The sequence below is a fragment of the Numenius arquata genome, chromosome W (assembly GCF_964106895.1).
Source record: "Numenius arquata chromosome W, bNumArq3.hap1.1, whole genome shotgun sequence".
Lineage (NCBI taxonomy): Eukaryota > Metazoa > Chordata > Aves > Charadriiformes > Scolopacidae > Numenius > Numenius arquata.
The window spans coordinates 20295984-20368072 of NC_133615.1; the positions used below are offsets into that span (position 1 = coordinate 20295984).

At 43.0% G+C, this 72089-nt stretch overlaps 1 protein-coding gene across 1 annotated transcript; it reads left to right on the top strand.

The window, feature by feature from the left end:
- Positions 1-16968: 16968 nt before the first annotated feature.
- On the top strand, positions 16969-36073 carry LOC141476683 (zinc finger protein 366-like). Its single transcript, XM_074165491.1, has 4 exons — positions 16969-18267; positions 20320-20511; positions 30530-30704; positions 33669-36073. Exons 1-4 carry the CDS (start codon positions 16969-16971, stop codon positions 34175-34177), a joined length of 2175 nt encoding a protein of 724 aa, XP_074021592.1. The 3' UTR covers positions 34178-36073.
- The last annotated feature ends 36016 nt before the right edge of the window (positions 36074-72089 follow it).

The following is a 72089-nucleotide window of genomic DNA, read 5'->3' on the forward strand; positions in this document are numbered from 1 at the left end:
GCTGCTGCTAGTGTTGCGCTGGTGTCATCACAGAGGTGCTACCACCATTTCTGATTGGCTCGGCTTTGGCCAGTGGCAGGTCCATCTTGGAGCCATCTGGCTCTATTGGACATAGGAGAAGCTTCTAGCAGCTTCTCACAGAAGCCACCCCTGCAGCCCCCAAAACCTTGCCACACTGTGATGGTGTGCTCCCCCCTGCTCCCAGCTTGACCTTTATCTCCTGTAACCTTGCTCAAGCGATAACCACTGTGGCAGTTGTGATTCGTGTGTATGGTTGTGATGGCTACATCTGGCTCAAAGTGGATTTGGGGGAGACAGATAACAACACAATAGCCAGAGGGTAACTTAATCAATATGCCCACCTAAGCACAGTACTGATACTGTGGTCAATATGCAAATATGACTATAAGTCAATCATCTCACCCCTATAAATAGTGAACAGCCCAAGAGCCCTTTGAGCTCTCCTGCACAGCAGTGGGCTGCATGCCAGGATCTCCCCTTGGGTAGGAATGCCTCTCAAGGTTACTCCTCGAGGTTGAGAGATTCCTTGCTGCAACAGATCCTCCGTAAGTGGTTTATAGCATGCTAAACTTTAAAGCTTCACTAAGATTATATCTTAGAGTGATTGTGCACATAAAATCCTTTAGACATAAACTGTTGACCAAGTCTGGGATAGGATTGGATCCAACCACACCTAGAGTCCTCTCTGAACCTTGTGAGTCAACAGGAGGGTCTCCCTGACAGTTTTGACTAACCTGGCCCTCTATGCAGTAAATAACCAAGTGTACCTTGCCATTGAATCTTGTTAAACCAGTCACATTTACTATCAAACTGTTAAATTGCTGCTTCTCTTATGAGTGAAGTGCATCACTCCATCCACAACACATGCAAACCCAATACAATAGCACAGAGATTTTGTTTGAATAAATCAGGATGTCTTCTATATTGCAAGTCTTTGAGACAAATTACTTGTTACTGCAACTCCAATATCAAGCTACAATCCTTACCATATTTGTGATACCCTCTATCCCTCTTTTCATTTGACAGCATTCTGTAAATATCCAATCTGCTGTTTTCTTGTGATCACAGTAAAGAAGGGGTTTAGGAATTTTTTTAATCTATATCACTGTGGAAACAAGCTATGTGTATACATGTACGATCACTCCTTGTCTAGAGTAAAAGCCTACATTATCTGTTCAAGCTTATGGCTAACTGTTCTGAGTAAGATATGGGTGTCTTATTCCTAGTCACTACATGGGAAATTCAATTCCATTAATGTAGTTGCACATAACAAGCTGTACAGTTGGTTTTATGAAGCCAATAATGCATATATAATACTTGAGGAATTCCTTTTGGTTTGGTTATATTTATTTTTCCAAACATTTTGTTTAAGAGAAAATGAGATTGCTATCTGCTGTTTCCTTATTTTTTGCAGGAAAGCAAGGAGTTGTTGAGTTCCTCTCCCCTCCCTTCCTTCCTTCTTTCTGAAGGTACTGTACTCATCTGAAAAAAAGAGAACAAAATTCTTGTTCCTGTTCTCTTTCTTAAGTCATTTGAAACACCGTCCCTGCTAGTTTTCTAAGTTTACTGCAATCTCTGCAGAGGGGGGAGGGGAGATTGTCGATTACCAACATGAGAGCAGGTAGAGATTTTAAGGCAAGACTTGTTCCAACTTCAGTAACCGGTAAGTTAAGTAAAAATGCTTTTATGCTTAACTCTTTAGAAGTGCAATATATATATGTTTTTTAATTAAGAAAAGGCATTTATTAGATACACATATAACTGATAAAAAGATAATAACCATATGCACTGACAAGCGGTACGTTTATGCTATAGATATATATAGCCTGGTTTTTAGATACTGGTGCTAATAGAATGTATTGTATGTAACCAATGCAGACAAGAAAATGTTTTCCAGTGAGGCTGATAATATTCATAACATAATCTGCTGTGAATTTTGCATATAGGACTTCTCCTAACAGAATCTTATTATAGGCTTCACTGGGCCATTGCTCAAATAAAGAGAGGAGCTGTCGTATGCAAATTGATATATTTCATATATCATCTGCCACTGCTGAAGTCTGCACCAACCTATGCTACAGTGGGAGAAAAATTATCAGTGGATTTTTTTCCTTCAAATGGTATTGTGCTTATGATTACATGTGTTTATCTCTACTCGTCTGTGTATACAATTAATCTAGGAAAAGTTACATTTAAGACATGCTGAGACAGTTCCAGGTTCTCACTTGAAAAAAAAAAAAAGAAAAGGAAGTAAACATTGCATAGTATGTAACAACACCAAGGTTGATCACTAGCATCAGTAATAGGATGCACTCAAATGTTGTCTGTTTATTTGTCACTTACATCATTGTAGATACCAATAATATTTTTCATGTTGGGCATAAATGTATCAGAACGATCAGAAGTGGTGCATAAAATGAATGATTGAATGTAAGAGTATGTTTCAAATGCTAGAAGAGAAAATTCCCTCCCTCCCCATGCTTTTATAAAAGCAGAATGTAGAGGCGGAGGGAAGAACTAGGACAGATGATCATTTCTCTGCAGGAGAGCTTGGTCATCTTTTGACCCAGTATTTCTTCAAGCCATGGCTCTCTGAAGTGCAAGGTCATCTACAGGATGCCTGGAGCCCGGACAGAGCAGCTCCATTGCAGAGAGCCGGCAGGCAGCTTGAGCTGCCCCTCTCCCACTCCCACTTCCACCAGGGTACCTGGGCTACGCTTCCGCTCTGGGACAGCCCTCTGCTCCCACCCCTTGCTGAACCAACTAGTAGAACAGAATTTCTTCCCCCTCTATTTGGTGCCTTTCTGCAAGTTTTTTCCATAGGAAGGAGCGATCTACCCCAAATTCAGCCTGATTTCTGGGTAAGTTGGAAATTCCCTTTGCTTTAAGAGCAACACATGGGTTCTGCCAAAGGAGGTGGAAATAACTTGTTTCTCAAACTCTGTAGCTTAATGTTGCAGCTCGGTAGTTTGGTACCAATTATTAGGCTCACTTGGTGATACTTAACCCACAAAGAATACTCTGCAAATAGCAAGAAAATTCCAGATGTTGCTGTGAAAACCACTTGCCACATCTTTCTCTCGGGATACCTGGGTTTATGTTTTACATGACGAAATACAAATTAAGTAGATGATTTGGACAGCTATTTTGAGTTATGTGTCAAACATCTGGAAAAACAATTTTTACTTCAAGTGAGAAGTAGAGGAGTCTCCTAAACATTCAAAAATATTTAAGCTCTGTATTTGTTTTGGTATTTTGCTGAAATTGCTGACTGTTAGTCTGGATTGCAGTCACCTGGAAGTTTTGATATGGTTAGTTCAGAAGTTCAGTTTACCATGTAGGTAAGAGCCAGTTGCAGCATTTAGGTACAGATTTTGGTTTTGAAGATACTAAACATTAATGTATTATTGATTTAGACCACGTATATGATAAATTCTTTCTCTGAGAGACTGTCTGAAATACATAAATAAGAATATATGTGTTCATATTCATAGAAGGTGGTCAAAAGCAGTAAATGCTATTTTTAAACCCATTCCCCAGTAATGATCACACAGAAAGAGCATTTTTTAAAGGAATGCTTAATAATTTGACGGTAAAAAAAAGACTCAGTTTTGAACTTCATTCTTAGATTTCACCTTTCAGGTTTATTTTTCCTTCAAATAATACATTTTTGCAATCATTTTCAGTTTATTTGTTTTCACATTGTATATTTTATTGCTAGGATAACTGTAACATGATTTAATATAATGGTAATTTGTAACACAACTAATATCTTTCTCCAACAGTCAGGAAGAGGAGATTTTTTGTCTGGTGTGTTATCCTTATCCCACATTGCTGAGATATTTATAAGCAGATAATGGTATAGTCTGAGGCCAGATTAAGGACAGATCCAGTACCAGCTTATGGCACAATTGATATGTTTATGAAATGAGTTTTCAGTTATTCACCTCTATTATTAAAAAAAATAAATCATTGAAGCAATAAACCAAGAATAAAAAAAAAATGAAAAGAGAGATACTCTGGTTTTTTTGCTTAAAGTCTTATTGCTACTATTGCTAAGAGCCATATTTATGTATATAGCATACATAAGTAAAAGGTCAGTCAGTTCCCACAGAATTATTCAAAGACATTATTTCCATTTGATTTTTTCTCAACTATAATGAAAATATAGACAGATTTTGCTTTTGTTCTTAAAAATAAAAACAAAACTACACCAGTGATGGCAAAGACGATATGGAAACAAGTTGTATGGAAATCCCAAGTTAACAGATTTGATTCAAAAAGCACAGAAACTGATAGAAGTCTTTCTGTAAATGTCAGGTTTCTTTTTATACTGAGGACCAGGTTCTTTAATGGTAAAAACTGTTGAAAATCTGAGTTTTGGATGCAGAATACTAGCACTGAGTTACATTCCCAGTAACATTTTTGAGTCTATAATATAGATTTTTGATGAGGAGAGAATTTGAATCTTTGAATTTTAAGGAGGTTTTATTGTTTTCTCATTCTTTCAAACAAGCACATCAGTAAGAGCCTTGCCTTAGGACTGTCTGGATGTAGAGAAGATACTGGTGGACTGAGAGGCACCATGTGCATCTCACAGATGCACATATTGGCACGTCTTTTAGATGCTGTTTCTAGTAGTGCCAGATAGATATGCAGTATTCAGAATGGAAGAAGCACAGATGGATGAATCATGGTAGAATATGGTTTACCCCAGATAGCACTTATATTGTTTCCAATCTTTGATATTGCAAAGCCTCAGTGATGCAGAAAGACATCTATCTGAATGGACCACGCCACTCACCCAGATATGTCAGCAGAATATTACCCTGAGAAACAAAAGCAGTAAATGCTGCGTAAGATAATAGGGCTTTTCTGCGCTGATCATTTAAAGATACAAGTGAGTCAAAGGTGTGTAAGGATAGGTAGCCTCTTATTAGTTGATGAGAAATAATCCATTGCTTCGGAACACTAATGAATGTTCCCTGGTAGTAACTGATCTAATGAAACAAACTGCTCCTTCAAACAGACATTGCAAGTGCTGTGTAGACTGCTACAGATAGTTGTAAAATTATTCATTTGATTTGATTGACTCATTTTATACCCGAACCAATTTTTTTTAAATAGACCAACTGTTAAAACCAAATGAACATTTCCTTCTTAAATGCAGTAGTTTTCCCCATTCTAGTTTACCATCCCAGAAGACCAATGAAAAGGAAGTAATGTCAGCTTGGAGAAGAAAGAATTATGGAGAGACAAATAATGTGAAACCTTTAAAAAGAAACAAGTTTGAAAATAGATGACTTAGAGCTATCCTCTTTCTTGCTGAAAAGCTAATATTCTGAAACTGAGACTGCAGCTCTCCACTGCTATAAAAAAATCAATGGAATTTTATGGATGATATACAGATTTTTTTCCAGTAAAGAGGTCTAAGTTAATACTTATTGGTTATTTAAAACATGCACTGAATTGCATGTTGGATGTCTGATTTTTCTTTTTATCTATCTGGCGCAGACCAGTCCTTCTTGCCTGGTTTCTAAAGTACTAATGATCCAATGAAAAATATTATTTAATCTTTGTTTTAGTTCCTTCCAAACTTAATACTTTTGTGACTTGTTTTTTGTAAAACAAATTGTTTTATACTAGTGTTACCCTGATCTTGATAAGCAAAACACAGCATTTTCCTTCTAAACCAACAATGCTTAATGTATTGTAAAGACTTCCACTGACACTAGAAGCAATTAAGCTGAGTAATCTAATGTTAAAAGAAAATATTTTCATGATCTGGAGGTTACAGGAAGAAATTATGCAAATATTTGCATTTCTTTTTACTTTCACTCCTTATTTCCTGCGTCATGTTAGAAAGAGATATTATTAATTATTTGAATGAAGAATGAAAAAATTATTATTCTTACTTTCTCTCCCCTCCCTCTTCTATTGTGAAAGCTAAAACACTGACACATTTTCCTTCTACTTTGTGGATGTGCATGAATTCATGTGTATGAATTTTGGTTTGATTTAAAAGAAAAATCATAGAATCATAGAATGGTTAGAGTTAGAAGGGACCTTAAAGATCATCAAGTTCCAACCCCCCTGCCATGGGCAGGGACACCTCCCACTAGAGCAGGTTGCTCAAAGCCCCATCCAGCCTGGCCTTAAACACCTCCAGGGATGGGGCATCCACAACTTCCCTGGGCAACCTGTTCCAGTGTCTCACCACCCTCACAGTAAAGAATTTCTTTCTGGTATCCAATCTAAATCTCCCTTCTTCCAATTTAAAACCATTACCCCTTGTCCTGTCACTACGCTTCCTGACAAAGAGTCCCTCGCCAGCTCTCCTGTAGGCTCCCTTCAGATATTGGAAGGCTGCTGTAAGGTCTCCCCGGAGTCTTCTCTTCTCCAGGCTGAACAACCCCGGCTCTCTCAGCCTGTCTTCATAGGGGAGGTGCTCCAGCCCTCTGATCATCTTTGTGGCCCTCCGCTGGACCCGTTCCAACACGTCCATGTCCTTCCTGTGCTGAGGACTCCAGAGATGGACACAGTACTCCAGGTGGGGTCTCACAAGCGCAGAGTAGAGGGGTAGAATCACCTCCCTTGACCTGCTGGCCACACTTCTCTTGATGCAGCCCAGGATGCGGTTGGCTTTCTGGGCTGCCAGCGCACACTACCGGCTCATGTTGAGCTTCTCATCCACCAACACCCCCAAGTCCTTCTCCTCAGGGTCGCTCTCCAGCCATTCTCTGCCCAACCTGTATTTGTGCCTGGGATTGCCACATCCCAGGTGCAGGACCCTGCACTTGGCCTGGTTGAACTTCATGCAATTTGCACGAGCCCATCTCTCAAGCCTGTCCAGGTCCCTCTGGATGGCATCCCTTCCCTCCAGCGTGTCGACCGCACCACACAGCTTGGTGTCGTCGGCAAACTTGCTGAGGGTGCACTCAATCCCACTGTCCATGTCTCCAACAAAGATGTTAAATAGCACTGGTCCCAGTACCGACCCCTGAGGAACACCACTTGTCACTGGCCGCCACTTGGCCATCGAGCCATTGACCACAACCCTTTGAACCCTTTGAAAATCTTAGGATAAAACATGTGTTTCCTGAAAACCTATTTTCCCTTGCCAATATTCATAAAAAATAAAACTGAAAACATCCGACTTACCAGCTGCTTATTAGAAACACCAGAATTCCGGGAACACTGAAAGCCACAAATGTTCATTAAATTTGAAGGTTCATTTAATTACAAAAAGCTACAAGATAAACCAAGTCTCTTACATTGATAACATCACTTTTCTCTAACAAATTAGAGAAAGGTGCAACTGATTTGAAATTGAAATCAAGGCTATGAGAAGGGTCATACATTTTTAGTTGTTATTCTTAGATGATGCTATACTACAAGGAATACTAATGCATGGCAAGCAGGCATTAACCACACAGTCCTCTGTTTGGAGGCCTGATGAAGAACAGAAACCACCTAATTTCTCTTCATAGAAAGAATTTCACAGGGTGTCATTCCCAAGGTGGAGGAGCAGGTGTGACGGCTCTGGGATGGGAGCACACAGCTTTACCCCTTTTCAGGGAGCAGCTTATTCTGATACCAGGTGCTCTGATAAGCCACAAGTGTGTTGGCTGAGAGTGAAAAGATGACTTCCAGTCTTTCTCTTCCTCAACTGTGCAAAAGCCACTTGTGCTTTAGCCTTCTCTGATCAGGGTTGAAGTGTAACTGTTAGACTCTTTTTGCAGTGATGAAAGACCTTTTGTTTTGTGGAGGGCTCTATGCTGGATCTGCTACTACTCCTCTGGAAATGATTAAAATCCAAAGGTTTCCTAAAGTCTTTGTAAATTGGAATGAGTCTGTCTCTTACTAACATCCAATGCACTAGATTTAAACCAAATTTAAATGTATCCATTCTAAAGATCACAGAATCACAGAATATTTTTGGTTGGATGGGACCTTTGAGATCATCGAGTCCAACCAACAAAAAAAAAAACCAAAACAACCCCCCCCAAAAAAAAGCCAACCCACACCCAAAAAATCCCAGAACACCAAAACCAAACCAAACGCCCACAACCACAACCACACCCCACCCCACCCACAAACAGACACAAACCAACAATCTCGGGCACTAGAGCATGCCCTGAAGTGCCATGTCTACACGTTTCTTAAATACCTAAAGATATTAAAGATATCAGGGAAGAACACATTGTGGAATATAGTCACTATTTCAGGTTTAGTCCTCTCTCTGAAGTGCTTTCTAAAGCAAGTAGTTCCTTGGTGTTTCAGCTCCAGATAAAATTATTTGAAAGCATTATTTGAAAAGAGGGTGTCTTTCATATAATACTTCCAGATAGCAGGATATTTTTCTACCTGTCTAATATTTCTTAAAAGTATTTAGAATATATGTGTAATGAAAACAATATCAGGAGCATCAGCCAGCTTCTAAGGAACAGCAGAACTTGTTTGAACCATCTGGTAGGCACCAGTCCACACTGGGTTGGTTCTCTAGTGCAGGTTTCTGAAGTCATGAAGAACATCCTGTATTAGTCCAAAACTATTGTACTGTGATAGGAATTACAGAAAACTGTAGAGAACTTTCTGCAAGAGCAAGTTGACAATAGGGTGCTGATAGATTTACCAGAAACTAAAACCATCCTTTTATAAAGGTGCAGGAAAATAATTTTTTTTTCTGTGGCACCACAGCAAGGATGTGTTCATTATAACATTCAAGCACCAGCATGAATGTTACATCAAACAGATTTTCTGCATAATGCTCCACTCACAATATGAAGGCACCAAGGTTTCTGGAACCATTTTATATGTCTGTAGGTAGCATTTTGTCAAGATACTATGGAAGCAGTCACATGCATCAGAGAAATGGTGCTGATCGACTCCTCCTCCATATCTCCTGCCAGAGAAATCAAAATACTAATTAAAGTCTTTTAACCCCAAATACATTCATTTCTTTTTTCCTATCCTGCAAAAAGGGACCTCCCCTCCCTAAGCTTAAGCCACAGGTAAAGAAATGTGATTGAACAGATGTCACTGGATTCTGTAGGCAAATGGTCAGGACTTGGGATTCCCTCTAATGACTGCAGCGAAGATTTTCGCTAGCTTATTCACTACTAGACACAGAAAAAAATCCATGAAGAAGCGCCCAGTGGAAGGCACCGAACATGGTTAGGCCAGTAAATCAGAATAGAATTCACAAGACAGTTTATCCTTGGGTAATGTCTCTCTGCTCATAGCACAGCATTGCCTGCTATTCCCCCCAAAACACAGCAATAATTTCTATCAAATCTTCTAGGTTTTTGTATGTGGCACTTGGCATTTTTCCAGGGAAAAAACTCTGAATAGAATGATTTATTTAGTTAGTTATTCACTGAGGGGCAGAGGGGATTGAGAAAAAAGAGTTATATTAATATATAAGGTGTTTTTTATGAAACTTCGTTTTATATTGCTGGTTGGCCATTCTTAGACTTGGGGTAGAGTCACAGTGGTTTGATGTTTTTTTGATTTCCTTTTTCTTGCAATGAAAATCTGAATTGAGTTAGTGTCTAGAACAAGCCTTTAGCGTCACAAACAGTGAAGGAGTAGTACTAGAGTGGTTTGATAAACATTCAGATTTTCAGATTTCAAACTATGTTCAGTTTATTCTCTCTTTTATTGGGGCGTGTGTGTGTGTAATTTCTTATTTGTTTGTAGCTCTAGTCTCTGTTCCAGTATCTGCTTATGACATTTAGCTAAGTCTGATCTGCCATTCCCACTCTGTATGCTAGTTTACTGAATTCCATAAAAGTGGCATTTTAAAATCTGTTTCAGTTTAAAATAATTAATCTCAGGAATTTCTCCCTGTTAGTTGATTTACATAGAGGTGTGTTTTCCAAGTGATCAAAATCACAAAACCAATATAAAATTTGTTTTAAATTTCAGATTTCCTTTAGTTGTTGCAACAAACTAATGCTTATTTTTAAAACCTTTTAGTAGTTAATAGAATAATTAAGTGCTATATACAGGATGCATTTTGGGGATCAGGGAGGGAAAGCATTTGTTTCTTGCTGTTCAGTCAATGAGAAGATTCAAGTTTGGCATCACAGGTGAAGGGCAAAGCCGAAGAGGAAGTTACCTTAAATTATGTCCTTGCAGGAACTTCATACAATCAGTCAAAAAATACCATTCTATGCTGGAACTGAAGAACTAAGCACATTGCTCTTTAAACAAAATAAAATAAATTTATTTTAAAAAATGAACCCTCATTTGAATGCAACTGTGAGATGTATGGGAAGGTGATCTTTTTTCTGAACAATAAACATATTTTAGTTCAGCATGGTTTAAATGCTTTAAGATATAGTTTATGCTGTGGCGGTCCAGAAAAAAGAGCTCCCTAATCATGGTGCAGACATATCAAACATAGTTTCCTCCCAATGCCCTAGTAATTTGCCATAATAACCATTTTTAACTCTGTCTTGTTGCCCATGATTCTTAGTTTTTTCTACTCTTGTTTGGGTATCAACGGGATAAACACAGTGGTGTTCTAGGAATGGCACTGACATCTCTAATTCTTTTACTGTGTTTCCTATTGAACTTCTGTTCAGAGGGAAATAACTGTCACTACTGAGACAGCTTAATTACAAATGAGTAATAGAGGTTAATAGGGATTAATTAGTCTTTTCAGCCAAGCAGCTTTTTCAGTAAGAAGTCGGCTCAAACATCAGCTGAAAACAAATTTATTCATCTTTCCAAAATGACTAGGAAAGCATCATCTGGTAATTCATTTTAAGGAACTGGACACCAAGAGAAGTGGTCAGTAGCAGATACATTTTTCCTAATTCTATCAATTTCTGGATGAAACCCTCTTCTTTCAGTTCTTGTAGGATATAGCATGTCTTACTGAAACACGATACCTACCACTTCAGCAACCTTCAGTTTCACTATGAGTTTTGAACTGTGTGAAACAAAGAATTTAAAGCAAAATAAACACAGAAAGCAAAATCTTGGTCCTGCTGAAGACTAACAATACTCCCCATGTTTAAGTAAAACTAGACTTTCATTAAAAAATTAATCTGTTTTGGAGACTTTATATGAAAATTCTCCCATACAATCCTCTTCGACACTGCCCTTCTCCAAGCATATGCACACATTTTACCTGGTATTTACCTGTTGCTTTACACATACAACACTCAGGAGGTGCAATTGCTTTCCCATACATTAACTGCTAATGGTGTGGGAGCGTGTCAGTGGGCTGGCTTGAAGAACCAAGGCTGAAGGTGGCCCTCAGCTACCCTTTAAGATATAACAAAGAGGTGGGAGGAGACCAGACCATCTCTCTGGCTTCCATAGAGGTGACACTGGAACTACAGTAGGAAGGAAAGCTAATCTATTTCCTTTTTAAAGGTCATGAATGCCAGTGAAAGCACTGGCATTTCAAAACAACGCCCTAAGCAGGACAGCATGAGGGTCATGGAAGGGCATGCTTTTTTTGATCATTCTAATTCTGGGTGTTCTGCATAGTTCCATTATTTGTTTTAAAATAATACCACTGCACAGCTCAAAAACCCTCTCTCTCCACTTTATAGTGTTTAATGATTGTGCTTTGTAGGTACAAAGATTCTGTCCAATGTATTCTTTCAAGAACTTCAATATTACTATTTTACCACCAGATCCCTTGTTATATTTATATTATTTATTTGTTCTTCAGTTCACCCTGTCTCTTATAATATCTGAATGGTGAGAAAAAAATAATCCTAAAACTGCATTAGTGTAATTTTTTAATATTCCGGAGGAAAAATTATTTAATACATTGGATTGCAAAAATACACTATTTTAATTTGCAGTGGCAGATATGGAAGTAGACAGGAAACAGGGATGGAGTGATAGGACTTCTATCAACAGTGATTAAAGTGACTCCACATACTTTATAAAGGCAGGGACAGATCCATGGTTCCAGCCTCTGACATGAGAGCTTTTTATCCACTTAAGAAAAGGAAGAAGTGTGTCTTATTGGCATCACCTCATAACAGCCAAATCCTAAATCTTGTTCTCAGCTACACCCCAGATTTTCCACAATGATTTCAGTACAATGTGGATGATGCCAAAGAGAGAATTAGGACAGTTACTTAGGATGAATTACTGCCATTGTTTAATTGAGTAATTAACTGAGCCATCCAACCCATCATTGATTCTAATAAGTAGTGAGGGCAGGATCAAATTGCATTTCCACCCGGTCTGCTGGCACGAGTTAAGCTTTGCATATTTGAAGTTCTGCTACTGTATGTGTTCTTGATGTCACCATCCTGGCCAATCTGATCTTATCAGCCCTAAAGTCTGGGCAAGGTCTGGAAATCCAGTATACCTATGCCTAAATGGGGACCCAGTCCTGTAAGAATATTTATATGAAACAGAATATACACTAACAGCATCAAGTTCACTGTAAAATATTACAGTCATGAATTGGGAGACTGATTAATTTCCCTCCTCCCCCCTGAGGGATTTGGACCCCCGTATCTGGCCTCTTAAGGGAGTGCCCTAACTAGAGCCCTGGTCTGTGAGGGTAACCCTGCTGTCCTTTGGCTAGAGCTGGGCCATTATGTAGCCAAAAATGCAAGTGCCAAGGGACAGGGAGCAGAGAGAAGTCAGAAGGGGTAGTTAGGGGCTGCAGACTCCATCCTCTTTAGAGATAGGTCTGAGTTTCCCTCCAGATGTCACTTCTGCAGGTTTATTGAACAGTCATGGGTTAAAGGTACTTCACCCTCCTGTGTGATTGCACTTATGGCTTGGCTACAAAGTCACGTTCCTTTTAGTTCATTCTTACTGATAACCCTTTCTCTGCAGAGCCAAAGCTCAAGAAGAAGGGACTCAGGGTCCAGTATGAGTGAGTGCAATTTGTTAAGGTACTTTTCTAGGCCTGGAACTCAGATTATACTCACTTCCCAGACAAAAGCTGTCAGCACTCAGCCTTGCTTTTTTGTTTTCTTTTCAAAACAGATGAAACTAGTCTGGGGTATCTAAAACAATGTCTTCTTGACATGAATACAGGAGCGCCTTCAACAACAGCTGAGTGCCACACACTAGTTAGCCTGCTTGTACATTAAAAAAAAAAGTAACCAATTAAGACTATGCAGTTCAAGGATTATCAGCAAAAAATGATTCAGCTTTTCAGTGGCAAAAGATCCGTTTCAAAAGCTGGGAGAAATTGAAGCAGGACGGCATCAGATGTTTGGGGAGTGGTGGGGAGATGGAAAGTGGCGCATAAGTGAAATGACTTACAGTACATACGGGTTTCAGGGTACTTTAAGAAGAAACACTCAACTGTCTTTTTAGGCAACAAAAAAAAGTAATGAGAATGATAGCAAAGGTTTTGCTAAACTAGGGACAGAGAAAACATAAAAACAATGAGAGGGATAGCAAACCATTATGCTAAACTGAGAAAAGAGTGTTCATACTGGAGAGAAGAACATCTGCAGCTACCTCACTACAGCACCAGGCAGTTTTTTTTTAAAAAAAAATCTAATAAATGCCACCATTGAAAAGCAAATTATGCCATAACCCACTCTATAAGCACATCTGATGCCACCAACAGTGCCTTAAAACTTAATAGCTAAAATATTGCTGATAAAAGCTAGAATTTTTAATGTCTATCCAGGTTTATACTAAATGTTTAGAATCACACACCACTGTACTAGATAGCATTCCATCTTAAATAACTAGGTGCAGGAGAAAGAAAGAGATTTTGAAGTGAAAAGGAAAGGCAAAAGGTCCCTAGGGGATATTTAGTACAAAAATCCTTCACTTCATCCCCCCTTATTTAGTGTTGAGACTAAAACGAGATCAGCTACTCCAGAGTCAGTTAATGGGGAACTGTGCTATTAAAAGCTTTAAAGTTGTCTACTGAAGTTATTTAAAGAAGGGACTGCTCCTTAACTATTTCTTGCATGGTGGTCAAATCTGCAGTCTCTTCTATGGTTTCTTCAGGACTCACATTTTTATGGAATTAAGTTCTGAGTAACGTGAAGATCATGCCTCTATTCAAATTAGCAAGGGTTTGCTACCAACATGAAAGGAGATGAGAAGAGAGGCTAGATTTAATCTTTCTTCGATGAATTTCTACATCATGGGGCTTGGCAGTTTGAAGGGGAAAAAAAGCAGCAAGGTTAGACTGTAAATCTATACTTTCCCTCTCCTTTTAGGTGCTCTTTTGTTGGATTATACAGCACCTTTCTGACTGAGCTGGTCACTGACTGTTTAAACACTTTCCCTTGTAGGTCCTGTGATGTGTGTAACTGCAGACAGTGGAATAAAACCATACGCTAAGTGAAAGCAACCAAAGGTTAGTAGTGCAAGGAAATTATTTATTTCTAGTAATTTCAAGCAGTTCTACAGCCTCTGCCATAACTCTGTGTTCCAGATAGACTGAAATTTTGCATAAAACAGGCAGTGGAAGAAGGGAGGAACTGGCAGCCAAGATACAAGAGAGCAATTAGACACAACTCACTGTCACTTATATGTATTTTTGGCAGCATTTCAATAATCTAACAAACCAGTAAATAACATAGCTGCGTTCTCAATTGCTATGGGCTTTCTGAAGCCTTTCATACTCATTTTGCTGGGAAAGAATCAGATACACAAGATAAAAGACATTTGAAGGACAGGTCCATACTTTGAAAGGGAGATTTTGGTCTACAGGCATATTTTATGTTCAAATCGTGCGAGTTAAACATTGCTCAAGATGCATTTTGAAAATCTTTTTCTCCCTTTTGGAACGAAGTGGAGTCTTTTTTGGTATTCAGAGGATTCCCTTCCCTTTCTCCTTTTTTAATAAGTCAAACCTTTGTACCCAAAGAGTCTTCAAGATCTAACTGTTCCTCATTTTGCCCAGGGAGTTCAGGGTGACAAGGAAACATAACAAAATGCATTCTCCCTAACAATCCTCTCTGATGGAATGTGCACACACACGTGCTTATATATTTTTTCAATATATATACACACATACACGCACATATTTTTATATATATAGTGTGTGCATATATATATACACTACTGTCAATCAATGAGCTAGGGACTGAAAGTCACATCCTCATATAATTATTAGATACTTATCCCAGTCTTAAGCACCTTTTTTTTTAGGCTTTTGCTCTATCACAGGTGTTTTTAGAATCATCATTTTAGAGATCCTACAATTTTCACTTCAGTTACTATTCCTTCTTTGTGCATTGATTGATCCCTTTGTCTAAAGTTTCCATCTTAAAGTTTTGTCACTGAGCCTTTGGCTTCACATAGTATCTCAAAGATAATTCCACAATCTACTCTATTAGAAGGAAGTAATCTCTTTGCAAGCAGGTTTTTTAAGGTGCCTTCCCTTGTCCACAGCCTAATGAGGTCAGAGAGATGTGTTTTTATCTATCTTTAGAAGCAAATTTGTCCAGCATGGAGCTTCCTGAAAAAAAACAGGAGTGTCTTTAATACTCTAACCACCTTCATGCTCTCCACCCAATAATACCAAGAATGGTTTTATAAATAGCATCAACATGTTACAGGTAACAGAGGGAAAATATGTCTAGTTTTCCAACCTAACCTCTGCCTGGTTGGACAGATGTATGTACACAGACATACACACAGACATACACACACTTTCAGATAAGTGCATTCCTAGAGAGTCAAGGCAAAAGGTAGAAGCCTTATTTAAGGTGAACCAAAATTCATAATCAATATTTCAGATGAACTCCAAATTCAGGAGAAGCTCCCTGTACAATCAGTGAAATATAAAAATTTGCCAGAGGACAATTATTAATCTGCCTTGTCACACTGGACCATAGATAGGATTGGAGCATTCTTAGGTGCCAATTACTCTGGAGACATGAGGGGTGGTTGACATTAATTCTATATTTAGTTTTAAAGTGGGGGTTTTGCCCACCTGTTTAGAAACAAACAAAAAAACCCCTAGATTATGTCTATAAAACTGAAAGTAATTCAAAGAGTGGTCAAAGGCCTTTCCTCCCCCAAATCTGCCAGGTAAATATCTCTGGCATCAAAATAAAGAAAATTAATTAATTTCTGCTTTCTTATTTTTATACAAAGTGAGAGAAGCCAGGAAACAGTGCAAAACCTGATGGTACACAGTGTCCTTATATCACTTGTTTTCTCTCACAGCAGCACATGTTATATAATCATATAATCATAGAATGGTTTGGGTTGGAAGGGACCTTAAAGATAATCTAGTTCCAACCCCCCTGCCAAGGGCAGGGACACCTCCCACTAGAGCAGGTTGCTCAAAGCCCCATCCAACCTGGCCTTGAACCCCTCCAGAGATGGGGCATCCACAGCTTCTCTAGGCAACCTGTTCCAGTGTCTCACCACCCTCATAGTGAAAAATTTCTTCCTAATATCTAATCTAAATCTCCCCTCTTTCAGTTTAAAACTGTTACCCTTCATCTTATCATTATACTCCCAAGAGTCCCTCCCCATCTATCCTGTAGGCCCCCTTTAGGGACTGGAAGGGGCTCTAAGGTTACCCCGGAGCCTTCTCTTCTCCAGGCTGAACACCCCCAACTCCCTCAGCCTGTCCTCATAGGAGAGGTGCTCCAGCCCTCTGAGCATCTTTGTGGCCTCCTCTGGACCCGGTCCAACAATGTTAATTATACAAAGAAGTTTAAAATTTTTTGGTTTGACTTTTCATGTCACAGTCATAATAAATGTGCACATTATTTTTTGTATTGCCATATCCTTTAGATGCACCACAAATTTCTAGAGCCATTTAATTCTGCTTTAAAAGGCATTTGTCTTATATGGGCCCAAGACATCCTTAGTTGCATTTAATTAAAAAAAAAACCCCAACCTCCAACCTAATAAACTAGACAATAAAATGTTAACCCCAGGAGAACAGGAAGAAAAAAAGAGATTTGGGTTTTTTTTGTTTGTTTTAAGGAATTTGGGCAACACAGAAAAAAATTAAATATGATGAAGAATGAAGAGATGAGTTTTAATGTGGACAGTACACGAGCCTCTCCCTTTTCCTGCTGCCTGCAGCTGCTGAGCCCTGTTACAAAGCCACACAGAGCGACTCCATTTGGTGAAGAATTCAGACCACATCTCTCACATTTCCACTATGGCCCTCCTCCTCTTGGAGACATGGAAACTTTCCAGGGGTCCTTGGAAGGAGGGTCTCGGAAATGGAAGAGCATGCCAACAAAAATGCCTCCTTCTATCGTTCTTGACCGTTCCTCATCACCACCAGACAGACCTGAAGATTACAGTGATATAGGCTCTTCCAGTCTTCCCTTGGTGTTTCAACAGACAGCACAGCCCAAATACAGTTCCCAGATGATTGATCTCTGCAACTTTGGTTTTCAGTTCTACAGAACTCTGGAGCACCTTGGAGCCAAGCCCATTAAACAAGAACCAGTGAAGTCTAAGATGGCATGGCCCAGTAGCCCAGCATTCATGCAGGCTCCTTACCCTTATTATCCTAAAGTCCATCCTGGCTTAATGTTTCCTTTTATTGTGCCCCCAAACTTTCATTTCAGGAACCCCTTTCAAATGAAAAGGCTTCCAGAGTCACCCTTCAGTAGGGCTGAAGTAAGAGGAAGTGGTGAAAATAAACAGAAAGTGGAAAGAATAGATGTCAACCTTCAGATAGACGACAGCTACTATGTTGATGTGGGGGGTGAACAGAAACGCTGGCAATGTCCCATGTGTGAGAAGTCCTATACATCCAAGTACAATTTGGTCACCCATATCTTGGGGCACAGTGGCATTAAGCCACATGCTTGCACCCGATGTGGCAAACTTTTCAAGCAGCTGAGCCACTTGCACACACATATGTTGACACACCAGGGCACTAGGCCACATAAGTGCCAGGTGTGCCACAAGGCTTTCACTCAAACCAGTCACCTTAAGAGACACATGATGCAACACAGTGACATCAAGCCTTATAACTGCAGGATCTGTGGCAGAGGTTTTGCATATCCCAGTGAGCTGAAAGCACATGAGTCTAAGCACGAGAGTGGCCAAGAGAACATTTGTGTGGAGTGTGGTCTGGACTTCCCAACCTTGGCCCAGCTGAAGAGACACTTAACAACCCACCGTGGCCCTATACAGTACAATTGCACTGAATGTGATAAGACCTTCCAGTACCCGAGTCAGCTGCAAAACCACATGATGAAGCACAAAGACATCCGTCCATATATCTGCACTGAATGTGGCATGGAGTTTGTGCAGCCTCACCATCTCAAACAACACTCCCTAACTCACAAGGTAAGCCATCACTAGTTGCACTGTCACCTTGCATCGGAAGGTAGCACAAGGATTACAGACTACTGAAGATACATGTACCTCCTTTGCCAGTGGGAGAATTTTATGCAGAGTAAAAGCCCCAGCAGCGCTGGCAATACTAGAAGCTAGACATTTCTGTTAGTCTTAAGAAAGTACATGCAAAAATGTTTTGTTATAAACAAGAGCTAAATTAAAACACCTGTATTACTTCCCAAAATTATCTTCACATTTCTCTGTTTCTGGGTTTTATCTTCAGAATGACTTTCTGTAAAATAATATAAATTTGTAGAGTTGTCTAACCCCCCTGAAAATTTAACAGAAATTTTCTACTGAAAAACAGATTTATTGCTTTGCTTCCCTGGACTGGGAAGTAGGTGGATATGCAGTAGGCTGTACGTATGCAGCAAAATAAACTATGTTATTACTCATCAGAATTTGAAGAATCATTATAATGAGACATTTAGGGGAAAAAACAACCTAAGAAAAATTCTCCTTTGTGCATGTTATCCAGAATGTCAGTTAATAGAAGTTGACAAACGGGACCATAATCCCAGCCAAATTGTATCAAGTAGCAGTCTTGCCACTTCTGTTAGTAATGACAGCAGTGTCAGTTTAGACTAGGAGCAGGCTTTGGAACACATCCAAAAGGATCACTTTAAAAAATAGGAAAATATTTAATTCAGCAATGTCTGAAATTAGTTTATCCCCCTTATTATTAAGACAAGTAAAAAAAAAATCACGTTTTATAAAAATTTGCTTCCAGTCTTGCATATTTTTTCCTTTAACACTTGAATTTTGGCTTTTATATGAAAAACAGAAAGCTACAGCATTTTAGTCTAATAGACACATTTTCTTTTAAAAAACAACAACCTCTACTTTCACATTTGCTTGTTCTTCCCTACTACACTATTATAATTTCTGCTCTTTCTGGAGATTCCCTGGTCTTTGGATTTACCATGCAAAATTCTACTAATTCAAAACTTGCTATTTTTTTGTCATAGGAAATGCAATGCCCTTGAGCCTTTAGAGAGCTTCTGCTTCTTTGTCCACAGCTGCAGCTGTGAACATAATTAACAGTACTTGGCTGACCAAATGTAGCCTCACATCAGATAAGCAGACACTTAGAGTTGCTGTTGGTGTTCACAGTTTTAGCTATGCAATTAACTATGAAAACCACTTACTGGTACAAAAGTAGAGATTGTTTCAAGTCATCTTTGTAATAGGGGCCTGCAGAAGGAGTAATTGCTCTTGGCACTTCACTAGTAAATTCTCATTACCTTCAGCAAGTTAAACTCTTAAAGTGTTTAGTGGTAAATTCATTGATTTTCATAGCATCTAAATGACTTTTTGAGGAGCTGGCAGTTAGACCACATGGGTGTGACCAAGAATATTGAATTATACATTAGTAAATTGACCAGATGACATACAGGGTGCTAGAAATGCTCTGTAAACACTAGATAAAATGGGGTCACTCCATTAGAGTTAGTGCAAGTCCCACTAAGAGTAAATAGCTTTTTCTCTTCCTTGAATGTAACATGTACATCCTTATTTGGTGGCATTGCTTGAATACTTCTTGGTTATTTCAGATTATTTTCTATAGCTTTCTTCAAAAAAGGGACGGGTCTTTTTTAGAAGCCAATGATGCTCAATTACCATAGGCAGGCACTACTTTAATCACTTAACTGGTTAGCTTTTTTCTTGGTCAATAAATGTACACATTTGACCAATATTTTACATAAGCAGAAGAGTAGGACAGAGAAGCTCTGATACTACATCTCACTGATTTGTAAAGTTGTAAACTTACTGATGAAAATACGTTTTGTTTTCCCTCTCTGCTTCTCAGATTCTTGTAAGAATTTGCTGAGAAAAAATACATAAGTATCTATTACTTTAGCAAATGATGTTAAAAGCAAAATAATTTATTATCTGCTTTGCTATTGCAGAATGAATAATTTATATATTGCTGTACTGAAGATGAAATTATTTATAAAATATTCCATCTACAGAATTTTTGATTTTTTTATTTTCTTACAGGGTGTGAAAGAGCATAAATGTGGAATTTGTGGCCGGGAATTTACTCTACTGGCTAACATGAAGCGACATGTCCTGATCCACACCAATATCAGAGCCTATCAATGCCATTTGTGCTTCAAGAGCTTTGTGCAAAAGCAGACTCTCAAGGCCCACATGATTGTTCATTCTGATGTTAAACCCTTTAAATGCAAGGTAAGCGTATCTCCTTTGGTGGCAGAGGGATAAACCACTGGATATTTCTATGATGTTATCACCTGGTTATACAGTAGAATTAGAAAAACAAGACTTGCTAACACATTCTACAGTTGCATTTACATTAGCATAAAATAGTCTAGTTTCCTTTCTTGATCCAGGTTCTGCTTAGGTAGCACAAAATAATGGAGGTAAATATCTGCATAGAGATAGGAGAAAAGAAACAAGTAAGCACAGTGAACCAGTTTCTCCTATAGCTGAAGGGGTATGGATCAACATCAATGCCCCTGAACAGAGCAGAGCAAAGGGAGAACCAGGAATTGCTCTGGCATTAGGAACATCCCTTGCCTCTCTGGCAGAGCCCTTGAAAGACTTTAGCAAGTATTTCTGGCTGGTATTCAGAGGGTTAAGGCAATGACCAGATAGCAGTCTTTTGGCACCAAACTCCTCCTCAGCAGAAGGAAGGATATAGCTATATGAACAGCCTGCTTAACAATGGCTCACACATCCCCTGGGAACCACCTGCAAATAGATTTCATCTTGCGCTCTCGTACTTTTCAAAGCTTCCTGTTTTCTCATGGCCCTTTTGAACGGTTTACAGTCTTTCTCCCTCTCCTTCTCTGTTTGAGGAAAGGAACACCCTTATGAAGAAAAAAAAAAGAAAATAGAAGAAGAATGCAGGGGAAAGAGAGCACAGCAGTAGCCTTTCTACTTCACCATATGCAATGGTTTTCTTTACCTTTTTCTCACAGCAAGAAAACTCATGAGGCTTTCCTGTGTGTCTAATCACAGCTAAGCACAGACTATCTGAAGTGAGGGTGTAGCAGTTATCCCTTCTGTTTCCTCATCCAGCTGCAGCCTGGATCTCTGTTTGATTTTTCTCTGTAGCTTTTAAAGGTCTGAGCCCATGCTTCCTTGTTTATTTCTGTTTTAAACAAAAACACTGAAGAGTTCTGAAGGAGTTGCACCAACTGGTGCAAGTGCTAATTTGCAGAGGAAGCTCCTATGAAATTTACAGTTGCTTTGAGTGCTGAAGTCAATAATGTTTTCATAAAGAATGCAATGAAGTTTTCTCCAGCCTAGTGAAATGCACTTTGCAGCAGATGTTTTGAACTCCACTTTTTCCCCTCTAAAATCATGGGTTTAGATCAGGAGTTAAAAGCAAAGAAAATGTGAGTGAGAAGTACTTTGGGAAGAAACAAAACAGACTGACAAATCTAGAAGGGTGATACTTCATGCGGTGACTTTGAAAGACAAAATCTAGTGTTGAACTAATTCAGCTTTTCTAGCAAACTGTACTGAAGCCCATTTCACCAGCCAGTGCATCAAAGTGTGTTCAACAGACTTGCAACTGAGGTCTTTCTCTTCAGGGTCTGAATTTTATTTTATCTAAACTAGAGAGTCTAACAAAAGGTCCACAGGTAAACCATGTAATTCCTGCTATCCCAAGATATCTCGCATGAGCTTTGCATCCCCCTGAATGCTAAGGTGCTCTGTGGTGATTTCTGCTGGAGCTCCCTCCCATGCAACTGGCTCTGGGTCATCTTTCACACTCTGTTCATCAGTGCTCACACCTCTGTTCTGTCACAGAGGAAAAAAATCTTGTACACCTTTCTAGTTTGGTCTGCAGACTCAGGCTGTTGTTTAAGCACTAGCTGTGAACCCCAGCTAGCTCTGAGTTGTCATCTTTCAGCATGTGAGCCTGAAACCTGCTCCCTTCGCCCTCTGAATCATGGACATTCATCTAAAACTTATCTTGTGCCTTTTGAAAGGGACATCTTACCCAGGTACCATGCCACACAGAGCCATGGTTCTGAAAAACAATTTTCATATCTGTATTTCTTTCATTTTCCTGCCACACCTCTCCACTCTGATACCTTTTCCTCATGTCCCCAGATGAAATTTCAGGACAGGAACATATTACACATCCCTAAGACTGTGCATGACTTAGGGAAATGAAAAACCTACCCCCTTTATTCAGAAACACAAAACTTTTATGCCGTAAGGATCCTTTAGGAAGTCCCCTCTCTCTTTTCATTATGAAGAAACAGAAATAAATGTTGCCTTGACAGAAAAAAAAATGCTCATACCATTTTACTACTCAATACCGTATAAAGATATAAATTTGCATGAAGTGCTCTAGCCATTCACCTGTTCAAACTGATTTTCCTTGATTACCAGTTTAGCTAGAGAAATAAAGACCTAGCTATCAGAAAGCAAAAGGTGGTGAGAAAACAGGTCAGCCAAGCAGATAACCAGAAGCCTTTCACTAAGAGGTATTAGAGAGGTATTATTAATGGCATTCTTATAGCCAGAGAAATATTGAGACATCATAGATCATTCCAGCAGCTGTCAAGAATTTGAAGCTTTCAAGCTTGTGAATTTTTTGTGCTCATCAGTGCTGCTTCTACTCTTTGTTTCCTCCCAGCCCTTTCAGAATGTTTTTTGGTGTATTCATTTCACTGAATATGTCAGCCGGCAGATTAGCTTTCTTTAAAGGCAAAAGAGACAGTCCTCTTTCCTAAGTGGATGGATGAGCCTTGGAATCTGATATCTTACTTTTACAAATTAATAACTCATTTTCAGTGGCTATTCTTTTTCTCTTTTTTTTTTCCACTTTGCTGATAAATTTATTTACTAGAATGTACATTTTAGCAAAATCACAGAGAGCAAATCAAAGAACTAATGCAGCTGAAGTATTTTTTTTTAAAAGCAAGTGAATATTTACAGACTTTTCCTTTTTGCAACATTGATTCAACTCTAGTTTTTATTTAAAACCAATATCACTGCAAATTTTTATATTAATGAACTGCTTCCATTTTCCCTCAAGAGATGGTTTAAAAATCAAACGATACAGTACTACTTCACTGAGAATCATTCCACTACCTACATTTCATCCAGATATTCCAGGTGATGGCTTTGTGAATTTGAATCAAAAAGTACTGTAGCAGACTTTCTGTGCTACCAAAATAAATTAAATCAGAAATCAGATTGGACCAAAAATTTGGTGCAATGTCAGTAATTGCTTTTTAATCATTTTCTTCCAGATGAATACACTGCTTGATATAAGTTGCAGTTACACAGTAATGGTGATTCTGGCTCATATAGTAATAAAGACCGTAAAAAAAAACCTCTGATGGTAAAAGTATTTGTCTAAAATCATTCCAAAAAAAGAGCTTAAGTAGAAAGCAAACACAGAAGTTTGCAGAGGATGGAAATAGCCACTTGAATGTGAATAAAATTATAAATCATGATAGGGAAAGACCAGAAGACAAGTAAGACTAAAAGCTTGTAATAGTAATACCAAACTCTCATGTCTTGAATCATAGAATCATTTAGTTTGGAAAAGACCCTTAAGATCATTGAGTCCAACCGTTAACCTAGCACTGCCAAGGCCACCACTAAACCATGTCCCTAAGTGCCACATCTACACATCTTTTAAATACCTCCAGGGATGGTGCCTCAACCACTTCCCTGGGCAGCCTGTTCCAATGCTTGATAACCCTTTTGGTGAAGAAATTTTTCCTAATAACCAATTTAAACCTCCCCTGCTGCAACTTGAGGCCATTTCCTCTCATCCTATCACTTGTTACTTGGGAGAAGAGACCGACTCCCACCTCTCTACACCCTCCTTTCAGGGAGTTGTAGAGAGCGAGAAGGTCTCCCCTCAGCCTCCTTTTCTCCAGGCTGAACAACCCCAGCTCCCTCAGCCGCTCCTCACAAGACTTGTGCTCCAGATCCTTCACCAGCTGCGTTGCTCTTTGGACGTGAGAATATATTTGATTTATAAGGGACCAGACTACAAATAACCCATCTAGATAAACAACAACAATGAAAAAAAACCCCTTATTGTTTCATCAAATGGAAACCTGCACAATCAATGGCTCAAGCTTTCAGGAATACGCTTCAGGGAAAGCCGAGTCATTCTTGCTACTCTATGACTGTTTAAATTCCGGCCTACTCACCAGAGACACTGAAACACAGAAGCTGGTAAACAGAAGATAAGAGGATCAGAGACAAATAAGGGAGCAAGAAACAAAGAAAAAAAGGCTTTTCTTTTTCTAGCTTTAAGCAAAATGTGCAGCCATTTCATTTCCACTTAAGGAGAAGTAATATTCTGCTTGACTGTTTCACATAAATCCTTCCTTGGTATCTCCATCTCTGCCTGGCATTTTTCTTGATTAAAGGCTAGATTTATAAACTACAAATGAAATGGTTCACCAGGGCAGAAGTTATACTTTGAATTTCACAGAATCACAGAATCACAGAATCTTAGTGGTTGGAAGGGACCTTTGAGATCGAGTCCAACCACATTAAAAAAAAAAAAAAACAAAACACAAAAACACACAAACAAACAAAAAAACACAACACAAAACCAAACAAACAACAACACCCCCCCAAAAAAAAAAAAAAAAAAAAAAAAAAAGCAAGCAGCATCCATCAACTAAACCCCACACACAACACCCCACCACAAACCAACAATCCCGGGCACTAGAGCATGCCCTGAAGAGCCACGTCTACACGTTTCTTAAATACCTCCAGGGATGGTGACTCCACCACCTCCCTGGGCAGGCTGTTCCAGTGCCTGACCACTCTCTCAGTAAAGTAATTCTTCCTAATATCTAATCTAAACCTCCCCTGCTGCAACTTCAGACCATTTCCTCTGGTCCTGTCGTTATTCCCTTGGGAGAAGAGGCCAACCCCCGCCTCTCTACAGTTTCCTTTCAGGTAGTTGTAGAGGGCAATGAGGTCTCCCCTCAGCCTCCTCTTCTCCAAACTAAACATGCCCAGTTCCCTCAGCCTCTCCTCATAGGACTTGTTCTCCAGACCCCTCACCAGCTTGGTGGCTCTCCTCTGGACACGCTCCAGCACTTCAATGTCTTTCCTGTAGTGAGGGGCCCAAAACTGAACACAGTACTCGAGGTGAGGCCTCACCAGTGCCGAGTACAGAGGCACGATGACTTCCCTGCTCCTGCTGGCCACGCTATTCCTGATACAGGCCAGGATGCCGTTGGCCTTCTTGGCTGCCTGGGCACACTGCTGGCTCATGTTAAGCCGGCTGTCCACTAACACTCCCAGGTCCTTTTCTGCTGGGCAGCTTTCCAGCCACTCTTCCCCAAGCCTGTAGCATTGCCTGGGGTTGTTGTGGCCGAAATGCAGAACCCGGCACTTGGCCTTATTAAACCTCATCCCATTGGCCTTGGCCCATTGGTCCAACCTGTCCAGGTCCCTCTGTAGAGCCTGCCGACCCTCAAGCAGATCAACACTCCCACCTAGCTTGGTGTCATCCGCAAACTTACTGAGGGTGCACTCAATCCCCTTATCTAGATCATCAATGAAGATATTGAACAAGACTGGCCCCAAAACTGAGCCCTGAGGGACACCACTGGTGACCGGCCGCCAACCAGATTTTGCTCCATTAATCACAACTCGCTGAGCACGGCCATCCAGCCAGTTTTTTATCCAGCGGAGGGTACACTTGTCTATGCCATGATTCTCCAGTTTCTCCAGGAGAATGCCGTGAGGGACGGTGTCAAAGGCCTTACCAAAGTCCAGGTAGACAACGTCCACAGCCTTCCCCTCATCGAGAAAGCGGGTCACATGGTCATAGAAAGAGATCAAGTTGGTCAGGCAGGACCTCCCTCTCATAAACCCATGCTGGCTGGCCCTGATCCCTTGGCTGCCCTGCACATGCCTTGAGAGCTCACTCAGGATGATCCTCTCCATGATCTTTCCCGGTACCGAGGTCAGGCTGACAGGCCTGTAGTTTCCAGGATCCTCCTTCCGGCCCTTCTTGTAGATGGGCGTCACATTGGCCACCCTCCAGTCATCTGGCACCTCTCCTGTTGACCAGGATTGTTGATAAATAATGGAGAGAGGCTTGGTAAGCTCTCTTGCCAGCTCCCTGAGAACCTTTGGGTGAATGCCATCCGGCCCCATAGACTTATGCGTGTCCAGGTGCATAAGCAAATCATTAACTACTTCCTCTTGGATTACAGGGGAGTTGTTCTGTTCTCCATTCTTATCTTCCAGCCCAAGAAGCTGAACTCCCTGGGGGTAGTTGGTCTGACTATTAAAGACAGAGGTAAAGAAGGCATTAAGTATCTCAGCCTTCTCCTCATCCTTGGTTGCAAGGTTTCCCCCCGCATCCAGTAAGGGATGGACATTCTCTGTCACTCTCTTTTTGTTGATGTATTTATAGAAACTTTTTTTGTTGTCCCTTATATTAATGGCCAGGTTGAGTTCCAGCTGGGCTTTTGCCTTCCTGATTTTTTCTCTGTATGACCTAACACAATCTCTGTACTCCTCCCGAGTTGCCTGTCCCCTCTTCCAAAGGTGGTAAACCTTCCTTTTTTCCTTAAGTCCCATCAAGAGCTCTTTGTTCATCCAGGCCGGCCATTTTCCCCGCCCTTTAATTTTGCGCCTCATGGGGACAGCCTGCTCCTGGGCCTTTAGGATTTCCCTCTTGAAGAGCGTCCAGCCTTCCTGGGCTCCTTTGTCTCTCAGGACTACCTCCCACGGGACTCTCCCAACCAGGGTTCTGAACAGGTTAAAGTCTGCCCACCGGAAGTCCAAGATGGAGGTTTTGTTAATCCCCTTCCTTACCTCACTATGAATGGAAAACTTAACCATTTCATGATCACTAAGCCCAAGACTGTCTCCGACCTCCACGTCCCCAACTAGCCCTTCTTTATTTGTGAACAGTAGGTCTAGCAAGGCACCTCCCCTGGTAGGCTTACCTACCATTTGTGTCAGGAAGTTATCCTCCATACACTCGAGGAACCTCCTAGCCTGCCTGCTCTCTGCTGTGTTATATTTCCAGCAGATGTCTGGTAAGTTGAAGTCCCCAACTAGAACAAGGGCTGGCGTTTGCGAGACTGCAGCCAGCCGCTTATAGAATACCTCATCAGCCTGCTCATCCTGGTTGGGTGGTCTATAGCAGACTCCCAGCACAAAATCACCTTTGTTAGCCTTCCCTTTCACCCTTACCCATAAACACTCCACTTCTTCATCACTGGAGTCTATCTCTATAGAGTCAAACAACTCCCTAATGTACAGAGCCACACCCCCCCCCCTCCTTCCTTGCCTATTCCTTCTGAAGAGCTTATAGCCACTTATTGCAGCATTCCAGTCATGACCATCGTCCCACCACGTTTCCGTGATGGCAACTATGTCATAGTTGTCCTGCCGCACCATGGCTTCCAGCTCATCCTGTTTGTTGCCCATGCTACGTGCATTAGCGTAGATGCACTTGACCTGGGCTACTGATTTCACCCCCATCTTTGGCCCTTGACACTCAGGTTCATTACCAGCAGGCTTGGTTTTATCCCCATCCCCCTTAACTTTCGGCTTAAAGCTCTGTCCGTGAGCTTTGTTAACTCTTAGCCTAGTACCCTTTTCCCCTTCTAGGAAAGGGTTTTCCCATTGTTCTCTAGCAGTAATTTCTAAACGTCTATCACCTTTCTCTGATGAAATGTCAGAGTGTGAGTCCTCACTAATGTGGCCTCCTTCAAACCGTGGCATGCTTTCCTCAGGCTTAATCTTGACAGGCCCAGTTATCTCCCCTTCCCCCCTCATATCTAGTTTAAAGACCGGTCAATGAGCCCTGCTAACTCCTGCCCCAAAATTCTTTTCCCCCTCTGGGACAGCTGTGTCTCACCTGACAATGGCATGCCAGGTGTCTCATATAGCCACCTATGTTCGAAAAACCCAAAGCCCTGCCTGTAACACCAGTCCCGGAGCCACAAGTTGATCTGTTGCCTCTTCCTATCAATTTCTTTATTCACAGTTGCCACTGGTGGGATAGAAGAGAAGACTACTTGTGTTCCTGACCCCTTGAGCTGCTGCCCTAAGGCTCTAAAATCTCTTTTAATTGATTTCAGCCTCCTCCTACCCATTTCATCACTACCCACCTGAAATACTAACAGGGGGTAATAATCAGAGGGGTTTACTAGGTCTGGGAGTTTGTTTGTCACATCCCTGACCCGAGCCCCAGGGAGGCAACAGACTTCCCTGTGTAGCGGGTCAGGGCAGCATATTGGTCCCTCTGCCCCCCTCAACAGAGAGTCACCCACAACTATGACCTTTCTCCTTTTCCTTTTGGAGCTAGTGGTGAAGTTGGGTCCGCTGTGACGTGTACTTTCTGTCTTCTCTAGTCTTGGTGTGCCATCCTCCTCTCCATCGGCCAGTTCCTCCTGCAGGACTCCATACCTGTTCTGCAGGGGTAACTGGGAAGCTGGGAGAGGTTGGGAGGGGACTCGCCTGTTTCCCCGAGCAGTGACCTGTTTCCATTCCTCCTTTTCTCTGAGATCCTCTCCTGTCGCTTGATGAGAAGAGGGGAGAGGGTCCTCCGATTTACACGGGGCCTCAACCTGTTCCCCTACTCTCAGGGAGTGCACCCACCAGTCAATTTCTCTTTCACACTCCCTGATGCTCCTCAGCCTCTCCACTTCATCCTTCAGCTGGGCCACCAGGTAGAGCAGATCATTCACCTGTTCACATCTTATACAGGTGTTGTCTCCGCTACCCTCCATTGCCAGCGCCAGGCTCCGGCACTCTCTGCACCCAGAGGCCTGCGCACCCATATGTTTGCGTGGGGCCTCGGTCTGGGTACCCACAGCTTTCCTAAACATAGCCTTCGATCTGGTAGCAACCATAGCTGAGTCCCCAGGAGCGACTGACCTTACCGTGTACACCAGTAGAAGCACTGGGCCCGGCCGGTACACACACACCAGCTCCGGTTGCTCCCTCCGTGCTCTGTGGGCAGGGACTAGTCCCTGCCCTCCCTGACACCTTTTATCCCCTGGAGGTGGGATAAACCGGGGGTGGTGGCGGCTCCGCCCAGGCTCGCTCAGCAGCACCGCCCCCCCAGCTGACAGCCCCCAGGACAAGCAGGGGCCTTGTCCCGGCTTCAAAAAAAGCCCTAAAAAGAGCTTCTCGTCGGCCTTTTCCGCTACAGAACCCTTCCCCAGCGCAGTCTTACCTGCCCTGAAGCTGGTCTCCGTGGCAATGACCGTTTGGCACGTTGATGGGTCGTTTAAAATGACCGGGGGTGGTGGCGGCTCCGCCCAGGCTCGCTCAGCAGCACCGCCCCCCCAGCTGACAGCCCCCAGGACAAGCAGGGGCCTTGTCCCGGCTTCAAAAAAAGCCCTAAAAAGAGCTTCTCGTCGGCCTTTTCCGCTACAGAACCCTTCCCCAGCGCAGTCTTACCTGCCCTGAAGCTGGTCTCCGTGGCAATGACCGTTTGGCACGTTGATGGGTCGTTTAAAATGACCGGGGGTGGTGGCGGCTCCGCCCAGGCTCGCTCAGCAGCACCGCCCCCCCAGCTGACAGCCCCCAGGACAAGCAGGGGCCTTGTCCCGGCTTCAAAAAAAGCCCTAAAAAGAGCTTCTCGTCGGCCTTTTCCGCTACAGAACCCTTCCCCAGCGCAGTCTTACCTGCCCTGAAGCTGGTCTCCGTGGCAATGACCGTTTGGCACGTTGATGGGTCGTTTAAAATGACCGGGGGTGGTGGCGGCTCCGCCCAGGCTCGCTCAGCAGCACCGCCCCCCCAGCTGACAGCCCCCAGGACAAGCAGGGGCCTTGTCCCGGCTTCAAAAAAAGCCCTAAAAAGAGCTTCTCGTCGGCCTTTTCCGCTACAGAACCCTTCCCCAGCGCAGTCTTACCTGCCCTGAAGCTGGTCTCCGTGGCAATCATTCATGTTAAGTCTTTCAGGTTACATACTTAAGCCTCTCCCCTCCTTACAACAACATTCCCCGATTTTGGGGAATTCTTGACTGTGTGTCTCTCCTAGTCACCAAATTTAAAAAAAATAGCAGCAGTGCAGAAGGCCCTAGATAGATCAAACTTAACCACATATTCTTGTCTGTAGGTTTTTTGCCTGTATCTTTGAAAAACAAAGTGCAGCCAGAAGCTGCCAGGGTTCAAGTTGCGAAGGGTAGGTTCTATTTCCTTTTAAAATGTCCTCCTTGGAAGTACCCCTAAGAACAAATAATTTTCATTTTTACTGTTTTTGACAGCTTTGTGGAAAGGAATTTAACAGAATGCACAATTTAATGGGACACATGCACTTGCACTCGGACAGTAAGCCTTTCAAGTGCCTCTACTGTCCCAGCAAATTCACCTTAAAGGGGAACCTAACCAGACACATGAAAGTCAAACACAGCATCGTGGAAAGAGGATTTCATTCTCAAGGTAATATTTTTCAGTTATTCTCTGAGAGGTTTGAAGGCGTATATCAGTAAACCCAAATGGGCTTTGTACAATAGATCTATGATCTCATACCATAGATCCAATGTGATTGGAAGAGATTGAATCCCGTAAGCTTAGGAAGTTGTTATTAACTATCTATATTACTCCAGTGCTATAGTTCAGAGATCCCCAAGGTGACCCTTGTCTCAGAGACCTTTCAGACTAGATATCTGATGACACAAAGGTACATACCAAGACAGAGTAGTAGATGGAGACAAAATGAGACAGTACTTGTGAGCACAAAGGAAATAATTTTAGCACACTAAGTTTCTGTTGTCAGGTGTTAGGGAAAATATAGTTGGTAGTTTTAGAGCAGAGGATTTATCAAGCCATACCAAACATTCTTGTACTTAAGCCCAGGGCTGCCAATTACTGTGAGGAAAGTGCAATATCCACATCGCTGCAGAGCTTCTCCCAGCATGTGGGTACCCCTGAGACACAAACGGGAGTGAGCTGGTGGAGACTCAGCTTTAGTGAGACTGTGGCACATGTAGTTGGCATGGAGAATGACTGGAGGACATGGCTGAAATTGCATTGATCTTCCTGACTGAGGGTGTAGTTCCATTATTTTTTAATAAATTTTACAGTTTGGGGGAGGGGTTCGTTCCCAGATGCTGACAGACCACAGCCTAGCAGCCATGAACAAGCAGACATTTTTCCCCAGGCACATCTGGTTAGGAGTTTATAGTTTTTCTCTCATGTTTGAGGTGCATTCCCATGGTTTTATGAGGATAAATCATAGAATCATAGAATCATCTAGGTTGGAAGGGGCCTTCCAGATCATCTAGTCCAACCATCAACCTAACTCTGACCAAAAAAAAACATCACTAAACCATGTCCCCCAGCACCATGTCAACCCGTCTTTTGAACACCTCCAGGGATGGTGCTTCAATCACTTCCCTGGGCAGCCCATTCCAATGCTTGATAACCCTTTCAGTGTAAAAATTCTTCCTAATATCCAACCTGAACCTCCCCTGGCGCAACTTGAGGCCGTTTCCTCTAGTCCTGTCGCCTGTGACTTGGGAGAAGAGACCGACCCCCGCCTCTCTACAACCTCCTTTCAGGTAGTTGTAGAGAGCAATAAGGTCTCCCCTCAGCCTCCTTTTCTCTAGGCTGAACAACCCCAGCTCCCTCAGCCTCTCCTCATAAGACTTATTCTCCAGACCCCTCACCAGCTTTGTTGCCCTTCTCTGGACCTGCTCCAGCACCTCAATGTCTTTTTTGTGGTAAGGGGCCCAAAACTGGACACAGTACTCGAGGTGGGGCCTCACCAGTGCCAAGTACGGGGGGACGATCACCTCTCGAGTCCTACTCACCACGCTGTTCCTGATACAGGCCAGGATGCTGTTGGCCTTCTTGGCCACCTGGGCACACTGCTGGCTCATGTTCAGCTGACAGTCGACCAACACCCCAGGTCCTTTTCCGCCAGGCAACTCTCCAGCCACTCTTCCCCAAGCCTGTAGCGCTGCATGGGGTTGTTGTGACCCAAGTGCAGGACCCAGCACTTGGCCTTATTGAACCTCATCCCGTTGGTCTCAGCCCATCAATCCAGCCTGTCCAGATCCCTCTGCAAAGCCTTTCTACCCTCCAGCAGGTCGACACTCCCACCCAACTTGGTGTCGTCTGCGAACTTACTGAAGGTAAATCGTAAATACATTCAAAGCTGACAAGCAAAAAATCTAGAAGATTTCATGGATCTTGTTCACTGCTTATTGGATTCTAGTCTGGAATGGGAATGGAAGCCCGAATGGCTCTACATCCAAGAGCCTTTCTGCTTAAGATATGGTTATTCTGTGATGTATTGACATACCTGTTAGATAAAGGCCATAAGCTCAGACCAAGTTTACAAAGAAGCACGTGGACTGGAGGAGATGCTCCTCCCTCATCTCAAAGTATATGGATTTTTGACCACTCAGGGTATCCTGCAGAGCATTTCCTACCTCCCACCCACTACATGCACTTCCTAAAATAAGCATTATGTATGCATACATGCCAATGCTATCATCTAAAGAAGTGGGGGAACTGGTGTGTGTGTGTGTTATTGGGTGAAATCCTCACCCCAGGACTGTCATCTTTCTTTTAATTAAGATGGACTATGCCTGCAGTGTCTGAATCTTCTTCTGTGCGTCCTGATGGTCAGAGCATATTTAAGTCCACAGATGCCTCCTGGATAATGTCTGGGTTTCAAGCTAGAGGAACAGAAAGGAGACACTCTGACAACTATTAAGACAAACTAGATCCAGAACTACACTCAGATTTATACTGCACAACTCAAAATCATCATTTGATTATTATTTTTTTTTTCAAGCTGAAGCACTATCTAGTGCATATAGCTTTTCAGTGGCACTAGATGAGAGAGGAAAAATCAAGGCAAGCAGAGTTCATAGACTGACAAGACATGATCATGTTTTCATTTTTAAAGTAGTAACCTTGAACCAGAGGGTCCATACAACAAGTATGTTAACATGTTTTTAATCTCTTCCACTCCTCTGGAAAAAATGTACAAAACCTGGGACTTTGATTATGGCATGTGATGATTTAGATCAAAGTGTTCATTTAAAAAAAAAATAGGCAGGAGGCAGTGGATAGGATCACTGGAAAAAAAAAAGTTTACAAGAGGCCAGGACACTTCACTTCTATTCCGAGCTCTCTCATCAAATGTCTGGCACGTACAGCACAATGTTTTGTGTGTCCTGACCTGGCTGTGGATACGATAGCACTTCTTTTAACAGCATCTCAACGGAGATGCCATGAGATGTAAACAATAAAGTAGTTGGAGATAGCTGGGTGGAAGACAAAGGTAAAATATTAAATAGAAGGCCATCTCACATTTTTTAACCATGTATCACATAGTAAAATTTGCTATATATAAATTGTTCCTTTTCTCCCCACTCAAACCACTACAAGGTTTTGGAAGAAGAATTTCTCTGTCCCAGACAAATGTCTTGAGAAGTTTGGAACAGGAAGAACCCTTTGATCTTTCCCAGAAAAGCCAAGGGAAGAGAATCTCATTTCATTTGGATGGTGAGAGTGCCAAGGGAAGCTCATGCCAGGAAGAAGAGGAAGACAACTGCTATGACACAGAGCATTACAGCCCTGGCATGTACCATCACAACAACAACAAGCTGTACGTGGCTCAAGATCTGTCTGGCAAACTTGAGTGCATGATGAAGGACTGCAATGAGGAGGAAGAAATGCTAAGTGAGGGAGGACTGGAGAAGAGAATAGGAAATTCGGACAAACAGGAGAGCCAAGGAGAGAGAGACCTTGCAAACAACAAAGAACACCTCAGATTTAGATCCTTTGAAAAGGCTAGACTTGGCCATTCTCTCTCTGATTACTTGTATTTCAAACACAGGAACAAGAGTTTGAAAGAATTACCGGAAAGAAAAATGGAAAACAAACAATGCTTATAGGCATTTAAATGGACATTTTAAAACAGCTGGAAAATTGGAACCAGATAGCTTTTAGCATGAACTGTAATTTACCAAAGCCTAGAAGTTTGTAGTAGTCTTTAGAAATAAACAAGCCAAATGAATATAAATAATTTAAGGTAAAACGCATACATTAAAAGAATAAAGCAGTTCAAGGTCACCAAGAAATGCAATAGATATTGAACACTAACATTTTTATACTTTTTCAATTGATGTAAAAGCAGACAATGGGCTGGGTACAGAAGTTTATTTTCCTTTATCTGGGGTGGTAGAGACACATATACAATTTTCTAGTTATCAAAAAGGAACATACTTTAGTGTTTGATTTATTATATGACTAAATATATATGAACATTTCTGAGACATAGGTCTCAAAAAATCTGAAAATGCTAAGTATTTCACAGTATAAGCAAGAGCACTGTTAAATATGGTGTGCATGAAAGTGCTGTCACTCTCAGAACTAACACAATCCAAATACTTTAATTTACTGAAGTTACTGTTTTAGTTCAACCACTTACGATGAGAAATGGGAAACAAAATAAGAAGAAATGCTAATGTCTTGTGAGATAGTGATGTGCAACTCTGCAAGGCTTTGAAAGGACTGGAATTTGTTATGGTCACAGAAGCTTTTCCTCTGGCACAAGAAATGTTCATGTTTTGCTATGTTTCAGTCAGTATGGGAATATTCAGCACTTCTTCAAGTGAAATAGCATGAACTGCATTGACATTTTGTTCTACTGTCTGCTCAGACCAATACATTTAATCAACAGCAGCAGTGTGTAGCAAATACAAGTCTTGCTGTAATTTCACATAAAGCAATAAGAGTAATTTCACTGAGAAAATGATGTAATTTTTCCATTTATCTCTTCAGTTTATCTTAGCTAGCAAGGATGATTTTGAAATCCACAGGTCCGATCAGATATTATTTTAGAAGGAATGCCAAAAAAAGATCCCTTACAGGGCAAGCAGAACCTCACAGAGGAAAACTGTTTTTTAGATTTCCTTTTATCCAAGTCATAAATTTTCCCTTATTAACATAGAATCGAATTGCTCAGGTTGGAAGGGACCTTTAAGATCACTGAGTCCAACCATCAACCTAACACCGACAAAACCACCACTAAACCATGTCCCTCAGCACCATGTCTGCCTGGCTTTTAAATGCCTCCAGGGATGGTGATTCCACCACTTCCCTGGGCAGCCTGTTCCAATGTTTGATAACCCTTTCAGGTGAAGAAGCTCCAGGCCTTTCAGAAGAATTCTATTAATGCATTTCTTAATGAGTCATTCCCAACTTTTCATCCTCTGATTCCCATACAATTATATGTTCATAACAAATATATATATATAATTATATGTTCATAAAAGCACATTCCATTAATTGCATGAATAGTTTGACCAGCACCTGCATCTTCAAGATATACGACAAATCGGCCCAAACCACGACACTGTCCTGTTGCTTCTAAGGAAATAAAGATTTAATGAGTAGTTTAATTATTCCTATGTCTTTTTGACATCCCAGCTCAAAAGGTTAAAACATATATATGGTACATCATTTCCAAATATTACTTCGTTCTTTACTTACCTGCCAAGTTTTGTTTTGAAATATGTTATTATCATCATGCTCAATATATAGCAAGTTATAATGAAATATTAAGTCATATACTTATGTCTTGCTAAGGCTAGAGGCCTGTAGCTGCAGCTCTCTGCCATTATAAGAAACCTCTTGCCTTACAGAAGTAATTCTTACACCTACCAGTTAATCAGCATTCACAGGGCAATAGTCATTTATCATATAAAACTGGGTTTGTGTAGTCCAAGGTTGCAGAAGATGGTTTCATTTTTCAGGGCTCAAACACAGCATAATAAAGATTTTGAATGAAGAGCAGAGAAAGCTATTGATATAAGAAGCTTTAACGTACAGGTCACACTTGTAAATGTAATTAACTCTACGGCTGATGTACATACTTTTTTAAAATATAAAAGGTATACCAAGTTGATGTGGATTGTAGGTCACTAGGACTAGAATGAATGATGTCTTTCAAAATTAGGTGTATTTCAGAGGTACATAGCCATGTTTTTTCAGTGATGAACTGTTTTATCATATACATTCAACTTTCTTGCTTCCACTGCAAGATAACTCCTCTTGAAAAAGGAGCCATCTTTCAAGGAAAACATTATCGTCAAGCAGAAGAATCAGAAAACTTTCAGAAATAATGTGTACAACTGCATTCTTTCTCAGTCTAGAAGGGAAATGATCAGGTAGAAATTAATCATAATTCAGTCTAGGAGACTGTCTCTTAGAAATGAGAACAAGTCTTTCAGTTACATTCTTGGCAATATATTGCCTCTGCCTGACAAAAGCTCCAATTTTTGAACGTATACAGCCAAGAGCTGGGAGCCACTGACTCTCAGAAATGTCTCTCTCGAGGTGATGTAGTTCCCAGCTGTGCACCATTCAAGATCAGTCCACTCCAGCTTTGCAGCTATATAAGTTCCTATAATAAAAGTCGAACCTGGTTTCTATAATGGTGTTCATGAAGATGAGTTGAACTTAGCAAGTCACTTCACTTCTTCAGTGGATAGAGCAGAAAGGCATGCAGCCCTTGCATAGCCCTGTTGTCTTTAAATTGGAAAGTGTTATAGGACAGCTAGACAATCCTTATCAAGAAAGAGACAAACGGTTATCTATCAAGAGCATTCCAGGCAAATGGAACAAAGGAGACATTTTCAGCAGAGCTCAACTCCCAGCAGATAGCATTGTAACCACAAAAATGATGTCTACTGGAAGTATGCAGTCCAGAATTCCCTTACAGACCTCATAAGGGAAAGTGTCAGAGGTTTCCTCAGGAAAAGAACTCACTACAAACAATTCTGGGTTGTCTGAATGGTTAACCCAAACACTTTCAACCATACATTCACTGCAGCCAATTTATCCACTTCTGCAATCCCATTTCTCATTGTAGCAAAAGCAACTGTCAACACCATACAGCCAGGTAGAAAGGAGTAGAGGTCCCCAGAATGGCAATGTGATTTGGGAATAATTCGTAATGTAAATCCCTTTTCTTGCATTCTTCCTAGAAAGTGGAGAATATTTCATTACAATGAAGCCTTGAGACTGTGCCTGGTTACACAGTCACATTAAGCTAATTCACAAGCACCCACGACTAATTCATGTTAGAGTAGTAAAGAACTCATCTAAAACTCTAAGTGACCAGTCAGAGGAATTGCAAACAAAACTATTACTGAGATAAGGAGGCAGTGTCAAGTGACCCAAGCAAAAAGATTAGATGATAGTCCTCCCTGCTGCAGAACATAATGCAGCTGGGTCTAAGACACTTATAAAGAGGCCCCAAAGGACAAATTAAAAGTGAAATAATAGCCTTCATTGTGAAGCACCTTGCTTTTCAAACATAAGTTATTTTCACACTATTTACATTGGTGCCATTTTGGGAACAGACAGTAACAGCCTTTGTTTTTTAATAGCTTTGAAAATGCTTTATATAAATTTGCTCTCATAAACAAGTTATTTCCCATTTTCAAAGGATTAGCTTCCTTATTTTGCTTTGAATAGAGGCCCAGAAGTCCTGTAGAGACATTGCCTGTGTCCTGGACCTTGAGACACTCATTTCCTTTTTTCCTCCTTCCTAATCTATCTATCTTCCTCTTGTAATGTTGTGGGAAAAAAAAGTATCTATCTGACTCTTCTCTGCTATTTGGGTTTTCAGCTTGTGATAAAACATTAAATACCAGTCTCCACCACGTCTATATTAAATCATATCCATACCATTTTCCTGTATTATTATAGGAAGTCTAACTTCATCCTCTTGGAGAGCATCAGAGCAAATAAGAGTGACCACAAACTCATAAAACGGAGATGCTTTCCAAACCAGATGCTCAAGAAGCCTTGCTGAGGAATGGTAAATTGGCAACACTATAATGAGTCTGGGCAAGTGAAGGCACATGGTTTGTTAAATTAGAGGCTTTTCTGCTGAAAAGGGCAGCAGGGAGAATGCTGTAAGACACTATACAGAACAGAGTAGGTGGATGAAAAGTCAAAAGGTGATTTAATAAAATCTGAGGATAAAGAAATGCGATGTATTTACTGAGAAAGTGAAGTTGTAGGTAATCTTGGACTAAGCTGTTTTGAGTCTGGCCACCAGGACACAGCCATCTCCTTGTGAACCTGAGTTCTCCTGGCTGCTGGACAGCCTCCAGTCTGTGAAGGCAAAGACAGGTGCTATGTGCTCAGCAGCTCAAAGGATAAAACACTTTATGATAATATTAGAAGTTTATTCTGTGCTGTGTGCTATAAAACATGTTATTGGAAAGTTGCCTGAAAGCTACCACACTAACATTTTTACAACTCTGTATTGGTTTAGTGGCTATTCTCTGATTTCTCTCTTCATACAGTGCTGCTGTACTCTGCTGTTATGAGTATACAGTTAAGAAGTAATACAAGTACTATATTTATTATTCCAAGAAGTTTTTTATAATTATAAACAGTTTTGAAAATAAGTCATATCTGCTTAGCTGAACAAGATGTAACAGAGTTAACATTTTGTATTCCTAACAAATTTTGCAAATGATGTGATCTATATTTGCTTAGGAAGTGTGGGTTACATGACAGTGAGGCGGACTGAGAACTGGCTGAATGGCAGAGCTCAGAGGGTTGTGATCAGTGGTGCAGAGTCCAATTGGAGGCCTGTAACTAGTGGTGTTCCCCAGGGGTCAGTACTGGGTCCGGTCCTCTTCAATATACTCATCAATGACCTGGATGAGGGGACAGAGTGTACCCTCAGCAAGTTTGCTGATGACAGAAAACTGGGAGGAGTGGCTGACACACCAGAAGGCTGTGCCGCCATACAGCGAGACCTGGACAGGATGGAGAGCTGGGCAGAGAGGAACCTGATGAAATTCAACAAGGGCAAGTGTAGGGTGCTGCACCTGGGGAGGAATAACCCCATGCACCAGTACAGGTTGGGGGCTGACCTGCTGGAGAGCAGCTCTGAGGAGAAAGACCTGGGATTCCTGGTGGACAACAGGATGACCATGAGGCAGCAATGTGCCCTTGTGGCCAAGTGTCGTGGTTTCAGCTGAATTTACCAAAACCAGACCGACAGGTGGCCCTTCCCCCCCCCCTTCCCCCCCCTAAAAGAGGAGAGAGGAGGAGAAAGAGATAAGGAGATTCAGAAGTTTAGAATGAACTAAACTACTTTAATGAAGAATTAATATTAAAATAAAAATAAAGAAGAAAATAATGAAATAGATACAATATATACAAAACTGTATCAAGCTCCCAGGATGACAGTCACGTCACCGGCAGGCACTGGGGAAGTCCCAGACTGGACTCAGTGACGAATGGGAACTGGATTCCAGCTCTGGAGTCAGGAACACACGGATCGGGATCAAAGGCAGATGAACAGACAGAGTCCTCTCTGGACGTCGGCCACCGCAGGAAGACCCTTGACCCTTTGATCCCTCAGCCTTTATACTGAGCATGGGGCAGATGGGATGGAATACCCCAGTTGGTCAGGTTTGGGTCACCTGTCCTGTCCACTCCTCCCCACAGGTGGGACCCCTCTACGTTTTTTCCGTTTCTGACCCTCTAAGGGGGCAAATAACGAAATTGGCTGACCTTGGTTGTTATGGCAATAAGTATAAGCAAGGGCCTCCCTGCATATCGTTCCTTGGCATGGAGCACAAACATTGGTCTTCTCACTCTGAGAACGAGCAGTTTTCTCCACAATATGCCGTTAATTTCAGAGAGTTAGAGGAGGCCTAGCTAGGATGTAAAGTTACAGAACAGAAAATTGGTTCGGTTTTACTTCAAACCGGGACACCAAGGCAGCCAATGGCATCCTGGGGTGCATCAGGAAGAGTGTGACCAGCAGGTCGACGGACGTTATCCTGCCCCTCTGCTCTGCACTGGTGAGGCCGCATCACTTGTTACAAACCTCCAACTAGATTCTGTGCCACTAATCTCAACCCTCTGAGCTCTGTCTTTCAGCCAGTTCTCAATCCACCTCACTGTCCATTCATCTAACCCACACTTCCTAAGCTTACCTATGAGGATGCTGTGGGAGACTGTGTCAAAAGCCTTGCTGGAGTCAAGGTAGACAACAGCCACCACCCTCCCCTCATCTATCCAACCAGTCATGCCATCGTAGAAGGCTATCAGGTTAGTCAGACATGACTTCCCCTTGGTGAATCCTTGACTACTTCTGATAGCTTTCTTTTCCTCCATATGCTTTGAGATGATGCCCAGGACAAGTCGTTCCATCATCTTTCCAGGGATGGAGGTGAGGCTGGCCGGCCTGTAGTTTCCCGGGTCCTCCTTCTTGCCCTTTTTGAAGACTGGGATGACATTGTCTTTCCTCCAGTCCTCAGGCACCTCTCCTATTCTCCAGGACCTTCCAAAGATGATGGATAACCCCCTGCACCAGTACAGGTTGGGGGATGATCTGCTGGAAAGCAGCTCTGCAAAGAGGGACCTGGGAGTCCTGGTGGACAACAAGTTCCCCATTAGCCAGCAATGTGCCCTTGTGGCCAAGAATGTCAATGGTCTCCTGGGATGCATTGAAAAGAGCGTGGCTAGCAGGTCGAGGGAGGTCATCCTCCCACTCTACTCTGCCCTGGTGAAGCTGCAGCTGGAGTACTGTTTCCAGTTCTGGGCCCCCCAGTTCAAGAAGGACAGGGAGCTACTGGAGAGAGTCCAGCAGAGGGCTACAAAGCTGATCAAGGGACTGGAGCACCTCTCTGCTGAGGAAATGCTGACACACCTGGGGCTGTTTAGACTGGAGAAGAGAAGACTGAGAGGGGATCTGATCAATGCTTATCAATAACTAAAGGGCACGTGTCAAGAGGACGGGGTCAGGCTCTTCTCAGTGGTGCCCGGTGACAGGACAAGAGGTAACGGACACTAGCTGGAACACAGGAAGTTCCACCTCAACATGAGGAAAAACTTCTTTACTTTGAGGGTGGCAGAGCCCTGGAACAGGCTGCCCAGAGAGGTGGTGGAGTCTCCTTCTCTGGAGAGATTCCAAACCCGCCTGGATGCGTTCCTGTCCTGCCTGCTCTGGGTGACTCTGCTTTGGCAGGGGGTTGGACAAGATCATCTCTGAAGTTCCCTTCCAACCCCTACCATTCTGTGATTCTGTGATTCTGTGATATTTATTTCACACAGAACACTGGGTTCCTATTTAAAGCCCCAACTCAAAAAAGGGACCAACTATCTGTGAATATTTAGTTTCTGGCTTTCTATCTCAATAGTAAAAGCATCTACGATGTATTTTATTAATTTAAGCAAATAAATATATACTGGAGATGCTGCTATACTTTGTATTGAAATAGATCTGGAGTTCTTGGCACCCTACCTATTTTATATAGTAAATGCATGAGGCTGGTCTGACAAGGTCATACTTCACTCAGCACCACTGAAGAGTGGTCCTTGTAAAGGGAAGCATAAATAAGTGAGAGAGGACTAGTTAGGTGTCCCAGTTTGAGGTAAAACAGAACCAATTTTCTTTTCAGTAATTTTACATCTTAGCTAGGCCTCTTCTAACTCTCTGAAATTAACAGCATATTGTGGAGAAAACTGCTCATTCTCAGAGTGAGAAGACCAATGTTTGTACTTCATGCCAAGGAACAGTATGCAGAGAGGCCCTTGCTTATACTTATTGCTATAACAACCAAGGTCAACTAATTTCATTATTTACCCTGTTGGAGGGTCGGAAACAGAAAAGCATAGAGGGGTCCCACCTGTGGGGAGGAGTGGACAGGACAGGTGACCCAAACCTGACCAATGTGGGTATTCCATCCCATCTGCCCCATGCTCAGTATAAAAGCTGAGGGGTCAAGGGTCTTCCTGCGATGGCCGACGTCTGAAGAGGACTCTGTCTGTTCATCTGCCTTTGATCCCGATCCGTGTGTTCCTGACTCCAGAGCTGGAATCCAGTTCCCATCCATTGCTGAGTCCGGTCTGGGACTTCCCCAGTGCCTGCAGGTGACATCATCCTGGGAGCTTGATACGGTTTAGTATATATATATAGTATCTATTTTATTATTTCCTTTTTAATTTTAATATTAATATTTCATTCAAGTAGTTTAGTTCATTCTAAACTCGTAAATCTCTTTATCTCTCCCCCTTTTTCTCCTGGAGCAAGAAAGCGGGGGCAGAGCATCTGTTGCCGTCATAGGCCAATTCTGCCTAAACCTCAATATTAGGAGTCAAAGGCAGAAGGGCTGCCAGGTCCTCTGAGACATAGAGATCACTTTGTTATTACAGACTGCAGGGAGGACATAAAGAATACTCCAGAATGATTATGGTATTTGTTAACTTAGCCTCAGACAAGCTAAAAACGAAAGATGTAATCCTTATCTTAAAGACATTTCAAAGATCTGCATCCTGCAAAAAGAGAAGAAAAAAACAACCAGATGTGTTATAAAATTGAAGTTAAGGATGTAGGAATACCTTCATAGTTTAACAAATAAAGAGAATACTCTGAACTCAGAGGCTCAGAGTTTCTTTCTCTAATGGAAAGCATCACTTTTAAGTGATGAGTAAACTCTTGGATTTGTTTGTTTGTTTTAATGAGATCCTGATGGCATCATCAGACTTCACAGAGACAATTTTAAGTCTTTAAGTCTTTGAACACAAAGAGAAAGCACCTGGAATGCTGGCTATAAAATAACCCAAGTAATAAAATAGAGATGTTCAGTTTCTAATTCTCAGAGGTATATACCTTAAAAAGTGCAAGAAGGCTTATACAAACACTAGAAATACATGTAAGAGGATAAAAGAAACAGAACTAAGCCTTTTTTTTTGCTTTCTTGTTTTCTTATATTCTTCTTTTTTCCTTCTGCTTTGATTGCAGGTAAAACTACTGTGAAGATGATAAGCTAGTTCTACATGAGGAGGTGGATATGTTTCTTTAGCTGAGGAGTGACTTAGTTCATTTCCATGTGACTCAGTATCAATGATACTCAGTTTCCTCTTTGCCAGCTGCAAAAATATAATTTAGAAAAACATATCTTTGGTCCTTTTAATTTTTGTTGAAAATTGAGCTATGCTCACTCATGTCTTCAAACAAGCAGAAAGGAAGTAGAAGAGAGAGTCTCTCAGATGTTCCCAGGGGGCATTTCTATGCCTGTAGTGAAATGTGGGGAAAGGCCCAGTATATCTACAGTATTGTCATGGAGACAGCAAAATTAATACAGATGTTACAACAAAAAGTGACGGAAAGGAAAACCAACCCTAGTTAGATGCAAATGAGATGGCATATCTCTGACAAGAGCAAGTCACTGTCAAGTTGCAGTGTGTTAGACCTTCAACAGATCAAAATCCCATTTTAATTCAGTGGATCCCATCAGGCCCCAGCATACCTTATGCCTTGAAGACTCTTGCATGGTTATGAAAAACAAAGCTCTGGTGGAGGCACCAGTCCTGGAGCCAGGTATTGATGTCTTGGGCACATCTGTTTCCTTCAGTGTCTCTCCCCATTACTGGGAGGACTGAGGAAGACACTATATGTGCTCCTGAATCCTTTAGCATTCTTCCCAGGGGCCTGAAATCTCTTCTGATTCACCTTAGACTTCTTGTTGCAACATCATTAGTACCCACGTGAAAGAGCAGGAGTGGGTAATAGTCCAAAGGCTGTACTAAGCTCTTCAGTTGTCTGGTGACATCCCTGATTCAGGTCCCCAGGGAGGCAGAAAACTTCTCTGAAAGAGGGTCCGGTCTGCAGATGAATGCCTCTGTTCTGCTCAGGAGGGAGTCGCCTATGACCATAATTCACCATTGTTACAGGGCTACAAAGATGATTAGGGGCTTGGAGCATCTCTCTTATGAGGAAAGCCTGAGGGACTTGGGTCTTTTTAGTCTGGAGAAGAGATGACTGAGGGGGGGATCTGATCAACGCCTATAAATACTTAAAGGGTGGGGGTCAAGAAGGTGGGGCCAGTCTTTTCTCAGTGGTGCCCAGTGACAGGACAAGAGGTAACGGGCACAAACTTGAATATAAGAAGTTCAATCTAAACATGAGGAGGAACTTCTTTACTTTGAGGGTGGCAGAGCCCTGGAACAGGCTGACCAGAGAGGTGGTGGAGTCTCTGTCTCTGGAGACATTCAAAACCTGCCTGGATATGTTCCTGTGCAACCTGCTCTGGGTGACCCTGCTTTGGCAGGGGGGTTGGACTAGATGATCTCCAGAGGTCCCTTCCAACCCCATATCATTCTGTGATTCTGTGATTGTTTCTTCTCAGCACTAGTCTTAATGTGGCTCTTGATGCAAGGGGTTGGTTGATCTGACCTTGGTGATTCCTCCTCTTCTATCTCATCATATCCTTCATCTGTCATACCCAGAGCCTCATGCCTATTCTATAAAGGTATCTGAGAGGATAAGGAGGGGTTCCTCTTACAACTCCATGCAGTAACCTGCTTCCACCCCTCCCTATCCCTTGTAACTCTGCCTTCCTCCTGGCACAAAATAGATAACTGGACCTACCTCAGTAGTCACCATGGTGAGTTGGCTTGTGTGTACCACAAATGGCAGAGCACAGCTCCATTGGCCTATCTCCTTCTCAGACTCTCAGATGCTCCTCAGTCTGCCCACCTCCTCCTGAAGCTCGGCCACCTGGCACAGCAGTTCATCTACCTGGGCACACCTCCCGCAGGTGTGCTTGCTACTGCACTCTATCTCTGGGAGTAGCACCACATACACACCATGCAGCCAGAAACCTGGCTGGTCACATGATCTTACAGGAGCTCTGTCTGTGTGGCTGCATTGATCCTACTGGGTGCTAGATGCTCAGGAGAAGCAGAGGACGTGGCTTTTTGCTGGGTGGTCACCATGCTACCGCTGCTGCTGCTGCTCCTCACACTGCTCCAGTGTCCATTGTAATTATATGTAATATATGATGTAGTATATGTATATGTGTGTGTATATATATGTATTACATATATATGTAATATATGTAATAATATAATGGAGTGTTGGATCATATTGCATAAAGTTCCCTAGTGATCAACCTGCAAAGAAAGTACAACTGAACAGAGAACAGCCACTTTATAAATAATCCTTCTGGTGTCATATCATTCTGTTTACCCTGTCTGAAAATATACTGTATATTCAGTCCAATCCTATAAATTAAATTAATCCTACAAATTAAATCTAATTTGGATGGAGCCAGACACCGTTGTCTTTTAGTGAATTACTTCCTGGATTGAAAAATCTCCTGTAGTGTGAATATTTTTTGTTCAACAGATCTCTGTCAACTTATATCAGTGGAGAATGTTGGCCTGGTTTTTTGGAGCTGGGATTGTCTGCTGTACTGTACTTTTTTCAGTACTTAAGTACCCTTACAGTTCTCAATGGAGAATCGTTAAAGAATAAATTATGACTGAGAAACTAATTAGCTTATTAAAAGATGGGGCACAGTAAAAAGAGAATTATGCAGTTGTATGAAAACAAGAAATGTTTTTCTACCCTATGGAAACTACTATATAAATTAATGGATATGAGAACAGTATAAAGATGATAGACAAGGTATCACAGAAATGACTCTAAAAGGAATATAGTTTAGCAAGTGGCAGATATAAACCCAGAAAAATATCAATACAGAGTGATATCTTGCCAGGGAATTCTGCAAGCTGGTTAATTCTTCACAGATCTTGCCATTTTCTACTACAAGTTATAGGACTTTTCTAGAAGCACATAACTCTTGATCTTTTTTATTTGTTTCTTAGGCCAAGATGATTTTTTTTTTAAATCAGTATATAAAGCATTTGCACAAGAGAGAATCATCCCTCCATTCAGCCACATAAATACAATGACAACTGACAACAGGGTTGAAATCCTGCTGTGAAGAAAGTTACGCTAAAATCGAAACAGAATTGTACCTAGTACAATCTATCTTGGAATTCTGAGAGCAACACCAAGACTAGCAAGGTCTGATAAATGCACATGCAAACACTGCCTGGGAGCTTGGAAAGGAATGTGATCTTACTTAAGGGGAAAAAAATTAAAAGCTTTCCCCTAATGAGAGGTTTTATTAAACTGAGATTAACTACAATGCAAGTTCTACAAGGTTGTATGAGGCAGACTTTGCATGAGTAACCAGTTTGGACTAAACACTGGGAAAACTAAAGTCACTCTCAACTATTTCATGCAGAAATGGCTGGGGTTGCTTAAGATAACAGTATCTCATACATGCTTGTTACCATCACTCTGTGGGAGGCAGCCACCCCACAGCCAACCAGTAGAATGGATCATGACAATGGATTGCGCAAGTGTCACCCACTCCAGTGAAGTTAGTCCATTTTAATTATATCATCCTCAGGTTAAGCAAACCTGCCTAATTTCACTCCGAAGAAGATGAGGCACGTTCATGCAGTCTGTTCCACCCACTCTTCTTTAACAAGCAGCTGTGGGACAAATACATTTTAAATGGCTGCACTCCTGTTACTAATGAACACCTGATGAGGACATCTACTCACATGCCTGATTTCAGCAGTGAGGTCAGTAGTCCTTCTGTCTGAATTGTATTAGCAGATCCAATTCCTGTGCAGCATGAACCCACCCAGCTACTCATACTCTGTTGGGTAATATAGGACTTTTTCATTTCCATTGCCCCAGTAGTCTCACTGTGGGAGTCTAATAACTTTGCAGATGGTTTGACCTGCTTCCTTAGTTTCTTATAATCACATTTCCAGGCTTATTTTTCCAAGGCTTTGGTTCTGCATTTTTAGGCTTCCACATAGAACCAAGTTTTGTGTCTATCTTATAATGCATCCTGAGGAGAGTAAGTGCAAGTGATTACTTGCATGCATTTTTGACAGATGGTGACATACTTGCAAATTCTATTTTCTTATGCTTCTGATTTTTCATTTTGTATTTAAAAAAAAAAAAATTATCTTTTTCCATTTTACTTTCTCTGATTAACTCCTTGGGAACCTAGTGAACAGACCACTGATCAGCTTTCTAAAGGGCACCCTAAGTGTTCAGGGTGATCTACTCTGAGACCACTGCTGCAGTGACATTTCCATTATTTTCTTATGAAATGCTTGAAAGAGAAAAGAATACCCTGTATAATAGACAAGCAGACAGAATGACAGACCCAGGTGCACTTAGTATTATTTCCAAGAACCAGTACCATGAGTACAGCCCATTAATCCTCACTTCTAAGCAAGATGCAGATTTAAACATTTTTAGATGAATTTTTAAAAAATTCATCATATTTTGGGGTTTGCACTTTTTTTCAGATTACGGACCAAATATGTGAGTAATAGCAAGCAATAGGAACATATAGATTCACTCATAGTGGACAAAGATTATTAATTTCCCTTTCATGTTTATATCCCATGAATTAACAGTCTAGTCAGCTAGAGTATATTTACATGGCAGCTATTTCCATATATGAGTTTTTTCAGACACATGAAAAAAATCCCTTTGGATTGACAGCAACTAAAAAATCCCGCCAATCAAGATATGAAGGGTGGTCTTATCCAGTTCATTTCATCCCAAAACAACAGCTTCATGAAGCAGCACAGTCAGCAAACCTAGACTTGCTCTTTTTGTGCAAATGTGAGTTTGTAACTGCACAGTTAAAGCTCCCTTTGCTCTTTTCTGCAGCTCAAGCATTTCAATTATAGTGTTGTCAAAAGGAGAGGAGCATTTGTTTGTACATAAGAAGATTTTACCCATTTTAATTTTGTGTTTTCAACTGTCTTCAACTTTTGACCTTAAAATCTCAACCTGAATTGCCACAAGTCATACAAAAAAAGTTGGGGGAGAGGAGGCAGCATAACCATTTTGGAGATCTAGGTTGATAAAAAAATAGGTCATCTTACCAATATTAAACACCTTCCAATCTATTTATTAAACATCCCTAAAATTTCTTTCAGATCTTCTTTATTATGGTAACATGAAGATGAGGCCTAGTTGCCCAGCAAGTAGAAAGCTATCCTACACTTCTCAAACCTACAGACTCTCCAGAAGCATTTCATTAAACATGTAGTTTTTCAAGCCTTACCCTGTAAGGTTTTTTGTTGTATTTTACATTCACATTCCTGCAGCTTTCTGAAGCAGTTATGCAGGTGTATGCCCAGAGGTAAAGCCAGCAGTGCAACCACACCTCCCTCTCCCTGCAGCCTTGTCCTCTCCACCCAAGGTGTCTCCTCGTCCGATACCTCCCAACTGGTGCATTTTGCAAACTGATTACTGAGCAAAATCTTTCCAGCTTGGTCTTGGGGTGCAAGTTGTTGCAATCAGTTTTGCAGAAGAGATGTGAGGCTTTTCCTCACTGTGTTAGAGGGTGGTGAGCTCCGAACGGACCCAACGCCTCCCAGGGCCGAAGCAGCTGCACCACAGTTGCTAGGGTGGCCCACGACAGGGCTGGGGCATTGCGGTCAACCTCCCACTTGTGGGAGAAAGGGATGCAAAAGGTGTACAAAAGGGGACTACAATACGTCTGTGCATCACTGCTACCACGAGTAACTGATTGTTCTTTCTCCCATAAAGCTTGGTTTGGGTGGATGCAAGAGAGAAGTCTCATTTCAACCTGCTCTGTGCATTGGCAGGAATTATTTTAAGAAACACACCTTTCAGGAGAGCACAAGTACTCTCAGGACCAGCCAGCTCTGTTGAATACCAGCTCCAGAGCTGATCTGGGGAGAAAAAATGCAGTCATAAACTGAGACGCAGTTGTGTCTGTCACTTCTTCTAGCTGTTGTCTAGAACTTCTAGAAGAAGTTGTCACTTCTAGCTTCTCCCTGCACTTAGCCCTACCTCAGTTTTCTGAGGTCCTTCACCACTCCAGGGTACAAGCCCTTCTCATAGCACCTCTACAAACCACTCTGACAAGGATATCCAGTCCTTACACTCCTCTTCCCATTTTTCATTACAGGTTTCCAACACCTTTAAAGCAAAGTTACATATCAAAATCTCAGTTTTTCCTCCAAGCACTGGAGAAACAGTACTTCTTCCCTGCAGACAACCTGACTGCCTCTCTCCAACTCACTGCTCCCACTGACAAATCTCACTGTGTGGGTGAGCTCATGCGGGCACTTGATTTCCATGCTGATAGAGGCGCTTGAATCCATTCCTCGCTTGGTCAGAATCACGCCATCTTTACCTTTTTTTCTGCTAACCTTTGGGTGTTTGACTTTGCAACCTGAATAATGTCCTGTTAAGGTATACATTTTGTTATTATGGAGCTCTCCTTTGTGAGAGGAGGAATAGCACTCGCCTCAAAAGTGCCATTATATTGTGCTCTATGCCTTTTCCAGCAATCTTTTTTCCTTCTGCCCTTTCTTCCCTCTGCTTGTTTATTCTTCTTTCCTCTAGACAAATACAACTGCAACATCCTCTCTTCAGGCAGGAAACAGTAGGTAGTTATGTAAGTCAGACTATAAAACCAAACAAAAATATAGAGCAAAACTGCATGTGACCCTAACCGTGCACCTGAAGCACATGTTAAGGTTCACTGTGCAAGAAAATAATATTAGAGTCATATTTATGGTGGATGCAATTGCACTTTCCACCTTTAAATTAAAGTTTTAATTCTCTTGTCTTTAGCCATCTCAGGGATGTTTTTAAAAGGGTAAATTTTAAAACCATGATCCACAGGAAAGATTTTCAGAATTGACTTTCACTTTACCACAAACCAATTGTAACATATATGAGAGTAAAAAGAACTTCATGGAGACAGTTCAGCATGCACAAACAGCAGCCCACCAACTATAAACCAAATCTAAGTCACATATTACACTAGACAAATGGAGAGCTAGAGATGGCAAGAAACACAAGCTAGCAGGTGCCCAGAAACATTTACAAGCACAACTTATGTTACTTATGTAATATCATCTAATAACGTCAAATAATATATTTTTTTTCAGAATAGATTCCAAAATGAAATCTGAATCTTTTCTGAAGTAAAACCCTTTCTGATTGCAGAAAATTTCATTGAAATCAATATAGCTTTGCAGGAAAGATATAGGTTGATTTGAAACAGCTTTTTCTGACAGAAGTTATTCAGAACATGTTTCTCAGCTGTAGGCACTCCTGACCTTATAAAAACTTCAACTTTTCTCTAAAACTTGAAAGCTGTGATGGTTATATGTGCAATACTGTTCCTTTGACTTTTCCACTTCCTTTAAAATGTAAACCCATGACAGATACTTCTATTTGTTTATCTTTCACAGTACAGTCATGCACATTTCTTGTTGTATACAAATGATTATTAATGTCATGACTTTTTAGCCACTGATTACAAAGAAACACTTTGCTTCTTAACCTCTGCTTCATAATTTAAAGTCTCCCACCCCCATCCATGACACAGAGGCCTGTCATTCTCTTTCATTGTCATTTCCTTCTATTTTATCTAAGTGTTTCAGACTTTTCCCCAGGAAATTATTTTCTGTTACTTTTTAGTGTTTATAAGGGAGCAAACAAGATAAAAGCTTAAGGGAAAAAATGTTGTCTTTCTTGACATTGTAAATATTGCTGATGTTTCCCTTTTTTGTAGCCATGTGGGATGCAATCTGAAAACTATTAAGGTAAATAGCAGTTAGTGAAGCCTTAATTTTACAGCACAGCGGACACTTCTGAAACCGTGTATCTTTCTAAATCAGTTAAAAAGCAACCCAAAGTCAGAGCAACAGGATAAGAGATTTCAGTAGATATCTGAAACCTAATTGTTCCTCTCCACAGCAAGACATTTAACTGTTTGTTGGTTCTTATTAGTGGTTTTTAAACCTGGGAATATAACTTGATTGCCTTCTTATGGTGAACTGGATTGCCTTCTTATGGTGTTAACCAGGAATAACTCATTTGAAGTTGGGTTGTTCTCATGTGGGAGGTTGCTAATCAGACTTTGGTAAAGCAGATGAGAGTAGTTTCCTTTTCTTTGGCTACTTCTGTGCTCTAAGCAACATGCAGAAGATTAAATGTCTCTCCACGTTTTTTACTAGCACCAACAGCCACTATGCAGACAACCTGCTGAACATTGTCTTCCAAAATCTCCATCTGATAGAGTAACAGTATGGGGGAAAAAAAAGATAATCCTGTAGTAATTGGGAATTCCTCCACCTTAAGTTAGGTCTTCCTTCTTAAAATATGGTAATTAATCTAGCAAGTAGGGAAAATTGAGAAAGAGGAACTCCCCTTGTTACCATGGAAATTGCAACTTGGCTGACTGACAAAGGAAAATAGATTTGTTTTATTAATAACTTCAGCAGCTAATGAGGACAGCATATTTATAGAATCAGAGAATCACAGAATAATTAATGTTGGAAGGGACCTCTGGAGGTCATCTAGTTCAACCTTCTGTTCAAAATGGGTCCAACTAGTTCATTGGTCAGGATATTGACCAGTTGAGTTTTGAGCGTCTCCCAAGGATGGAGACTCCAGTCTCTTTGGGCAACCTGTTCCAGTGCTTGACCACCAATGAAAACTGTTTCTTATTCCCATGTTTCGACTTGTGCCTATTGCATCCTGTCCTGTCACTGTGCACTTCCAGGAAGAGTCTGGCTCTGTCTTCTCTATAACTTCCCATGAGCCACTTGTAGACAGCACTTAAATATTCTCTGCAAAGTTAATTTCCAACCACTCGTCCCCCTCTCTGTAGAGTTGCATGAGGTTATTCCATACCAGGACTTTGGACTTGTCCTTGTTAAACATTCTAAGGTTCCTGTTACCCCATTTCTCCAGCCTGTTGAGAATTTCAGGTCTCTCTCAGCATGACCTCCAGCATATCAACCACTCCTCTGTCTTGGTATCATCTGCAGATGAACTTCCTATCATCCAGATCATCAACAAAGACTTTAAACAGTATGGGTCTCAGTATCTATCCCTGAGGGACACAGTGATTAACCAGCCAACAGTCGGACTTTCTACCTAATTGACCATTTGCTTATCCAGTCCATATCTCACCAATTTTGATATTAGGATACTGTGGGAGACCATGTCAAAAAGACCTTGCAAAGTGCATTGCAGTCATCTCATTGTAGGAGTCAGTCAGTTTAATGTCAGTGGCCTTTGAGCTGCTAAAGATACATATTGATTTATTGATATTTGTCTGGCCCGTTTCTTTTCATCCAGTATTTTTGACCCTGCTATTTATACTCAGTGAAAGCTTTTGGTTTCTGTTGTTCAGTTGACTTGGTACTGTTTGACAACTTGGAGACTGTGTCAAATAAATGAAGGGAGGAACAGAAGCCTGTGAAGGAAGACCTGCACTGTCTTATGGCTCTTGATAGGTGGTACAACACAGTCGTATTTGACACAGATTTTTCAGTCAGAATGCTATTTGCCTCTACTTGCCAGGATCCCTAGCTGGTTGAAGCCTCTGGGAGGGCGCTACATCCTCTCCTCCTCTGAAAAGAAAGAAGGTTATATATTGTGCTTGCATAGCCAAGTTGTATGATAGAAGATGTAGTTTCGTCATTGCCGATTGACAGACAAGGGAAGAAGCCTTTAATTTCAGCTGAAAACTGAAATTTATTGAAATATTAAACTTCAACCACAAAAAAAACCTTTACTGATTTTGAGAAATTCCATATCATAGCAAAAAAAAAAAAAAAAAATTCTTCTTCATAGAAAACAGAAAATCTTTGGGGAAAAAATTAATCAAAAACTTAGATTTATGCTAAAAAGAAGTTTAACAGTTTAATTACAATTAAACAATTAATTACAATTTTCCTGATTTGAAGTGGAACAGAGCCAACTTTCTGTTTAGTGAGAGAGGATCTTGCTTATACTTGTTGTTGTAGCAATCAGGGTCAGCTGACTTGGTTGTTTGCCTTGTGGAGGGGTTGCACCTGTGGGGAGGAGTGGACAGGACAGGTGACCCAAAACTGACCAATAGGGTATTCCATCCCATCTGCCATGCTCAGTATAAAAGCTGAGGGATGAAACAGTCTATATTTCTTCTTCAATGGTTTGGTTTTTTTGATGACTGATACGTGAGGAGAATGCTGTTTGTTTGTCAGCCTTTGCTCCTGCTTTGTGTGGTCCTGAAGCTAGATCTGGAATCCCGTTCCTATCTGTTGCTGAAGCCCAGTCTGGAACCTTCTCAGTGCTTGCTAGTGATATCTCCCTGGAAGCTTGATATGACCAAGCAGTTAAGTTAAAGCTTTGTGACTGACAGAAGTGAGTGCACTTTTTTTTCTTTTGCTGCATTCCTCAAGCAGGCAGAGGGTATGACTTGCATATAGAGTTGTGGCTATTTAGTAAGAAAAGTTAAAGTGGACTGCTTGTAACATGGTGTTAGTCCACCTCATTATCTGATTTGATATTGTCTGTGAAAAAGAGACTTCCCCTTAAATTGCTCCAGAGATAGAGTGATGTTCTTAATGTTTCTTGCTAATGATGTGTTCTTACTAATACGGTAAAGCAAAGCTCACTTGAGATGTGTGTTTTCTGTTATCTGGGCAAATTGTGGAGTTTCAGAAGACAAAGGCTGAGAGCATGTGAAATTAAAAGACTAATGTGAGCTGTCTGTGAAAACTTTGCACCCGCATCTCATTGCGGGTCATTGCGACAGAGACCAGCTCCAGGGCAGGTAAGACTGCGCTGGGAGTAGCGATCTGTAGCTGAAAAGGCCGAGGGAAAGCTCTTTTTGGGGCTTTTTTGTCGCTGGGCAAAGCCTCCCCCGTGTGGTGGGGGCTGACAGCTGGTGGGCCGGCTGCTGACTAAGCCTGGGCGGAGCCAGCGCCTCCCACGGCCCATCACACCGCCATCCTATAAGAAGCCCCGGGGGAGGGCAGAAGCTAGCTTCTGCCCACCGAGCAGCAACCAGTTGCTGGGTCGGTGTCCTGGTCGGTGCCTAACGCCGCTGCAACTTGTACAGCTGGGTCCTGAGCCTCTGCTGTTGTGCAAGGTAAGTTCAATTCCTCGCTCCAACTGACCTTTCCACTGCCTCTTGCTTGCACACGTCCAGCCATGGCTAGAACTAGGTCAAAGGCTATTGCTAAGAAAGCTGTGGGCACCCAGACAGAGGCCCCACGCAAACACGTGGGTGTCCAGGCCTCGGGCTGCAGGGAGTGCCGGGGCCTGGCCCTTGCCATGGAGGGGAGTGGGGACAACACCTGTGTCAGATGTGAACAGGTGAATGACCTCCTTGGCCTGGTGGTTGAGCTGAAGGAGGAAGTGGAAAGGTTGAGGAGTATCAGGGAATGTGAGAGGGAGATTGACTGGTGGGCCAACTCCCTGAAAATAAAGGAACATGTTGAGGCCCCACATAAGCCAGAGGACCCTCTCCCCATCTCTCACCCGACAGTAGAAGGGGATCTCAGAGAAGAGGGGGAATGGAAACAGGTCCCTAGTCGGCGAAGCAGGCGAATCCCCTCCCTGCCTCTCCCACCTCCCCAGTTACCCCTGCAGAACCGGTACGGAATCCTGCAGGAGGAATTGACTGTTGGAGAGGAGGATGGTACAACTAGGCAGGATGTGCCAGAAAGACCACGTCGCCGCAAACCTGGCATCACAACTAGTTCAAGAAGGAAAAGCAGAAGGGTCATCGTTGTGGGTGACTCTCTATTGAAGGGGGCAGAGGGACCAATATGCCGTCCTGACCCGCTTCACAGGGAAGTCTGCTGCCTCCCTGGGGCACGGGTCAGGGACGTGTTGGACAAAGTTCCTGCTCTAGTCAACCCTTCTGACTATTACCCCCTTGCAGTTTTTCAGGTAGGCAGTGATGATGTATATAATACATCCAGGAAATTAAAAACAATCATAAAGGACTTTAAGACACTGGGAAAACTGGTTGAGGGATCAGGGGCACAGGTAATTTTTTCAGCAATACCCTTAGTTGCAGGAGGAAATCCTGAAAGAAATAAAAAGGCAACTGCGATAAACAAGTGGCTCAGAAACTGGTGCCATCACCGAAATTTTGGGTATTCTGAACTCAGGGAATTTTATATGGCACCGAGTCGGATAGCAACAGATGGAGTACACCTGTCTCAGAAGGGGAGAAAGATACTGGCAAGTGAGTTGGTGGGGCTTGTTGAAAGGGCTTTAAACTAGGATCGAAGGGGGAGGGGGTTAAGCATAGGTTGAGCAGAAAAAAACTCAAAGAGAGCCTTCAACCTGCCATCTCAGCTAATAAGTCGGCCCCTTTAGGCACCCAGCTGAAGTGCCTTTACACAAATGCACGCAGCATGGGGAACAAACAAGAGGAGTTAGAGATGTGCGCACGCCTCCAGGGCTACGACATTATTGGCATCACCGAGACGTGGTGGGATGGCTCTTACGACTGGAGTGTTTGAATGGAGGGTTACAAGCTCTTCAGGAAGGACAGGCTGGGCAGAAGGGGAGGGGGTGTTGCCCTCTATGTCAAGGACCAGCTGGAATGTATAGAGCTTCACCTGGGGATGGATGAAGACAAGACAGAGAGCTTATGGGTCAGGATTAAAGGGAGCACGGGGGCAGGTGATGTTACAGTAGGAGTCTGCTACAGGCCACCAGATCAAAGTGACAGCGAGGATGTGGCCCTCTACAAACAGATAGGGGCAGCATCGCGCTCACACGCTCTGGTCCTCATGGGGGACTTCAACCACCCCGACATCTGTTGGAAGGACAACACAGCAGAGCACAGGAAATCCAGGAAGTTCTTAGAATGTGTCGACGACAACTTTCTTCTGCAAATAATAGAGGAACCAACGAGGAAAGGAGCAGCGCTGGACCTTGTCCTCACCAACAAGGAGGGGCTGGTCGGGAATGTCAAATTCAAGGGTAGCCTCGGCTGCAGTGACCATGAGATGATAGAATTCAAGATTCATAAGGCAGCAAGGAGGGTGCGCAGCAAGCTGGCTACCCTGGACTTCAAAAGAGCAGACTTTGATCTCCTGAGAGATCTGATTGGTAAGGTAGCGTGGGAAAAAGAACTGGAAGGGAGAGGGGCCCAAAAAAGCTGGGTGGTATCTAAGGATTGCCTCCTCCAAGCTCAGGAGAGGTGCATCCCAAAAAAGAAGAAATCGGGCAAAATAGCCAGTAGGCCGGCGTGGATGAACAAGGAACTGCTGGACAAACTCAGGACCAAAAAGGAGGCCTATAGAGGGTGGAAGCAGGGAAAGGTAGACTGGGAAGAAGACAGAGAAGCTGTCCGAGTCACCAGAAACCTGATCAGGCAAGCGAAAGCCCAGGCAGAACTAAATCTAGCCAGGGATGTGAAAAATAACAAGAAGAACTTCTATAGATATATCAGGGATAAAAATAAGACGAGGGAAGCTGTGGGTCCCCTCCGGAAGGAAACGGGAGACCTGGTCACCCAGGATATGGATAAGGCTGAGCTACTGAATGACTTCTTTGCCTCAGTCTTCACTGGCAAGGGCCCTAACCACACTGCCCAAGTCACGGAGGGCAAGAATAGGGGCTCTGGGAATGAAGAAGCACCCACAGTACAAGAAGACGAGGTTTGAGACCTCTTAAAGAACCTGAAGGTGCATAAGTCCATGGGACCTGATGAAATCCATCCACGGGTCCTGAGAGAACTGGCGGACGAAGTTGCTAAGCCCCTCTCCATCATATTTGAGAAATCGTGGCAGTCTGGTGAAGTTCCCACTGACTGGAAAAAAGGGAACATAACTCCAATATTCAAAAAAGGAAACAAAGAAGACCCGGGAAACTACAGGCCGGTCAGTCTCACCTCTGTGCCTGGCAAGATCATGGAGCAGATCCTCCTGAAATCCTTGCTAAGGCACATGGAGAATAAAGAAGTGATTGGAAACAGCCAACATGGCTTCACCAAGGGCAAATCGTGCCTGACAAATTTGGTGGCCTTTTACAATACTGCCACAGACTTGGTAGACAAGGGCAGAGCGACTGACGTCATTTACCTGGACTTATGCAAAGCATTTGACACTGTCCCGCACGACATCCTGGTCTCAAAATTGGAAACTCATGGATTCGATGGATGGACCACTCGGTGGATAGGGAACTGGCTGGATGGCCGCATCCAAAGGGTTACAATCAATGGCTCAATGTCCAGGTGGCGGCCAGTGACGAGTGGCGTTCCTCAGGGGTCGGTACTGGGACCAGTACTGTTTAACATCTTTGTCGGTGACATGGACAGTGGGATAGAGTGCACCCTCAGCAAGTTTGCTGATGACACCAAGCTCGGTGGCGCAGTTGACACGCTGGAGGGAAGGGATGCCATCCAGAGGGACCTAGACAGGCTGGAGAGGTGGGCTCGTGCAAATTGCATGAAGTTCAACCAGGCCAAGTGCAGGGTCCTGCACCTGGGACGTGGCAACCCCAGGCACAAATACAAGTTGGGTGGAGAATGGCTGGAGAGCAGCCCCGAGGAGAAGGACTTGGGAGTGCTTATGGATGAGAAGCTCAACATGAGCAGACAGTGTGCACTGGCAGCCCAGAGAGCCAACCGTGTCCTGGGCTGCATCAGGAGAAGTGTGGCCAGCAGGTCGCGGGAGGTGATTCTGCCCCTCTACTCTGCGCTCGTGAGACCCCACCTGGAGTACTGTGTCCAGCTTTGGAGTCCTCAACACAGAAAGGACATGGACCTGTTGGAACGGGTCCAGCGGAGGGCCACGAGGATGATCAGAGTGCTGGAGCACCTCTCCTATGAAGACAGACTGAGAGAGCTGGGGTTGTTCAGCCTGGAGAAGAGAAGGCTCCGGGGAGACCTTATAACAGCCTATCAATACCTGAAGGGAGCCTACAGGAGAGCTGGCGAGGGACTCTTTGTCAGGAAGAGTGGTGACAGGACAAGGGGCAATGGTTTTAAATTGGAAGAGAAGAGATTTAGATTAGATATAAGGAAGAAATTCTTTACAGTGAGGGTGGTGAGGCACTGGAACAGGTTGCCCAGGGAAGTTGTGGATGCCCCATCCCTGGAAGTGTTCAAGGCCAGGCTGGATGGGGCTTTAAGCAACCTGCTCTAGTGAGAGGTGTCCCTGCCCATGGCAGGGGGGTTGGAACTAGATGATCTTTAAGGTCCTTTCCAACTCTAGCCATTCTATGATTCTATGATCTCAAGCTAAAAAATGAGGAGTTATATAATATTCAGACAAGTTAGAGAAATAGCAATAATTCTGAGCCTAAATGGAGAATCTAGCAATTAAGGATTTGAATTGGAGGCTGAGGATGCCAGTCCTGTCTAGAGTAATTAGTGACACAAGGTTGATCTTATCCCTTTCAATCTTGGATTTCACAATATGAATCAGAGAATCTGTAGAAAAGGAGCAAAATGTGCTCCATTTCCACTGCAGAAAAAAGTATCTGACAGTATTCTTGAACTCATTTCAAATCCCTCAAAGAATTTTGGACACTTGATGTTAGAGATGTTTACTGACAAAAAAAGAGTAATGCTTGATCGCATAACACAGATCCTATAAAGAACTGGTGAAAAAGACTATTCATGCCCATTCAGGAAGTCTGCTAGATCATTGCTGGCTATTAGGTTCCCAAGGCCACCTCATTATTATTATACCACATCTAGCTAAATTTAGCGATTTCCGGGCTGAAGGGTGAAACTAGCCAGACTAGCTCTCATCTTGCTTATTTGTACAGTGCATGATAGTCATATGACCTGGAAATTTGCATTGCTATGCTCTGGATAGCAAAGTGGCAGCAGAGAGGCCAGGAGAGCAATCTGAGTCCGGAACTTTCATTGTAACTTGTAACCCTGACACACGAAGTAAGCATGGGGACCAGGCAACCCCCCAGCTGGGTGATCGCCATTCTCAGTAGGGAAGAGACTGAAAAAAAAAGTCGTCTATAGAAATGTGTAGAAGCCAACTACTAAGCCAGCTACATCATAGCATGCCAGGAGTTTGAAATCTTCTCACAGGACAGGTAGCCTGGGAGGAATACAGAGAAATTGTCCAAGCAGCCAGGGATCAGGTTAGGCAAGCTAAAGCCCAGGTGGAATTAAATCTGGCCAGGGATGTCAAGGGCAACAAGAAAAGCTTCTATAGGTATGTCAGTGATAAAAGGAAGGCTAGGGAACATGTGGGCCCTCTCAGGAAGGCAACAGGAGACCTGGACACCCAGGATATGGAGAAGGCTGAGGTACTGAATGACTTTTTTGCCTCGGTCTTTACCGACAAGGGCTTTAACCACACCGTCCAAGTCGCAGAAGGCAAAGGCAGGGACTGGGAGAATGAAGAACCACCCACTACAGGAGAAGACCAGGTTTGAGACCATCTAAGGAACCTGAAGGTGCATAAGTCCATGGGACCTGATGGGATTCATCTGTGTGTCCTGGGTTGAGAGACACAGGACTAACTTTTCTTCTAATGCTGGGGAAAATTGCACTTTTAGAAGACTCTAGTGTCTAAATTTGTGAAAATATTTACTTTACAGCCAGCCAGGCTCTGTGGGTTTTAAGGTTTTAGTGTTTTCAAGCCTTGCCAGGTGCAGGGACAAGGAGGAGCAAGGCCTGGGCATTTGACCCAGGCTGGCCAACAGGATTATTTCATACCATGAACGTCACATCCAATATAAATTAGAAAAGTTTGCTGCGTAGCTCTCTCTCTCCCTTGATGGCAGCGGTCCGGACAACTCCTTGCCCCGGTGCCAGAACCCTGAGGCCTTCCCTTTCCTCCTGAAGCCATTGTGTTCGCAGTGTCCGATATTTGCTGTCCACTGCTGGGAGTGCACAGCTTCCTGCTGATAGAATTGGCTGAGTATAATTCCCGTATATCTTATATCAGTATTGGGATTAATACTGGTTCTTTAGTATTATTGTTTAGTTATTTAGTCTTATTCTATTAGATCTATTTATATTTCAACCCTTGTGTTTCTTTGTGTTCCCCAATTCCCCTTTCTGGGTGGGGAGGGGTCATCGGGTGATAGAATAATTGTCTAATGACAATAGATTGTTATGGGTTTTCTCAAACCATAACATGAGGGAACTGGCAGATGAAGTTGCCAAGCCACTATCCATCATATTAGAGAAGTCATGGCAGTCCGGTGAAGTTCCTGCTGACTGGAAAAGGGACAACATAGCCCCCATTTTTAAAAAAAAAAAAAACAAAAGGAAGGCCCAGGGAACTACAGGCTGGTCAGTCTCACCTCTGTGCCTGGCAAGATCATGGAGCAGAACCTCCTGGAATCTCTGCTAAGGCACATGGAAAATAAGGAGGTGATTGGTGACAGCCTGCAAGGCTCCATTAAGGGCAAATCGTGCCTGACAAATTTGGTGGCCTTCTATGATAGCGTTACAGCATTGGTGGATAATGGAAGAGCAACAGATGTCATCTACCTGGACTTGTGCAAGCCATTTGACACTGTCCTGCACGACATCCCAGTCTCTAAATTGGAAAGGCATGGATTTGATGGATGGATCGCTCGGTGGATCAGGAACTGGCTGGATGGCCGCACTCAAAGGGTTGCAGTCAACTGCTCAATGTCCCAGTGGAAGCCAGTGACAAGTGGTGTTCCTCAGGGGTCGGTATTTCGGACTTTCTACAGCTGCCTAAAGAAGGCTTCACCTGCCCCCTCTTCTTGATCATATAGGATATAGCAGATACCTACTAGAGCATCACCTGTACTGGTCTGTCCTCTGATCCTTACCCACAAACTCCCCACTGGCTCATCACCTGTCCCAAGGCAAAGTTCCATGCATACAACTCCTTTACACAAAGCTCAACTTCTCTGCCATTCCTTCCCACTCTGTTTTTCCTGCAGCCCTCCATCGCAGCAATCTAGTCATGAGAGCTTTCCCACCTGTCGTGGTTTCGGCCGAATTTACAAAAACCAGACTGACAGATGGCCCTTCCTCCCCTCTCCCCCCCCCCCCCCCCCCCCCAAAAAGAGAGAGGAGAGAAAGAGATAAGGAGATTTAGAAGTTTAGAATGAACTAAACTACTTTAATGAAGAGTAGGATTCTTTCCCAATCTCAGAAAGTTTTTCAAGCAGTTTGTGAAAAATTGTCTCGTTTTGCTCAACTATTGCCTTGGTCATTTTCTCCATTGTCTCATTCTGTGTCTTAGCTATGTTCTCTATTGTTTCAGTCATTGTCTTAGTTTGTGTCTTGCTTATATTCTCTATTGCCTCAGTCTGTGTCTTATTTTGTTCAGCCATCTTCTCAGTTTGTTCAGCCACTCTCTTAGTCAGGTTTTCTATTGCTGCAACACCGATGGGACGAGAGAGACTATCTTCATACTGTTGTACCCTATCAGCAACAGTTGGTGTATCGGTATCAGATCCTCCCCAGACCATTGTTGACAAAGTGTGGGAATACACTGATGGTGCACTCTGCACAAACTTTTTCAACAAAGGTCGTTGACATGGCATTTCATCAGGATTTATAGTCACTTGCCAATCACCATAAATCACTTCTCGAACAGCCAGTTCTCTCAGGTATGTAATACCTTTCTCCATGCTGGTCCATTGCCTTGGATGGCATTGGATATCATCCTTATAGTGATATCTGATCTTTACAGCTGATAACAGTCGCCTCCAGAGACTGAGAACCTCTGCCTTATTCCCAATCGCTTTATCAATACCTCCCTCTTTGGCCAGATTTCCCAGCTGGCTGACTTCTCTACCATCTAAGTCTATGGAATTAGCTCCACTGTCCCAGCATCGGAGCAACCAAGAGAGAAGTGGCTCCCCATCATGACGAGTAAAATCCTTCCTCAGATTTTGCAAATCCTTTAAGGACAAAGAGTTAATAATTACATCTACATCTGAGGCATCATCCTGTATTAAGGCTGGCTGAGAAGGACCCTCTCCCCTATCTACCTGAGAAGGAGCTGTTGACTGTGTTGTAAGAGGGTGCTTTCCTTTATCTACACCAGAAGGACCCTGTCCTGGATCTTCATCAGAGGAACCCTCTCCCGAGCTCTCTGTCTTGGGCACGTCTTTCTCGTATGGGGCAGGGGACCGAGCTGACCTCTTTTTCTGCTTCCTGGTCACCGGAGCAACTTGTGCTGGTTCTGCTGGCGCTGGGGTAGTGGCAGTGCTCGGTTTGGGAGCTGGAGCGGTGACAGCGCTGGCTGTTGGGGCTGGAGCAGCCGGTGCAGCTGCGGGCATGGAAGGGGCTGGCGATAGTGATGTGGGGGGTGGGGGCGGCGGAGTCACTTTTACCGCCAGCTGCTGAGTGACCGGGGCCAGGACGGGCCGAGGCGCGGCTTGGGCCGGAGCCGGAGCCGGTCTTGGTGGAGGTGCGGGCCTGGCCAGTGCCGGAGCCGGTTGGGGGGCAACCAATGCCGTTGGGGCTGGTGTTGGCGTGGCCAGGTGTTGCGTGAAGAGGCAAAATAGTTCTGGCAGAAAATAAACCCCCTTGCGTTCTAACGCTCCTCACCGAGGTGGGAGGCTAGGGGCAGCTGGGTTTAAATTCTGAGTGATGCCCAATTCACCGCTATCAGTCCAGTCACGTTTAATATATTAAACTATCACGATTCTGGATACACTAATAGTGGACTGCACCTTCAGTCTAGTCGTGCTCACGAACTAGCACGGCTGCACTTTAGTGTCTGGTCGTGTTCAGTGAGAAACCGAAACAGCTAGCTACTTAAGCAGTGCAGTTTATTTAAGCAACAGATATAAAGGTTCTTATGGTTTGCTGGTGATAAGTATAGTCTGCAAAGCACGTGCAAGTAAAAGAAAAAATGTTGATGGTACAAAGCGCGCGACAAAGTTACAAACAATACAGCCTGGCTATAAATGTAACAGGTAACCCTCTAGAGAGATTTCTAAGTTCCCCGAGGAAGCACTCGGTATAGTCTAAGTCTTACCCACAGGCATCCCTATGGGGGGGAAGAAAGGCTCAGCCCGTCGACTGGTCCCAGGAGTCAGGAGGCAGTCCGTGATGGGGTCCTCCCTGACTTGTTCACGATGGTGTCTTCCCTAGCATCCCCCCTTTCTCGGGTTATTTTTATATTATTTTTTACCTTCAAGGTGGAGTTTGAGTGACTCTAGTCATAAATACCTTTATTATGATTGGTGTAAAATTCTCTCGCCTCGCATTTAAAGGTATAGTTTACGAAAAATTCAGGGTGCAGACTCAAGGAGGAGTGGTCGCACCTTGGAGGCAGGTAGCCTTTGGGCTGGAGGTGTGTTTTGGTATTATAATGACATTATAATGAGCAAAGTTCGCACAAAAGACAGCATTTCATCAAAATTTGACAGACTGTTGGCTCAGGGTAGCAAGCATGCCACTTATCACTTCCATAGGATCACTTTGTTCCCATTCTGCTGTGTAATCACAGAGCTTGGCCGTGGAATCTTCACTCCACTCCATCCTCCGTGTTGTTTTTGCAAGCAATATTGTTCAGGGAGTCATAGATGTAGCGGATTCCTTGCATACCAGCTGCTGCTGTGTTCCACCCTGGAAATGTTTCGATTTTATACCTTTCCTTAATGTGTGAACAATGCTATATATTTCTAATAAAAATTATATTTTAGGAATTATTCCACACCAGGGGCATGGCTTTCGCCGGGGCTGGAGCCTTGGCTTGTGCCGGTGGCTGTGGGGGAGCAGCCGATGCACTTGTCACTGGTGTCGGCGTGGCCTTGGCCAGTGCCGCTGGCTTGGCTTGGGCCGGGGCTGGGGCTTGGGCTGGAGCCGGAGCCAGAGCTGGGGCTGGTTCTGTTTGTGTCTGAGTAGCAATAGTGCATGCCACGCAATGCTCACTTCTGCACTGACATTTCATAGCAAATACTGCCTGCATTACATTCAGTGAAATCAACAGCGCAATCACGATTAAGTGACCATAACAATAATCACAATAATTCTCCAAAGAGCCCGCAGGTTTCTCATCCCCTAATTCCATTGGTATCACTTTGGGATAATCACTAAGAGGCAAGGTAAACTTTCCCCAGCGAAAATCGAAAGTGTGATTAGCAACAGAATCCATCACATGATGCCCAAGATATGCAGGTACCATAGCAATCCAACTGACCACATTATACATCTGGAGGCACATCCACACGAATACAGCATGCTTGACCCACCGCATCCAAACACAAAAAACAAATAAACCTTTCAATATATTCGGCCAGTTTAACACCACTGTGTCAATGAACTTCATACAAAGCTCTCTAAAAATACCATATACAATATTCTGTAGGTACGACATGATATAAGCTGTCAGTTCTCCCTGAGCAAGCTGGAATTCAAACTATTCAGGCAATCTTATCATACCACAGGCGTCGTGCCCCACGTTGGGCGCCAATAAATCTGTCATGGTTTCAGCCGAATTTACCAAAACCAGACCGACAGATGGCCCTTCCCCCCCCTTCTCCCCCCCCCAAAAAGAGAGAGAGAGGAGAGAAAGAGATAAGGAGATTCAGAAGTTTAGAATGAACTAAACTACTTTAATGAAGAATTAATATTAAAATAAAAATAAAGAAGAAAATAATGAAATAGATACAATATATACAAAACCGTATCAAGCTCCCAGGATGACAGTCACATCACCGGCAGGCACTGGGGAAGTCCCAGACTGGACTCAGTGACAAATGGGAACTGGATTCCAGCTCTGGAGTCAGGAACACACGGATCGGGATCAAAGGCAGATGAACAGACAGAGTCCTCTCTGGACGTCGGCCATCGCAGGAAGAGAGCTGACCCTTTGATCCCTCAGCTTTTATACTGAGCATGGGGCAGATGGGATGGCATACCCCAGTTGGTCAGGTTTGGGTCACCTGTCCTGTCCACTCCTCCCCACAGGTGGGACCCCTCTACGTTTTTTCCATTTCCGACCCTCTAAGGGGGCAAATAACGAAATTGGCTGACCTTGGTTGTTATAGCAATAAGTATAAGCAAGGGCCTCCCTGCATACCATTCCTTGGCATGTAGCACAAACATTGGGCTTATCATTCTGGGAATGAGCAGTTTTCTCCACAATATGCTGTTAATTTCAGAGAGTTAGAGGAGGCCTAGCTAGGATGTAAAGTCACAGAACAGAAAATTGGTTCGGTTTTACTTCAAACCGGGACACCCTGTCATGCTGTCTCCCAGACATATCTTCTCTGCCTCTTGTGACCTCAGTTCTCTCCAGGTTATGGTAACCTTCCTATACAGTAACACTCTTGCCTTGCTTTGTCAAGCATATCCTATCTCACCTTGGTAGCCCTCATTGTGACCGTGGTCACAGAAGCCAAAGCCCAGCCCATGACACCAGCCATTGACATGCAGAAAGCAGACTCCACAACCTGTGAGGTTGCAAAGTAGGTATGTTTATTTGGTGCCGGGCAGCACGGGGGGGTCACCCCACCACAATCATGCGCACCCACAGCGGCAGTTAGCTTAGGATTTATACAATCAAACTTTACATATTCAAGAGGTGCCTATACATATCCATAACCTTTCCCCGAAAAGGCGGTCTTTATTACAATGAGTTACGAGAAATCATTTCCATAGTCTCCGCCTTTAACTCCTCCCAGCTGTGCATGCGCAGTGCCTCCTGGTGGTCGTGGGCCAGGGTCTCGGGGATGAAGGCCGTATGTCTTCCTCGCTGTGTGCCTCTCACCTTTAATGTTAATGTGCTGCTCCAGGCCACAGGACTGGTTTCAGCCAGATGATTGCTCTCTCAAGACAACTGGGTTCCTTCTTTGAATACCAATTGTTCCCTTATCTCCCAGTGAGGCCGATGTGACCACTTTATTCTTTCAACACATCCTTTCTTTGCCTAAAACACCTTAGCAATGGCTTAAGGCTATAGATACACAGCTTAAGCCAAGCAATGGCTCTACTATTAACCCTTGAGTGTTAGTTCCCCTTATCACCATGCAGCCAAGCCTTGACACCCTGGATAACTCCACTTCTGCTTAGGCCTTTCCTTCCTGTGGGTGAACAGGATTGTGGAAGAAGCAAGGCCAGAGGAAGGAACAGAAGCAGCAGGAACACTGGCAGGGGATGAACCACAAACAGCGTCTAACGACCCTACTGATTGAGGGGAATTCCGCCCCTCTGGAAGTTGGGGGTTGCAAGGGCTTGGTGTTGTCTGGCAGTTGGGGGTTGCAGGGGCGTGTTGTCTGGGAAAGAAGATATTTCGTACTATATAAGCTGCATGTTTGTTGTAATAAACGATTCTGGTTGCACCTCCGACCGGGGTCCGTGCCTTCATACGCTACAAATGGCGCTCAACGTGGGGCATGTATCAAGAGACTAAAGATGTCCGTACCGGTAGCGTAGCCCGATTGAACCAGGGATTGCCTCGAGGACTGACTTCACTGCCGGCTCATCACCTTCTGCAGGACAGAGGCGAGTGATCAGGAACCATGGGAAACACACTGCCGAAAGAGCAGCAAATGAATCTCGAAGTACTACACTATATTTTAAAAACTCAGAATCGATCCATACCTACCCTGTCTTTGGTAATCCTCTTAGACTGGGTACGAAAAAATGTCCCGGACTTTCCTAAGACCGGCACCTTTGACAAAGACACGTGGGACTAAATTGGCATAAAGCTTTGGGATGCTGCTGCAGGGACAGATAAGGTTGTAGCTAAGCATTTACCAGTTTGGCAGCAGATATCTGAAGCCCTAATAGAGCTCCGCAAAGGGACACAAAAAAACTCTGAGGAGAGCCCAACGTGTCCTTCCGCCCCACCACTGCCACCCCCGGACAATACCTATGTTTCACTGAATTTCACTGAATTTTTTTAGAGTTGGAAGGGACCATAGAGATCATCTAGTCCAACTCCCCTGCCGAAGCAGGATTGCCTAGAGCATGTTAGAACATGTTACTCAGGACTGCATCCAGGCGGGTCTTGAAAATCTCCAAAGAAGGGGACTCCACAACCTCCCTGGGCAGCCTGTTCCAGGGCTCTGTCACCCTCACCGTGAAGAAGTTTCTTCTCATATTTGAGTGGAACCTCCTATGTTCCAACTTGTGCCCGTTGCCCCTCGTCCTCTCACTGGCAACCACAGAAAAGAGTCTGGCTCCCTCCTCCTTCAACCCACCCTTTAGATACTTATAAGCATTGATAAGGTCTCCCCTCAGCCTTCTCTTCTCCAGGCTAAAGAGTCCCAGCTCTCTCAGCCTTTCCTCATAAGGGAGATGCTCCAATCCTTGAATCATCCTCGTTGCCCTTCGCTGGACTCTTTCCAGTAGTTCCCTATCCCTCTTGAATTGGGGAGCCCAGAACTGGATGCAGTATTCCAGTTGTGGCCTCACCAGTGCAGAGGAGAGGGGGAGAATGACTTCCCTTGACCTACTAGCCACACTCTTCCCTATGCAGCCCAGGATTCCATTGGCCTTCCTGGCCACAAGAGCACACTGCTTGCTCATTGTCATTTTGCTGTCTACCAGGACCCCCAGATCTTTCTCTTTGGAACTTGACTCCAGCAGGTCCACACCTAACCTATATTGGTGCCTGACATTCTTCTTCCCCAGGTGCAGGACCCTACACTTTTCCCTGTTGAACCTCATGAGGTTCTTCCTTGCCCAGCTCTCCAGCCTGTCCAGGTCTCGCTGGATGGCAGCACGGCCCTCTGGGGTGTCAGCCACCCCTCCCAGTTTGGTATCATCAGCAAACTTGCTGAGGATACACTCTGTCCCCTCGTCCAGGTCGCTGATGAATATGTTGAACAGGACTGGACCAAGTATTGACCCCTGGGGGACACCACTGGTTACAGGCCTCCAGCTTGAACCTGCTCCATTAATCATTACCCTTTGGGTCCTGTCACACAGCCAGTTCTCAATCCACCTCACTGTCCCCTCATCCAGCCCACACTTCCTTAGTTTCCCAATGAGGATGTTATGGGAGACAGTGTCAAAAGCCTTGCTGAAGTCAAGGTAGATGACATCTGCTGCCCTCCCCTCATCCAACCAACCAATTATAGCATCATGGTCAAGAGTCTCTCAGAAGGAGACTCCTTCGATCCTGGGCCGACTGACCCAGACCAAGAACCTTATCTTGATAAGGGGAACTAACACTCAAGGGTTAATAGTAGAGCCATTGCTTGGCTTAAGCTGTGTATCTATAGCCTTAAGCCATTGCTAAGGTGTTTTAGGCAAAGAAAGGATGTGTTGAAAGAATAAAGTGGTCACATCGGCCTCACTGGGAGATAAGGGAACAATTGGTATTCAAAGAAGGAACCCAGTTGTCTTGAGAGAGCAATCATCTGGCTGAAACCAGTCCTGTGGCCTGGAGCAGCACATTAACATTAAAGGTGAGAGGCACACAGCGAGGAAGACATACGGCCTTCATCCCCGAGACCCTGGCCCACGACCACCAGGAGGCACTGCGCATGCACAGCTGGGAGGAGTTAAAGGCGGAGACTATGGAAATGATTTCTCGTAACTCATTGTAATAAAGACCGCCTTTTCGGGGAAAGGTTATGGATATGTATAGGCACCTCTTGAATATGTAAAGTTTGATTGTATAAATCCTAAGCTAACTGCCGCTGTGGGTGCGCATGATTGTGGTGGGGTGACCCCCCCGTGCTGCCCGGCGCTGAATAAACATACCTACTTTGCAACCTCACAGGTTGTGGAGTCTGTTTTCCACACGTCAATCTATTTCTTTGTGATGATAAATTGAAAGAGGTAGTGGGGAATGACCTAACCCCCTCGAGTGATTGTCGTAGTGTGTGGGGACAAATGTCGAAAGGAAGCCTTAGTTAAAGGCGACGCAGACATTTTGCAGGCATTCCCTGTTATTTATCGTGGAAATCGACCCGGAGCGTGGGAGGCTTTGAGTTATGATCATGTTAAAGAGCTGAGGAAATCAGTAAATATTATGGTCTCCAGTCACCATGAACTTACTAACAGCTATTGGGGATGGATATGTTATGACTCCTCATGATTGGAAACTGTTGTTGCGTATGATTTTGTCAGCTATGCAATATGCTGTATTCATGACTGAGTACCGTGATCTCATGACTGCTAAAGCATTGGATAACTTAACTGGCAATTTAAATCATATTGGTGTGAATGAGCTCGTCGATGAGGGGCCTCGGGCTACTCCTGATGTGTAAGCTCAAATGGATAGACGGTGTTTTGAGCAAGTAAAAGAAATTGTACTGCACGCGATAAGACGGGTACCTGATACAGCCGCTCCAGAAGCTTCCTTTTCTGCTATCACACAAGCGCCTGGAGAACCCTATATAAAATTCCTTGATTGGCTCCAAAATGCAATAGAGACAAGTAGATAACCGAGCAGCTCATGATATTCTTATGAAACAATTAGCATTCGAAAATGCTAATGCTGATTGTCGTAAAGTATTGCGAACAATTAAGAATGCTAATCTTTCTATCACTGATATGATAAAAGCATGAACAAGATATCGGCACAGAAACTCATAAAAGGAGTCTCTTAACTGATCCATTATCAACACACCTCACTGTGGGGGCTGCTCAAGAGGCAGACCGCTATATTTGCGGAAAGCTTGGGCATCTTAAAAAAGACTGTCCCTGTGCCCTGTACGTTATGGGGCCGAGACTTGTTAAGCCAGTGGGGAATCCTCCTGAAAACAAAATCTTAATAGGGGCTATTGACAAGCAGCAGGCCCTTTCATTGACATGGAAAACAGAAAAACCTGTTTGGGTAGATCAATGGCCCCTGAAAAAGGACAAACTGCTGCATTTGCATGACAGTACAAGGACAACTGGCTGCTGGCCACATTGTACCCACCACCAGCCCCTGGAACACTCCTGTATTTGTAATACCAAAGAAAAGCAGCAAGCGGGGATTGTTACATGACCTTCGAGCTATAAATGCAGTCATTGAGCCCATGGGTGCGCTGCAGCCTGGTCTTCCTTCACCTTCTATGCTGCCTCAAAATGGCCAATAGCTATAATTGATCTCAAGGACTGTTTTTTTGCTATTCCTCTACACCCAAGGGATGCACCCCGGTTTGCATTCTCTGTACCATCTATCAATCAGCAACAGCCCACACGACGGTATCATTGGACTGTGTTGCTGCAAGGTATGCTAAACAGCCTGACTATCTGCCCACATCTCCCCCTTTTTTGTTTAATATACAGAATTATGCTTGTGTTAATATATCAGATAATGATTACACGTCTATTACATCCTAATGATTACATTGACCCTATACTACTAAAACTGCTATAAACTATAAAACTACTATTAACTATACTGTTAAACTTATTAAATTCTATAACCCTTTCATATAATGTTATTAACTTACATCCATGCAAATTCTATGCGATGGCTGGTTTCTACATCCACTTCTTTTTCTAACATCATGCTTTGCAAGGCAAGTACAGTGTGCATTTGAGCGTACATGACTTGATTTATGCTTTTATAACACAGAAAAACAAACATGACAAACATAACAATTATCAACAGAACTACCAGGCCGGTAACATCAAAACCAACGATACTTTTGTGAACAGAAAAGATTCATCGCTCTGTTGTTTCTGATGGTTGTTCGTGATGCTCGGCTTCTAGATACGGTCAAACGTATCGTGCTGGGATCCACTTGGGACCATTTCCTGTGGAAACACAAGCGTATCCTCGCCCCCAGGTTATCAATGGCACAGGGCCTTCCCATTGTCCAGTGGCCATATCACGAATATGGACCATTGGCCGTGTTTTGAACATTGGGGAAGCTCCAAAGTGTTGACTTACTCATGTCATATCACTGTTGTCTCTGTTTAGAAAATTTAAAACAAAAGTGGCTTTCCATAGTTGTTCCTGTGATGGATCTCCCAGATTCCCCCTTTTTTGTTTAATTAGCAATTGCTTTAGCATTTGATGGGCACGCTCAACAATCGCCTGCCCTGTAGGGGAGCGTGGAACTCCAGTGATGTGGCGAATGCCCCATTCCTGTAAAAAAAGTTGTGTGGTTTTAGATACATACGCAGGGCCATTGTCTGTCTTGATGGTTTCTGGTATACCCATAGCAGCGATGGCTGCTAGCCAGTGTCATCGGACATCTCGACTCTTTTCTCCTGTATGTGCAGTGGCAAAGATATAGTTAGAAAAAGTATCAACAGTGACATGTACATACTTTAGGTGGCCAAATTCTCCAAAATGTGTAACATCTGTTTGCCAAATTTGCAGTGGTGAGGTGCCACGTGGGTTAACTCCCAATTGTGGCAACAGGGCTATAGATTGGCATTCAGGGCATGTCAAGATAATATTACGTGCTTGGTCAGTGGTTAGCTGAAATTGCTTTTGCAGTGCCTTCCTGTTTTGGTGAAAAAAACTATGTGAGAGCTGTGCTTGTTGAAATAATTGCAGTGTGGCGAGGGCGACTGTGGCTTTATCAGCAGCACGGTTGCCCTCGGCTAGGGGTCCTGGCAGAGAGGTGTGTGACTGTATATGCGTGATATAATAGGGTAATTTACGCTAGGAAACATAATGCCATAATTTTTTAAGTTGTGCAAATAACACTGGGTTGCTGACTTCCTTTAGGAAAGCTCCTTCTATACGCTGAACAATTCCTGTAACATACAAAGAATCAGTTATGATATTGAGATTTACATCAGAAAAAAGCTGAAAAGCACGCGCAACAGCTGCAAGCTCAACAAAACTTGGGGCGATCCATCGACACATTTTACATCTTGGTTCCAGAGATTGTCAGTGGATCGCCAAAAGACTACCACCCTGTGTGTTTTCCCAGAACTGTCTGTGAATGCTGTAACTGCATTAGAAAGTAGGGTATGAGAAAGTAAGGTTCGATTAGTCAGGGGTAATTCTTCTGAGGAATTTAACAGACAATGTTTAGGTAAATGGATCAAAATTTGACCAGTGTAGTCTGCAAGTGCAGTCTGCACACTGAGAGATTCTGCTAACATCCAGTCCAAGTCTTTTTTGTTGGTGGGAATATAAATGAATTCTGGATCACTAGCTTTTAGAGTCTGAAGTCGGTGACAACCTTTCTGAATCAAGTTGGCAAACATTTCTAATCGTGAAGTTACAGTCTTTGTAAATGCATGAGGCAAAAAGAGCTACTCCAATATCACAAGTGGGTCTGTTATAGTTGAATTTTAAGACAAATCGAGTCCG

Coding starts and splice junctions, on each gene's coding strand:
- LOC141476683 (XM_074165491.1), top strand. CDS start 16,969: ATGATGAAGAATGAAGAGATGAGTTTTAATGTGGACAGTACACGAGCC. Junction 18,268..20,319: donor AACACTCCCTAACTCACAAG/GTAAGCCATCAC, acceptor ATTTTCTTACAG/GGTGTGAAAGAGCATAAATG. Junction 20,512..30,529: donor TTAAACCCTTTAAATGCAAG/GTAAGCGTATCT, acceptor TGTTTTTGACAG/CTTTGTGGAAAGGAATTTAA.